At 33.7% G+C, this 71412-nt stretch overlaps 6 protein-coding genes and 1 pseudogene across 16 annotated transcripts; 2 read left to right on the top strand and 5 right to left on the bottom strand.

The window, feature by feature from the left end:
- Positions 1-10575: 10575 nt before the first annotated feature.
- Positions 10576-16672, top strand: LOC129306092 (E3 ubiquitin-protein ligase At3g02290-like). 5 transcript variants are annotated; one of them, XM_054946444.1, is made up of 5 exons: positions 10576-10646; positions 11314-11640; positions 12460-12883; positions 13068-13177; positions 15407-15813. In XM_054946444.1, the coding sequence occupies exons 2-5, from the start codon at positions 11521-11523 to the stop codon at positions 15431-15433; spliced, it is 681 nt and encodes a 226-aa protein (XP_054802419.1). In that variant the 5' UTR covers positions 10576-10646; positions 11314-11520; the 3' UTR covers positions 15434-15813. The 5 variants fall into 5 exon arrangements, 4 of the variants coding, with proteins under 4 accessions (XP_054802419.1, XP_054802418.1, XP_054802417.1 ...); XM_054946443.1 differs by having other exon boundaries at positions 10642-10747; XM_054946442.1 differs by having other exon boundaries at positions 10643-10778.
- Positions 16673-16784: 112 nt separating this feature from the next.
- Positions 16785-19196, bottom strand: LOC129306094 (uncharacterized). 4 transcript variants are annotated; one of them, XM_054946449.1, is made up of 6 exons: positions 18330-19196; positions 18117-18190; positions 17974-18017; positions 17757-17882; positions 17364-17448; positions 16785-17175 (listed from the first exon to the last, which is right to left on the bottom strand). In XM_054946449.1, exons 2-6 carry the CDS (start codon positions 18135-18137, stop codon positions 17128-17130), a joined length of 324 nt encoding a protein of 107 aa, XP_054802424.1. In that variant the 5' UTR covers positions 18138-18190; positions 18330-19196; the 3' UTR covers positions 16785-17127. The 4 variants fall into 4 exon arrangements, with proteins under 4 accessions (XP_054802424.1, XP_054802425.1, XP_054802423.1 ...); XM_054946450.1 differs by having other exon boundaries at positions 18117-18193; XM_054946448.1 differs by having other exon boundaries at positions 16785-17067; positions 18295-19196.
- A 150-nt stretch (positions 19197-19346) lies between these two features.
- On the bottom strand, positions 19347-21746 carry LOC129306093 (uncharacterized). Its single transcript, XM_054946446.1, has 8 exons — positions 21520-21746; positions 21139-21306; positions 20925-21044; positions 20762-20805; positions 20540-20665; positions 20066-20150; positions 19689-19745; positions 19347-19618 (listed from the first exon to the last, which is right to left on the bottom strand). The coding sequence occupies exons 2-8, from the start codon at positions 21280-21282 to the stop codon at positions 19544-19546; spliced, it is 651 nt and encodes a 216-aa protein (XP_054802421.1). The 5' UTR covers positions 21283-21306; positions 21520-21746; the 3' UTR covers positions 19347-19543.
- Positions 21747-35239: 13493 nt separating this feature from the next.
- On the top strand, positions 35240-39770 carry LOC129306096 (E3 ubiquitin-protein ligase At3g02290-like). Of its 2 annotated transcripts, XM_054946452.1 has the most exons (6): positions 35240-35532; positions 36279-36605; positions 37420-37526; positions 37605-37843; positions 37996-38105; positions 39445-39770. In XM_054946452.1, exons 2-6 carry the CDS (start codon positions 36486-36488, stop codon positions 39469-39471), a joined length of 603 nt encoding a protein of 200 aa, XP_054802427.1. In that variant the 5' UTR covers positions 35240-35532; positions 36279-36485; the 3' UTR covers positions 39472-39770. The 2 variants fall into 2 exon arrangements, with proteins under 2 accessions (XP_054802427.1, XP_054802426.1); XM_054946451.1 differs by having other exon boundaries at positions 35243-35532; positions 37420-37843.
- A 2025-nt stretch (positions 39771-41795) lies between these two features.
- On the bottom strand, positions 41796-44589 carry LOC129305099 (uncharacterized). Of its 3 annotated transcripts, none has more exons than XM_054945018.1 (8): positions 44463-44589; positions 43460-43621; positions 43245-43364; positions 43102-43145; positions 42893-43018; positions 42506-42590; positions 42266-42316; positions 41796-42158 (listed from the first exon to the last, which is right to left on the bottom strand). In XM_054945018.1, exons 1-8 carry the CDS (start codon positions 44505-44507, stop codon positions 42084-42086), a joined length of 708 nt encoding a protein of 235 aa, XP_054800993.1. In that variant the 5' UTR covers positions 44508-44589; the 3' UTR covers positions 41796-42083. The 3 variants fall into 3 exon arrangements, with proteins under 3 accessions (XP_054800993.1, XP_054800995.1, XP_054800994.1); XM_054945020.1 differs by lacking the exon at positions 44463-44589 and adding an exon at positions 43781-44032 and having other exon boundaries at positions 43460-43610; XM_054945019.1 differs by lacking the exon at positions 44463-44589 and adding an exon at positions 43781-44032.
- On the bottom strand, positions 44356-47549 carry LOC129305098 (uncharacterized; annotated as a pseudogene).
- Positions 47550-53772: 6223 nt separating this feature from the next.
- On the bottom strand, positions 53773-59522 carry LOC129306292 (agamous-like MADS-box protein FUL-L). Its single transcript, XM_054946796.1, has 8 exons — positions 59301-59522; positions 57282-57357; positions 57012-57076; positions 55999-56098; positions 55773-55814; positions 54727-54768; positions 54457-54563; positions 53773-54062 (listed from the first exon to the last, which is right to left on the bottom strand). The coding sequence occupies exons 1-8, from the start codon at positions 59486-59488 to the stop codon at positions 53945-53947; spliced, it is 738 nt and encodes a 245-aa protein (XP_054802771.1). The 5' UTR covers positions 59489-59522; the 3' UTR covers positions 53773-53944.
- Positions 59523-71412: the final 11890 nt, after the last annotated feature.

A 71412-nucleotide genomic window follows, 5' to 3' on the forward strand; every position in this document is an offset into this window, starting at 1 on the left:
TCCCGAATCCCTTCACTGATACATATAACTAACTCATGCATGTGCTTTCTCTCTCACTTTCCACGTGACCTTTCTTGTGCGATTGCTTCTTCGTAAGACCCTTGCTTCACCTTGCCCACATGAAATATCTTCACCTTGCCTACGTGAAATATCTTCATACAGCTGACTTGGCAACTGATCTAGTGGAGACGTGTCAATGCCCCCATCTGTGGCAGTGACCTTGTCCTCAAGGTCAAAAGTGGAGAAATCTCTACGAAAAGTAGAGACATCCTCCCACGTTGGGTCAACAGCATCCCAACGAACTCGAACCTGCTAAATCCACTGGTTACCTCACCAAACAGAGCGAGTATCTAACACCTCGAGAGGAGTAAGAACAGGACCCTCTGCAATCGTAGTAAGAGGCAAAGGCAGATAGGACTCCCTCGGAGCTTCGTGATAGCATTTTAGAAGTGACACATGAAAAACAAAATGGATTCGAGCATGAGCAGGAAGGTCCAACCAATATGCAACAGGACCAACACATTGTAGGACCTTAAAAGGACCAACGAACTTAAAGCCCAACTTTTGATGACTGCGAAGCTCCACCGGTGACTGACAGTAGGGCTGTAACTTAACAAAAACCATATCACCTTCACGAAACTCCTCAGCTTGTCGATGATGATCTGTAAATTTCTTCATACGAGCTTGTGCACGACTGAGATTTTGTTTGAGGAGAGATAGTATCTGATCGCGATCACGTAGCTAAGTATGGACATCAAGTGGGGTATTTACCCTCGAATAGCCACAGATCAATAGGGTAGATGTCGGCCATAAAGAGCTTTAAAAAGCGTCATACTGATAGCAAAGTGAAAGGACATGTTGTAACTGTACTCGACCCACGGTAAAAACTCCAACCATCATTGTGGACAATCATGAACGTAGCACTTGAGATACATTTCAAGACAACGATTAAGAGCCTCAGATTGTCCGTCAGTTTCAGGGTGATAAGCAGAGCTCATATTGAGTTTAATGCCTTGTAATGCATAAAGAGAACGCTAGAATGAGCTTGTGAACACCCGATCCCTATCTAACACTATGGTCCGTGGCATACTATGCAACTGAATGACATAGTGAAGGAAAGCTTCTGCAGCTTGATGGCTTGTATATGAACTTCTTAAGGGAATGAAGTGGGCATACTTTAAAAGTCTGTTAATGACCACTAGCACAACCGAATATTGACGTACTAAAGGAAGAGAAGTAATAAAATCCATGGCAACAGAATCCCACACTTGAGCAAGAATCAGCAATGGATAAAGGAGCCCTGTAGGAGATGTTTGAGCCACCTTAGCACGTTGACAAGACACTGTTTGACAAAATGTTGAGTGTCTTTTTGCATCGATGGCTAATACAAATTGGAAGCTAAGCGCTGGAAAGTACGTAATGACCCAGCGTGACCCCCAATGACAGAACAATGAAATTCTTGCAAAATATGGTTAATCAAATTAGAATCTTTATGTGGCACCACTACTCGGTCTTGAAAATAGAGAATGCCATCACATACTCGAAAATTAGGCAAAGACAGGGGGTCGTTAATGATGTTCGTACATAACTGTTGCAATCGAGGTGAGTCCTTTATAGCCTGCACAATGTTATCAAATAAAGGAACTTGTACTTCCTGAATGGCCATGTAAGATACCTTAGAGAGTGCATCCACTGCTAGATTAGTTTTACCAGGGCGATATTCTATAGTAAACCTATACCCTAGTAGCTTGGGTAGGTAGAGCTCTTGTTCGGGTGTTTGGAGGACTTGATGATCTAAGTGCTTCAAACTTTCCTGATCTGTGCGGATGATAAAAGCATAACCAAAAAGATAGTGTCAAAACTTTGCCATAGCTTGGGTGATAGCAAACAACTCATGTACATAAGCTGATTGAGCTTGCATCCTTGTGGAAAGTTACTTTGAGAAGTATATAATAGGATGCCTGTTCTGGCTTAGTACTGCACCAATTGCACACCCAGAAGCATATGTTTCAACTATAAATGGAAGTGAAAAGTCTGGAAGCGCTAATACTGGAGCTTCTATTAGTGCTTGTTTCAGTTGCAGAAAATTGCGCTCAGCCTCAAATGACTAGAGAAAACTATCCTTTTGAAGTAATTTGGTAAGAGGACTCGCAATTTGAGCATACTTGTGAATAAATCGCCGGTGAGCCCCAGAAAACCACATAACTGAGTAACATTGTGAGGAAGGGGCCATGCCTGCACAGCTATAATCTTGGTTAGATCTATTAAAACCCCTTTAGCAGTAACTATATGGCCAAGGTAGTCAACCTGGTTACGCCCAAACGTGCACTTGGATTTTTTTGCATACAGTTGATGGGTGAGCATATGTTGCAACACACATTCCCCATGTTCCAGATGTTGTGCCTAATCTGAACTATAAATGAGGATGTCATCAAAAAAAATTAACACAAATTTACATAGGAATGATTTAAATACAGAATTCATCAAAGCTTGAAATGTTGCAGGGGCATTAGTCAGGCCAAAAGGTATTACAAGCCATTTATAAAGTCCTTGGTGGGTTCTGAAAGCAATCTTTTCTTGATCATCAGGGTGCATTCAGACCTGGTGGTATCCCACACGTAAGTCTAATTTTGAAAAATAGATCGATCCTCCCAATTCATTTAAGAGCTCATCAACTGTAGGCATAGGAAAAGAACCTTTCACTATGACTTCATTTAAAGCTCGGTAGTCCACACATAGACGCTAGGAACCATCTTTCTTTTTTACAAGAATCACAAGAGCAGAGAAAAGACCGGTGTTAGGTTGTATAAACCCATCCCGAAAGAGTTCGGTAACCATGCGCTTGATCTCATTTTTTTGGCTGTAAGGATATCGATATGGCCAAAATCTTATAGGTCCAGTTCTAGGTTTCAACCTAATTCAGTGGTCACAGTCACGTTTCAGAGGAAGCTCATGTGGAATGGCAAATACTGATTAGTATTTGTCCAATATTTGAGCCATCTCCGGCGACGTAGCTTCTTCAGCCCCCTGGTCCTCAGTTGAAATTAGCTAGAGGAAATAAACCTCGTTCACAGCTCGTGTATCTTGAAGCCTGTGAAATTGATTAAATTAAACCAAGGAGCAGTTGGCCTGCTTTTAACCCTACAAAGTGATAAAAACCCCATCAGTCAAAAATTTAATGGATGCCTAGCTGTAGTCTGCAACATGTGGCCCCAATGTGGCCAGCCATTTGGACCCGATCACAATATTTGAGCCTACAATTTCAATAACATAAGTAGGAAGCACAATTGTATGACCACAGATTTGGATTGACAAAGCCCGAACCAAGCCTAACCCACTCATCATCTGTCCATTACCCACAAGGATACGCATGGGTTGAATAGATTCTACAGGTATGTTCAAGTGCGCCACCAGCTAAGGATGGACATAGCTGTCAAAGCTACCTCCGTCCAACAAAACTTGCATTGCCGTTCCGTTCACATTGTCAAAAAATTGGATTGTGGTATTACCCGCAATACCATTATGGGCTTGGAGGGAAATGTGATGAAAAGTTGATGTCTCAACAGGTTCTGTAGGTTCAATTATTGGACTTGGTAATAAGTCACCCTCAACCTCTTCTCCCTCATTCTATATCCACATAAATTGCCAGTTAGCACATTTATGAGAGGGAGAAAACTTCTCATCACAATTATAACACAGACCCTTTTTGCATTAGATTTGCATCTCTGTTGGAGTGATTCAATGAACAGGGGCTAACAGTTTGGTGTTTAGGGTAGACAATAACGGGGCCCACGTGTTCTTTGCTGGAGTAGGAGTCATGTTCGTTATAGAAGGCACACTCGTGATTGGTTTTATGGCTAAGGGTGCCGTGTGGTTGAAGCTACTGTTACTTCCTTTGAACTTAGATGGTGTGGGCACTGATGAATATCGGTCGTTAAACAGGCGTGCTAAACTTACCGCTTTCAATAAATTCTCTAGACTACAGGCAATAACTTCCCTCTTTAGATCAGCCTTTAACCCACTGACAAAACAATTCAGCAATGTGTCCTTTGATACCCCTTTTGTTCTATTGGTGAGCGTCATGAATTGTTGATGATATGAGTCAAAGGAATCGCTCTGAGTCAACTTGAACAATTGAGCACGTCGGTGCTCAAATTGAGTGGGACCAAAATGAGATTCAATAGCTTGTGTTAAACTCTCCCAGGTCATAATGTAATTTGACTTCAACATCATCTGCATCCATGGCATGGCCACTCCATCCATATGCACCAAAGCAAGAATCGCCCATTGGGGAGACGACATCTGGTAAAAGGTAAAAAACTACTCTGCTCAAAAAATCCAACTATGGGGATCAGTTCTATCAAATCTGGGAAAATCAACCTTTACTTGCCGTTGCTGATTTTCAGGGAAGGAAGACCCAAAACCTCCAGAACTATTTGAGTACCCTTCGGTGTTATGAGTCAACATCAAGGATTCAACCATATGGGTAAGAGCATCCAACCGCGTCTCTAACTTGTCCAGCTTTGGTTCGGAGCTCGAATAAATGCTTCTATGGCATTTTCTAGTTTGTTGATTTTTTGATCTGACGCTCGAAGCAAGTCCCCGACCATAGCCTTAAGATGATCGAGCCTAGAATCATTCACCGTACTTATCTGGTCAATCATCTCACCCACACTCTGCATATCTTCATGCAACCCCCTAACATCCCCTAACAATTCCTTCATCCTTGTGTTTTCAGCCATTTCAGTGTTACGTCTCTCAATGAAAGCACCTTACTGTCACGTTCTCAATAATAGCAACTAATAATAATAAAATGGTAAGCAATAAACAGCGCAAGTATTATTGACAGAAGTAAATTCAGTCACAGAAAGACAGCAGAAAGTGGAAATACATTAGAGAGAAAGACTAGAGAGAGGTTAACAGAAAGGAGAGATAATTGAAATCACATAATCCACACCCCTCCCGAATCCCTTTACTGATACATATAACTAACTCATGCATGTGCTTTCTCTCTCACTTTCCACGTGACCTTCCTTGCGCGATTGCTTTAAAAATAAGGCTTTGTTAATGGCTATTTTCGTATCAAATGTCTGGAGAGGATTGTTACTCTAACAATCATCAATCATTTAATTAAAACTGCTAAAATATTCTTCTTAGGCTTTAGCCATAACAATGATGAAAAGTGAAAACGCACTTGGACCTAGATATGCTTTGCGATTTAGGTCTCATCTTGGCCCTTAAAATTTACTTTAGGTGGTACAAATGTTGATTATTTTTTAAAATTATATATATTTTTTCAGTTTAAAATGAAGTAGGATATAGAATGCCATCAATTTTACTAGCCAACTAAAAATAATGATCTATCTTACAAATTTGTTACATTTTTAATTTGCTCTATATTGATATATTGCTGCTCTTGTGCTCAACTTGAAGTAATCTTAACATTTTAGATTCTCCTTGAAAAAAGAAGCATTTTAAATATTCATGATGCTGATGGTGTTGCATAAAAAAAAGATAAAAGTGAGAATAAGCTAATAAGAGTAAAAGAGAGAATTTTGTTTATACAGAATATAAATTTAGTAGCACAATAAGATAACTTTGAAAATTGGCACCTCAATTATGCAATGTTACTAGACATTGATCAGGTATCAAGTCTATGCAGCGATACTAGATTGAGAATCATTTATGTTGGCAAACATGTGTTGAAAGAAATTAGATTGAATGGATCATGTGCAACATATGAAGTTCTCCTACACAAAATATACGTGAATGTATCAGAAAGTTCATTACCATTTGTCACGTAATGAAGATGAACAAAAATCAAGGTCAATCCTTGAAATATGTTGGATTGTATCTCCTGAGACCTATCTTCTCTCATGTCATGGCCAACTCTACATTACAATTTTAAGAGTAAAGTCTATTAGCAACTTGAAGATTCTAATCCATAACAAAGATAACATATTATGGACTTCAATAACAAATCTAGTTTACGAAGAGATCATCTAAAATAGACAACTAGAAAGTCATTAGTTAAATGAATTTTTTTTCATCCATTTGTTTGTCTCCATTTGTCAATGCTGCACTCTTGCAATAAATTCTATTCTCCTAAATCCCACAAATCAAGCACTTCAGACATTTTGTTACATTACTCCATCTTTTTAAAGATTACTTATTCAATTGTCAACAAGTTAAATTAAATTAGTCTGAACTATATTAAAAGTATTTCTAGTTTTTATTCACAAACTTTTGTATGCAAGAAAATAACCATGCAATGCATGGGGATAATTGATAGTCACGAGTAAAAGAGAGAGGAGAGTGGCAATTTTTGGTCTTTTGGCATGCCTACTCCAAGATAGGTAGGTAATTTCAAGAATTTTTATGTATGTTGTCTTCCATATGAATGTGCCATCGTTAACCAAAAGAGATGTGTGTGAATACATTATTTTAATTAATTAAAAAATAAGTTTTTTCATAAACAAGACCTCAACTAGAGGCCATGGAAAGCTTCAATGTCCTTATTCAAAATACAAAGTAGACTATCAGAAGGATAATTAATGCTGTTATCCCAACCCAAGGGAGAGGGCCCTTTGGGCAAGATAATTTTTCGCTTTATTAGCTACTCGAGGAAGATATCTAATATGGAGATCCTAAGGTTTTAGCTTGAAATCATGGATCATGTGAATGATGTCTGCATTAGCATGCATGGTCGTGTTAGGAGAGTAGACGAGATTAATAGCTTTTATAAAATTTGATTCCACTACGACTTTGTGAAAACCGTTGTCCTATACAAGTCTAGTTCCAAGGAGAATACCTCAAAGTTCCATGGAAAGGCTGTCTCCTTCATTCATACTGTGGCTGAAACTGGTTATAAACATCTCATGGCAATCTCGAATAAGATCTTTGCATCCCTATTTCTGTAAGGCCTGAGAATATGCACCATCAACATTTACGATTACCCACTCATGATCTGGAGGTTTCCACTGTTGCTCTGCTTGACAAATTGGAGCACCTTTCACGTTCATCCCAGCCAACTTTTATCTCATTACTGCCAGGGACTTGTAAATAGCATTAGCTTTAGCCAATATAATATTGTTAAAACTTTCCCTTCAAAAATCTGCATGTTAAGATATTTCCAAATAAACCAACAAAGAATCAAAAACATCATAGCCTAGTCTTCATAATTATCACTTCTACCCTTTCTTAGATTAATATCAAGCCATTCATCAAGGGGAAGCCTAAAAAAATTTTCCATTAGCTTATGGTCGATAATACTTCTCTAAAGTACCTTTGTACTCAAGCAGTCCCTTAAAACATGTAATGCGTCTTCCCTAGTGAAATAGCATCCCCTGCATGTCTCCTCGTCTGTCATACCTCTTTTTCTCCTTTAACCATTAGTGAGGAGTTTATCATAGGCCACTAGCTAGATAAACATCTTGCACCTTTGTGGAACATGAAGCTTCCAAATCCTCTCCCAGTTACGACCGTTGACCCAACTTGGACCAGCTTTAAAAAAGCAGACTTGACTGAAAAGTCACCGCTCTTGTCATGCACCCATCAAGCTTGGAGTCCACTATTCACGATTCCAAACCCAACTTAACATCCTCCTAGGTAGACTTAATGTCGATCCATAGATTGGACCCTCTTCATTTGGGATTGATGTGAGGGAGAAGGTCTTGTCTGCATTTATATTTCTCTCTCACCACATGCACCCGAAATGCATCTTTTTGCTTGATGAGGTTCCATTCAATTTTATCAGAAGAGCATTATTCTACAACCTTGCATGGCATAATCCTAGGCCACCATATTTCTTGGGTTGGCACACCTCCTTCTAGGCAACCAGATTCGTTTTACGTTGTTCAGCTATGCGGCCTACAGAAAGTTCCTGTTGATTTGGTCGAGACTATTGCATGTACTCACAGGAAGATGAGCTGTCTGCATGATGTATGCCGATATTGCAGACAAATTGATGATATCAATGTATGTCGACCGGCCAGAGACAGAATCATTGTTTTTTATATGGATAATCTAGTCTTGACTTTATCAACAACATCGTGGAGGGTCTCCTTTCCCACTCTCTTATGATGAAGCGAAACCCCCAGGTATCTATCAAGATCAATAGTGTGGGTGAAGCCAAGGAGTGAACTTATTTCCTCATGCCACACATTGTGAAGATTATTAGAGAAGTAGATTCTAGTTTTTGCAGCATTAACCTTCATCCTTAAGCTTTTGCAAAACACTGACAGGCACTCTTTAATCATCACAACTTGACACACTGAAACTTCAGCAAACAGTAAGATATCATCAGCAAAACAAAGGTGTGAGATAAGAAGGCCAGTCTTACCTAGTCAAATTGGTCTCCAGTTACCCTATTGGCAACATTGCTGAATAAGGTGAGACAACTTTTCAATACTGAGAACGAAGAGGTACAGGGAGATTGGGTCTCCCTATCGAACTCCTCTAGTTGGTGTAAAGGAGTTGGTACGGTTACTATTCCACAATATTTGCATAGATGGAGAAGACAATGAGTATTCGATAATCTCAATAATCTTGTCCGGTAGTTGTATATCCTTGAGGCATGAGATGATAAAGTTCCAGTTCAGACGATCATAAGCTTTTTTTAAGTCGATTTTAATAGTCATGAAACCCTTTTTGCCTCCTATTTTACACATAGAGTAGATAAGCTCTTGGGCCACTATGATGTCATCTGAGTCGTGGCGCCCTGGTATAAAACTACATTGGTAAGGAGAAATGACTTTAGGGAGAATATATTTCATCCTAGTCGTAATAATCTTAGTAATAAGTTATTTATATTTAAACTACGTAATGTATTAGAACTGTTGGTATTTTTTGTTTCATACTACACATTATATATTAATGCATTAGAACTGTTGGTGTTTTTTGTTTCATACTACACATTATATATTATATGCTACAAGATGAACTTTTGAAGCTCATTTTTTTTTGGAACATGAATGTACATATTCCCTTCGAAACATGATATAAGATATTGATAACTAATTTACAATTTTCAAAAAATGTTAATTAAAACTTAAATTTATTGAAAAAATTTACATCTTTTCAATTATATTTTTATTAAATATCCTATGTAAGTAGCTTGATATTGACAACTAAAATTTCAATACATTTTTTTAAAAAAAATAAATAAAGCCGGAGTATAGTTGAAAAAATAATTACAAAAATTACTCAATATCCTATATTTTGAACCAAGCAAAGCTTTTAAAAAATATTTTATATTGTAATTTAAAGGGAGTATTACAATACTACAATACAATGAGATAAAATGCCCTATGAAAAATAAAAGGATATGGCATGTTAGATATTCAATTTTTATGTTTACTTTTTCTGTCATAATTTGCTGTTAACTTACTGAATAAAAATTGAGGAATAAGTATAGCTAGAGGTAGGAATTCGAGCGAATCCGGGCTCAGCCTGAATAAACTTGACCTAAATAGGTCTAATTTTTTGAAAAAGCCCAAAGAGCTAAGATAGGTTTGAATTCCTTTGGACTTTAGGTGGCCCAAGTACTCGAATTTTATATTTAAAATTATTTTTAATTAAATTTTTTACTATAAAATTAATTATTATATTTTATTAAAATATAAAATATATTTTTTTGGATACTTAAATAGTCTATAGGACTTAAATATATAATATTATAATATAAAATGACCTAAAACTTAAAATATTAACTAATATTTATTACATTTTATATTTTTTTTTAAAGATATAATTTTTTTTATTTGGGTACATAAGCCCAAACATAAAAAAAATATTTTTTAAAACTCAATCCTAAATTTTTTTTGAATATGATAGGCTATCCATTATTTTAATTAAATTAACAAATTATAACCTTCTATCTCTCTAATAATTTGTTCGGGAGCACATTTAGTACTGATGACCCCTTGAAATAGTTTGGTTTTGAAATCTAGATGGTCCTGATTAAATTATTTTTAATTAAAATTTATAAAATTTAAAATGAATATATTTATTATTAACATGAATCATTCATATTTAATTAGATGAATTCAAATTTAATATTAATTTTTTTATAATTTTTGATAAATTAATCATACAGATTTAGTTTGTAATGTTCAAATTCAAAATTTTTAACTTGTTATACTTTTAAATTCAAAACAACTCAGAGTAAATATGTATCATCAATTTATAAAATTATAAAAAAAATTAATATTAAATTTAGACTAATCTGATTAAATATAAATTGTACATATTAATAATAAATATATTTATTTTAAATTTTACTTTATCCATTAAAAAATATAAATATTTTTAACTAAATTTTATCCCAATAAAATAATTACTTACTTTTAAACTAATTTTATCTTTTCATATTTATTCTTATTAAATACTTTATAATAAATATAAAATTATTCATTAATAGAAGTACTTTTAAAAAAAATAATTACACCTCAAAAAATTAAAAATATTTTATATTTTTTTAACATTTAATTTTTTTAAAAAATATCTTATATTTTTTATTCGGGGAATTGCAGATTTTTATTTGAAAAAAAAAAAAAAAAAAACTTCTGAGTGGTCCAGAGATTGTTTTCAATGATGAGCACTGAATGTGCTCCCTAGTCTGCTCCCTTTCTGTCTGTCTGGCTTAGGTATTTGCTCTTTCTAAAAACATGTCTCTCGCCCAATTTTGATTTTCTATTCCGATAGCGGATTTGAACACTCCGATTGTCCTGTGGTTTGATAAACTCGAGTGGGTGTATTTTTTTCCGTCAATTTTCTCGGTCGATTTTCTTCTTTGGTACTCTTAGATAATTTGAATGCGATTTCTCCCTTAATTTGAGGTTTTCTAGTAGTCCTCGGTTAAACTTGATTGCCTGTCGACATGTCGTTGGTAATAGCGATCATTCCATAGGAAAGCAATGATTTTCTTGTTAGTTCATCCATCGGCGTGTCTCGCCACCGGAGGAAAGGATCCTTTTTTTCCCGAATCGGAGGAACAATGTAAAGGCGAAATTGTCAGTTTGTGGCAGAGAACTTAACTCTTTTCCTGGAAGCAATTAAATTTGTTATGTTGTCCCCCCCCCCCCCCCCCAAAAAACAACAAAAGAAAAAAAAAATCAGTTTCTCGGTTGTTTTTCCCCACTTTTAACGTCGTGTTCATCATTTGGTGCTTGTAAGTAAATACTTGTTACTGCTGTATGAATCGCCTGAATGACAGCTCTTACATATTTCTCATCTATTTTAGAGTCTTTCATTAGATTCTGCCTTACTTTTCATGTCAGAAAGACAAGTGTAAGCTGATTATTCTTTTTGCAGGGGCATCTGAATCAAAGAGGGAGGGTGCTGGTTTGCGGGGGCAGCGGGACTTCTGCGAGCTTAGAATCCTCTCTCGTTTATTGATCAAAGCACAGCATATGCTGTTGGAGGATCTTTTTCTCAACACTTGAATGTTGCACTATCTATTTTAGCTGATCAGTTGAAGAGGGAAGTATTTTAAGCTGAAGGGAGATAGAAGCTGGCATAATGGGTTCTGTTTGTTGTTGCTTGAGAGCTGATCAATTTGAAGATTATGTAAATCGAAATGGTTCTGTATATAGGAATTGTGTGTGTCTCAATTGCTTCCTACAGAACTTTTTGAATGCGGTATGCCGTAGCCTCTTCTCACCTTTTCTAATACCTTTTGTCATCTATATTATTTGTTATTTGTCCATAATTTGATTTTGATGCCTTCCCTCATGACTCGAGACATTGCTGTTTATATGTAAGTCTTTGCTTGTGGAGCAGCATACTGGTTTATTGTAATTTCAGGTCCAGGCCTGAGGTTTTGCCAAGGTGTATATGTACATCCTTTATTCTGTTTCTTTTGTCTATAACTGACCATAATTTGATCTCAATGCCTTCCCTCATGACTTGAGATAGTGCTTTCATAGTATTTCTGTGCTTATGGAGTGGCATGTATGATTAACATAATTTCTGGTTCTTGCATGTGGTTTTTCTAAGCAAAGATTTACATTTGCATCCTTTAATCTTTTTTACATATAACTGAAGTACTTTTCTGGGGGATTGATCACATTTTCATCTTCATTGTTCTGGTCTTTTATCCCTCGAGTGTCATAAGCATGCCTCCTGATCCTCCAATATTTAGGGCTGTTTATGTGAGTGTTACAATTTTTAATTGACCCTTAAAATGAGTTACCTTTCACCAATATTTGGAGAGACAAGTTTGTCATCTTAACACCACAAACAAAATCAGATGGGAGCAACTTGTAATTTCCTATTACATGGTAAAAGTGAAGATTTTTTTTTTTTTTTTTGGGCTTCCATTAGTCTAATTTACTTGATGTGTCGTTTGTAGAATATTTAAGCCCTGCAATAACTTTTCTGTATGATGTGTTCTGTTATTGATGAGTGCTCTAGTTGATGATATAAACATAACCTGATTCCTGTTGTATCAAATTTCAGTATTCAGCAATATTCCGCAGAGGCGAAGTGCATTCACTACCTTCATCCATACAGGGGGCAGCATCTATGACTTCTGCAGCATCACTCGATAATTCACTATCTGACATGTACCATTCTCCACCAAGGCCCTTGCCTTATGATGTAGACCCCAGGCATTTCCGCTCACGTCATTTATTTGTTTCAAGGCATGACAAAGGTTCTAGTCATTTGAATGAAGAGTCAGAACCTCTAAGAGGTGCTGTGGATGGGGATCAAGAATCCTTAAATTCTGGAGGCAAATGGAACGGATCTACCTGTGAAGATGCATCACAGGAATACAGATCTAAGTCCTCAGTAAGGTTCTCATCAGCAAAATATGCAACTGGTGCTGGGCTTGTTTATGCATCATTTGAAGATGAGGATCTTTGCCCAACTTGTCTTGAAGGTAGAAATGTCTTTTAATCTTGAATTTTCATCATACAACTGAAGTTGGGCTTGTTTATGCATAATCGGTTTGTTGATTGTGCAGCATGCAACATAATCGGTTTGTTGATTGTGCAGCATGCAACATTAAGATAAGAGGAGCTTTTATGGTGCTTCATGTTTATACTGTTAATTTTTGTTCGCAGAATATACTGAAGAGAACCCAAGGATATTGACAAAGTGCAATCATCATTTTCATCTTAGTTGCATTTACGAGTGGATGGAGAGAAGTGAAAACTGTCCAGTTTGTGGGAAGGTAGCTTTTCCTCTTGATAATTTTTGATTTCTTTCTGACTGAAATGGTTGTCAATTCATCACCAATCAGCATATTATGTGCTGAAGTTTTCTGTGAAGCTTGATAGTTGTAATTACTGAGCATGTTTGTTATCAGCTGCCTTTGTTCTCTTGTTACCAAGGCAGAAAAATAAATGGAATCTCAAGGCTGTCTTGACACCCTAATAGTTTACTTAGGATCCTACATTATCACACTCTATCCGATCTATTTTGTTGTCACTCATCATTAGCTTCTTTTAACTGCCTCTACTACTTTATTAGAGTTGTATGCAAGGATTTACTCGTGAATAATGGCATGTTTGGTAGAGTGGAATTGGGTTTGGGGAAGTGGAAGCGGAATTAAAAAAAAAATAAGGTGTTTGGTAGACAAGATCTCACTTCTTCATGGAACTTGGTTTCACCAAAAATGATGGAAGTGGGTTCCATCCCTATACCCAAAGAACTCACTTCCACCCTCATTTCTTTTCTCATTTTCTTACTTCTACCCTCTAGCCTCTCTCCTTCCAGGTTCGACCAAGATTCTCCGCTGACAATGTCTGTTGACAGCCACATGGTGGAGGACCAAATTGGTGGCGAAGATGACTGCTGCAATTGGATCGGTGATGACCTCATCCCCTGGGATGATGACTGAACCTCATTTTTCCCTATACCTCACCCCTAGATTGGGCTCCCTCCATTATTCTCCCTGACATTAACAATTGCATTAGTCACCAAAAAGGTTGAAGGTTTTATCCCAAAAAGATATCTGTGTGTGCAACCCCTTCAAACCTAGTCTTGATTTTCAATGACGTTTTGCAATCCATGTAGCCGACCCCACCCAATGGGATAAAGGCTTGTTGTTGTTGATTTGCTCCCTTTGCTCCAAGGAACACCACTTCATTCCTAATTCGTGCTAAGAAATCTGGCAGTGTTGCGTTGCTGGTCTTGCTGGCAATTCCTTTGACATTGTTGTTGACGGGGTGGGGTGTTGATGGTGCTGCGTTGCTGGTCTTAGTGTCAACACCAGCGATTCGATGGAGGGTGTCGAAGGGTCTGATTCATTTGTTTTCTTTTTTTTTTTAATTTCATGGGTATTATGGTCTTTTCAAAATATAATTACATATATTAAATAAAATTTTTATTCCACTTCTATCAGTCTACCAAACATACTTTTAAATCTCAGTTCCACCTCCACTTTCACCTCAGAATTGGTTGGGAAGCTTCTATGATTGAGGCCAATTTGGTGATTTTGATATTGCATTCAATGTAGATGATGGCTTTTGCTTGTATGTGGAATTAGCTTGTCAGTTTTTCTATGGTTTTATTCTCAAAATTAGAATTCTTCCAGATTTAGGGAGAATTAGATTGCCAAGCTCTGTAATCACCTGTGTTTAGAACTATCAAGTTAATTTTTCGTCAGCATTTGAAATTTTTGTTTACTGCCTGTACTTATCGTGGTGGTTGCCAAAATTGTCCAAAACATGATTCATAGTGCGTGGTTTGTCTCAATTTGGGAGTGAAATGACTGATTGTTGGTTGAATTGTTTGTGTTGGCATCGTCAGTTTGAACTGCAGCATGCAATTTATGTAGTAAACAGTAATTTGCAGCATTCTGACGACTCAGAATGCTTCAATTAGTTGGCTCACTAGGTCAAGTCCGTTCATGTTGCCACAACCCACAACACGAATAATACTAGGCAGTCTGTGCCTGTTGATGGTAGCATGCTTGAATAAGCAGTTTCCTTTTTATGAAGTCTTGTTCCTGATAGTATTATAGGATAGTCAAAGTCCCAATTTTATTCCTTTTGGGAGTGCTTATAGGAACGTTTCTAGGCCTACAATTAAATCCATAACGGAGCCAATTCTGAGAGTTGAGAGGTGAGAGTGAAGTTGAAAAGTTGAACTAACGAAAAGTGGGTGCTCACTCTGCTGCAATTCGTTTGGCTCGCCATTTTCAATTATACAATTTTATGCGTGTGAATTTGGATATACATATTTCTGTATTATATATTTACACTACCCATACAATCTTTTATGGTTTATTATATTATTTTGTATCGATCAAACTAATATTTGAGCCCAGCCTGGCTTGAGAGGATATATGGTTGAACATTTTCTGATACGTGAGCTTAAGTACTACACTAGAACCATGTTAATGGTTGAATGATATATGATGGACTGGTTATTTAATCATGTTTTGGCGTTGGTGTAGGTGATGGTATTCGATGAAACAACTTAATTTTGAACATAAAAGATTGTGATGTGGATGAAGCCTGTTACGGAGGAAAGTAGACATTGTGAATACTGCAGAGTGATTGTCATGTACAGTGTGAGTATACGAGTTTTCTTTGCCATCTCTGTACGTTGAATCTCATCTTGAGATGTTTTTACATTTCATTCCTTCCCCTTCTGTCCAAATTTGGAAAAGGAAAATGCAATTTGAGATCTAAACTTCGTGATGCTTTCAAGAGTTTAGCCTTCGCAGCAGAAATGTACTTATTTCTGGGTTTTTGTGGTAACATGCTTACGAGTTTCAGGCCTATCATACTTTTGAGATGAGTTCGGTGGCCGAAGACTAGAATTAATCTGTTCACTATAACTAGATTGCATTGTTTGGTATTTGGTTGGGTTACTGCATCCTGCTGGTGTGCACCGAGTAAAACAGTAACTTATGTACTTTCTGGGTCACTAATTTCATTTATATAATTATGCCAGTAAGTTTTTGAATAAAATAGTTTCAAGATTTTAACAGTAGTTATTAAATTTAAAAATAAATTGGAGTTCAAATTTAAAATATAAATATTTAAATGAGATTAGACGGATATATATATATATATATATATATGTATTTCTTAAAACGTGTATAAACAATTGTAATTATTTTGAGACGTTAATTCGAACATGACCACCCATGAATTGAAGTGGCTACGATCCATCCATACTTCAGCTTTCTGTGCAACTATCTGTTCCGTTGCTAGAACTGGTGATGCTGGGGAGAAACTTAAGTCATTTTTTGTTCTTAATGTGATCAATTCTCGTTCAATTTCAACCTTCATTCCTTAGTTTGCAATGAAGCATACAGAGTACAGATACTGGCCTCTATGTACAATTTTTCTTCTCAATACAATTAAGATTGTCTCAGAATCGTACTTACGTGAAAAAAAAAGAAAAGAAAAAGGGGGGGATTGTTCTTAATTACTTGCTTTGACCTTCTAAACTCTTCCTGTTCAAACTGCCATACGTCTGTGTTTTACTTTGATATGGTGAGTCTGTTTCATGTACACTAATGGCAATCACTATAACTTCTAGATAAAGGGAACCGAAGCTTAACAACGGGATGCAGAGATCAAGGACTGCGTTTGGAGTTAAATAGCAGAGCCAATGTTGGTCAGTTTATTATTACTGTTTAGGAATAAACGTAAGCAAGTGAGATGAGATATATAAAAGACGTCGCATTATTTCTTTTGACACATGTTTATATGGGCTTCCACCTTATTCAGAAGCATCATTCTTTTTTTTTTTTTTTGGTCAATAGAAACAGAAAAATCATACATTCACTGAAGGAAAAGGAAAAAAAAAAACCACATACAAAACGATCATAAAGATGGAGTGGCTCATTATCTTTCATCATTTATCTTCATCTAGTCAGAGAGTTGTGGAATGATCATAGTTACAAAAAAACTTTAATGCAATAAAGACGGAGACTTTCATCAGAACTCAGAAGCATAAACATGCAGATGCGATAAACTTCACTCCTCAAATTCAAAAGCTTTCACGAACACCTCAGGGGGCTGAGCACCATCAATTTTGCCACTTCCAGTAATTGCCAGTTCATTGAATGAATCAATATGCTTGATGGGCTCTGAGCACATTCTGAAATTGAAACATTTTAAGCAATAATTAATACTAACTCCAATTTAATCCACCCACCACCTAATATGGAACCCCTCTGTCGTTTCCTCTATTAAGCTCATCCTGAACCTGGTGAGAGTCGAAAAAGCAAACGCAGTGCTACTAAACCTGTTTAATTGCCTGACAACTAAACAGTTTCAAGGTAAGCATGGAGAATATTCATCCATTCAAATTCTACGGAGAGCAGTAAATTCAAGCAACCATTTGAAACCAAAATGCTGCATGAAGGAGTATTCATATGTGTGAGTGAAAAATACCTCCCAGAGGCCATTGTTGGGTTCTTGAAGAAACTCTGCTGCCCCTTCCAACCCAACCTTCTCAGCACATTCCAAAAGAAAATTACTGCAACCAAATCACAATAATGCCTCACTTACGAAACCAGATACAAAGACAAATATCATTATGTAAAAATTGAAGATATATTTTACTACCAATGAATCCCAAAGCGACACATAAGTTGATATAAAGTTGCATTGTAACATTGTTCATGTCTCATGAGTAATACAGCTTTCTATAACATATAAATAAGGTTAGTTGCATGTTCACACTGAGCATTCATCTCCCACGTCACTCTTGGATACGGCTCCTATGCATACAGCACACAATCTTTATAAAAGTCAGCCAGCAGTGACATGCACCAAAGTACTCACTGGTCACCAATGTATTTTCCGTGTGTGAAGTAACCAAGGCCCGATTCTTCAACAAGATGATGTTGTTTGTCTGAGCCCTGCAGTCCTGCAAAATATATAAGCCTATGACTGTCCATTGTGTTCCCCCTGTGGATGAAAAAGAGTTTCTTAGTTGAATCCAACCAGAATATGCTTATTTTCCATTGAAGAAATTAAGGTAAAGCACTCTCAAGCTTACGTCAGCCCAGACATGTTATATTGGAGGCCCACGCTCCCAAAAACCTGGAAACACCAAATTTGGAATATCTTGCTCTACTCATTTCATCAGAAATACAGGTAGTAACAGCAATAAAGCAATGAATTTGATTCAGAAAGAAAAACCTCTGACATCCGAGCTTCCATCTGTTCTGATTGAGATCCAAATTTCCCTCTGTAATACTCTCTCTTGTCAACGCCTTCTTTAGGGGCAGCAGGGTTAAGTTGATAAGGATGCCATTTTATGTGTAATTTGAAGCCATCATTTTAATGAGCAACGTATATGCCAGAGATGTTTGGATACAAGAAAAATACATACAAGCACAGAGAGCGTAGAACCTCGAAGTTGTATCTGTCCTTGGAGGAATCTATGGCTTTATCTAGATTTCTCTTGCCAAAGAAGCACCATGGGCATACAGTATCAGCACTAATATCAATTTTAGCGAGCTTCTTCTCAGGGGTGGAACTGGAAGTGTTAGGCACGGTCCTGCTGTGTAAAATCTGCTGTCTCAGTAAACAAACATCACTAGATTCAGCGATGAGGAAGATGATAAATACGCAATATGTCAGCTAGAATAGTTCAAAACTGCAAACAAGAAGTGCCTGTAATTGAATGCCAAGAAGAGTGTATGCAAAAAAAAGGGATTAAACTTGAATGTATAGTTGTATACCCGGCAGGCTGCGAGTTTTGGGAGATCAGTGAGACAGAAGAACGCTTATAGAATTCATTATCGAAGATGAAGAGTAATAGTTTGATCTATTCAATTTTAATTTAGAAAGATGATCGAAAGACAAAGAAAGCATAAGCTCCGCCATAGTTCACGCTGATGGGAAAACTAGAATGCTTGCAAATATGGAGATGCAGTAAAACAAGATCCACCCAAATTAGAATATTCAATGCCTTCTCCGATCCTCAGATCGTTACTCATTCGTTCACCAAAACAGAAAAAAGGAGTCCAATTCAACCATTTCCCATACATAATCTCTTCTCTTTTTTCTTTTTCATAAATTTTATATAATATAGTTAATATTGATTTCGGCCATACATGTATGAGAAATCTAAAATTATAGGACCCCTTTTTTTTGACCAAATATAGGACCCCTTTTTGAAAATGTCCTAAATTTTCTTGGGCGTCCACTTGAACAGGAAACCAGCTATAAGATAGTACAAACTCACCTCAAACATCTTATAGTGTATTAAAAAATGTCTAATTACATGGAAAAAGTAGGAAGAATTATGTGCGCGTTTTTGTAGGGAAATCTGATATTCATATTTTTATAATACCATATGGGGCTTTTCACCAAAATATTATATTTTATGCAGTAAGTGAAGACTAAAACCCCAACACTTGATGGTACATGCCAACACAACACAATATTTATCGGTTTCAATTTCGAATACCAAGACAAGAAACATGGAGGGATCCAAAATAGAGCACATGATCTTCTTAATTGGAAGAGTTTGCAGGCAGTATAATATTGCAATGTTTTTGCAGCGTCTCATGTATCTTTATTCAGCAGCAGCACTGTACAACTTGAAGATGTGGCACACTCTACTCTTGATATTCAAAAGCTTTCATGAAGAGCTCAGGGGGCTGAGCGCCACTAACTTTGCAACTTCCATTGATCTGTCAAAAAAATAAAGGAATCAATATTCTGAATAACCCAGAAAAAACAAATGGAATTTTATACACTCACCACATAGAATGGAACCCCTCTGACGTTTCCGGAGGGTGTATTGAGCTCATCCTCAACCTAGTCAGGGTCAATCACAAACAGCAGTCATATCATTTGCTTTAGTTAACTGCCAACTATTATAAAGAAAACAAGTTGAGTTCAGAACAACTGCATAAGAAATTCAAATACTATGCAGTTTGAAAAATCATCAATCATCTATATCTATATAATTTGTAGCAAACAGCAGTATGTGTAAGTTTTTGTTCTGGCGACGGCATTCATAAGTTGTGAATTAACGTGATTTACGTGAGGCTTGATATATAGCAAATGCTGTCATTTGAAACCAAATGCATCATGAAGGAATCAGCCTACTGATACATATGTTATATGAAAAGTACCTCCTTGAGCCCATTGTTGGGCTCTTGAAGAAACTCAGCTGCCCCTTCTAAGTTCACCTTCTTGGCACATTCCAGAAGAAAATCACTACAACCAAGCGACAAGATGAATGAATGATTATGCCTACCATTTAAGGTTTGTTGGGATTAAGGAAAACGACGGATACAGGACAAGGAGTGGAGATGTCTATATTAAAATTCCCCTTCCTTACACTCCTCTTTCTCATCAATCCAAATGTACCTTCAAGGAACCATATTGAAAGAAAAGTAGAGCCACTCTTAATCACAACATACAAAGCACACAAGCTTTAAAGAAGTCAGTTTGTGGTATTAACTCTCTCCCGTAGCAGTGACACATAAAGAAAACATGTTTAGATGAATCCACCATCCATCAAAAATAAAAACAATGCAGTATCTGATAGTATGACAACATATATTTGAAACAAAAATGAGGGAACATGCACCAGATGTACTTACTAGTCACCAATGTATTTTCCCTGTGTGAAGTAGCCCAGAAACAATTCTTCTACCAGGCGATGTTGCTTCTCAGAGCCCTGCTGTCCAGCAAAATATATAAGCCTATGGCTATCTAAAGTGTTTCCCCTGTCATGACAGTGTTAGCCGAATCTCAACCAAAAAAAAAAAAAAACACTTGTTGTCCATTGAAAAAATGCTAAATTAAACCACTCTCCAGCTTACGTTAATCCAGACATATTATATTCCAGGCCTACTTTCCCAAAAACCTGCAAATGCCATGTTGTTAAAAGGACTAGTTCACGTGAATAATAGACAATAAATAGAAACAAAATAACACGCGTGACCGAATAAGGTACTATGCCCACAAAAACAAAAGCAAAAGAACCTCTGACATCCGAGCTTCCATCTGTTCGGATCGAGATCCGAACTTTCTTCTGTAATAGTCTCTCTTGTCAACACCTTCTTTTGGGGCGTCTGGGTCGAGTTGATAAGGATGCCATTTTATCTGTAACATTGAGTTAACAACATTTTATTAGCAAGGCATATTGATGGAAATTTGACCGCAAGACACACACGCAGACAAATTCAGAGTGTAAAACCTCAAAGTCGTATTTGTCCTGAGCAGAAGCAATGGCTTTGTCTAGATTCTTTTTGCCAACAAAGCACCATGGGCATACAGAATCAGAACTAATATCGATTTTAACAAGCTTCTTCTGAGTGTTAGAACTGGAATCGTTTGCCATGATCCAGCTGTATCAGCAGGTCCTCTGCAGATAACAACAGTTTCAGAAACGACGCGGAATAATTAGCGAAACCCGTCGATGAAGAAGAAGCCCGAAGTGTGAAAGATGCAATAATCAAGTTAGATCAGCAACTAACTACAAATATAATGAAAGTGCCTATAATCAAAAACCAGGTAGGATGAAGAAAACGGATAACACTGGGATAAAAACAAATGACTAGAAGTGGGAAAAATTTACCCGGGAGGTTGGAGTTTTGAGATGAATTGACGGATGGGAGCAGCACGAAAGTCCAAAAGTCTGGCCAGTGTGAGGAAAATAGGCTTCGGAGGCAGAGAAACCCAAAAAAAAAAAAAAAGTTGCCATTTTTCAAATCAAATTTCGAAATAAGACACTAGCATCTGGAATCTGGAAAGCCCATGTTTTGACGTTTTCTTCACCAACCCCGCCAACCACCAAAGGAAGAAGCTGTAGATTCGGCTCTTGTTAGAGTGAGAATATGCATATGCTATAAAAATAATTATTTTTAATAATGTAATTAATAAAAATTAAAAAAATAAAGATAAAGATGAAAAATAATAGAGTGTTAATAAATAAAATCAAAATTAATTTATTCTATACCATAAATAGAATTAGAGAAGTTCAATTTTTAAATATTTTAATGGACAAGATTTAGATATACAGCTTTAAAACAAGAAGATATAATAAGAATAATTATAATTTTTTTTGCCAAATGATAATATTAATGATTAAATTTTTTTATATATATAAATGATATGCATTTTTTAATTTAATTAAAAACATATACCTTGAATATATAAAACTATGTACATAATTTTTTTTTCATAATTTATATTCCTATCATAACGCATTCATCCAACCAAATCAAATTATTCCATTTAATTATTATTAATTAATAATTAATAATATATATAATGAATTTAACTTTTAATTTCTTTCTTAGATTATACTCCCTCTTGTCTTTAATGTAGAATAAAGTTAATCGAATTCATGTTTATGAAACCATAGTTATACTTATATCCTTAAAATAGCTAAAAGAATATGTGACTTTTTAATTTTATCTTTTTTTATCAATAATCATAATAAATTGTTTGTAAATTCAAATAATAATAAATATACAGGGATAAAATTTAAAAAAAATCACTCTAACTTTTACTTTATATTAAGAAAAAAAATTTACCTATTAATATTCCTTTTTTTTATTGAGAGTTGAGACTTGAAATTAAACCAAATTCCAATCACATCCTACATGTACATGGACATGATCTGTCGTCATTAATTCAAATTATTACTTCCTCCATTAAAAAATATAAGGTATTTTTTTGAGGAGTTGGATGTTAAAAAATGTAATGTATTTTATCTTTTGAGGTGTAATTATTTTTTTTCAAAAAAGTGTCCTTATTGACAGTGACTTTATATTTATTATAAGGTGTTTAATAGAAATAAATATAAAAAAATAAATTAATTAGATAGTAAAAAATTACTTTATTGAGAATGAAATTCGGTTAAAAATGCCCTACATTTTTTAATGAAGGGAGTATCTTTTACCCAAAATTTCACTCATTTAATTATTCAAGCTATATTCAAGTAGTCCGGAAGTTTTAAATTAAAGAGGAGAAAACATTTAAGGATGTAAACAATGCAATAATATTTATATAATAAATTATTTCTAAAATAAAATTTATTAAAGAAATAAAGGATCTTATATTTTCAAGTTGGAAATACAGAAGTACTCTATTTTTTAGTAAATTATATTGACCTCTCCTGTTTTTTTTATCTTGGTTATAAGGATTATATTTTTATATATATTTTGAAAGCTAAGCCTGCTCTAAATCTTCTTATAACCCTTAAGTTGCATTACATAAACTTCCATTTTATTGTCAACATGTATAACCAGCCTATCCATTAAATTAAAAGGCAGATACTTTTAGCCGAAATTAAATCACCTTTGCTGGTAAAAATGTTTTAAAAGTAAACCATACATCCCTTAATTTTAGAACACTTTCAACTATACCAAAAACAACTTTTAATTTCACAATAATCATATGTCCCACGATCCAAAACCTGTCACGTCATCATCCTTCTTTTGATTAACTTGAAGAACATCAAATAATAGCAACCACAGAAAAACCAAGTCACTGAATTCTTAGCTCTTAGGGTAGGTATACTATGTGACTACGTCTCGTTTAAAATATATATATATATATATATATATATATTAGCATCAATTAAGCTGTGTGCGTTGGAAAATGTACAAACAAGAAACAAGAAAAATGAGCACGAGAGAAATAGTGGAAATTATGATGACGAGCAGTGATGGGAAGCTAAAGGAGAAGATTAGTAGCGTGAGCCGAAGAGGTGTATATATATATATAACACACTCTCTCTTTTTTAATTATAAAAAAAGTATTATTTTTTATTTGGTTTTTTTTTATACAAGTGAAATCACATATTTAATAAGTATTTATTATATATTTTTAAATTATCCTTTATAATTTACATTAACGAGAAATAGTTTAATGGATGTTTACGTTGATTAATATAGAATATTTTAGTTCAATTTTTTTTATTTTCAAACATAATTATTACAGTAAATTAATTTTTTAAATTATATGATTCAATTTTTTTTTTTCTCTTATATATAGAAATGGAAAGGGTATATATATTAACAAAGCTAGCTTTCCTAGAGCCTAAGATTTCAAAGGCTACATTTCCAACAACAACACATCAATGTAGACTTGTGTATGCAAAACTCTAGGGAAGGACAACCAACCTAGATTCCAACGTCAGCGATGATGAAGAAAAATCAAAAAGAGGAAGAAATTTTTGGTTCCTGGATGTTGACACCTGAGCCATACAAACCTAACTCTTGGAGGTTGAAAGAACCAAGAAAAGCAAGTCGTTCCAATACAGAGAAAGAGAAAGGGATGTCAGAAAGCAAGGGTCGGGAGATTACTCAATCCCTTCTTTCTACACTTGCAGAGTTAGATGAGGAGGGGTCAAAATGGGAAAATGCCAATATAGAGATGGAAATAGAAACTAAACCTCAATTTGATAGTGACAAAGGGATGCCTTGAGACACAAACCAAAAACTAAAGGGAGATAGGCGAAAGATGCCTGCTGTAAGTGGTCGTATCACCAAGCTAAGGGAGGCTTTAATGTCTTCAAATTTCAAAAGCCAAAGAAATAAAGGCAAGGAAAATTTTGTTCAAAATATATTGAGAAAAAGAAAAATGAAGTCAAGCACGACGGGCTGAATACTCCTATTAAGAGTGGGCGTGGACTTAATTCACCATCCAAGATGCCAAAACATGCACAAAGGGGCCATTCAGTAGTTATTGGTAGTAACTCAAATATGGGCCGACATTCAAAAAAATCCAAGGGTGAAGCACAGGGATGAATAGTGAATAATTTGAAGGGAGTTGGAAGTGGCAGTTTAATTAATTCCAAGAATATCTCGCTTCTAAAGAAACCACTTTCGTTTCTGAAAAAAGGTGAGCCTCCAGAACCCCTTAACTCTTTACAGATAATGGGTGGCCAAATGTAGAGACCAGAAGCTGAAGATTAGGGAAATTTGTGAAATGCAGTGAGTTAATTCAGGAGCTATTTCTAGTTTAGGTGCTCATACATAGTAAGCATATTTTCTCCACTCTTCTATTTAGTTGTTTTTATGATTGTTTCTTCTTGGAATTGCTAAGGTGCTAGGGGGAAGGAATTCCCTATTTTGATCAAAGATATTGTGGAAAAATATAAGATTGATATTCTTTACCTGGTGGAAACTAGAATCAGTGGAAAAAAGGCTAACTGTGTGTTAGGAAATTGGGTTTTACAAATAGGATTAGAGTGAAAGCTATTGGTTTTCCTAGGGAATTTGGGTTCTTTGGAGGGAGTATGATTTCTCTATTAAATACATCAACTTTGGTCCTTAACTTCTTCATTATAAAATAACTGATTTGGTTTCTAAGGATGTTGTGATGGCCTCTTTTATTTATGGTAAGACAGGAACTCCGTAGGATCACTCTTTGGGAACATCTTGGAAATTTGGCAACTTGCATAACTGAACCTTAGATTGTTTTAGGTGATTTTAATGCTTTTAAGTCACCAAGTGATAAATGGTGGTGCCTCTCCAAGTGACGCGAGCGTGCTTAGCTTTAATCATTATCTTTTTGTATGTGGACTTATCGACTTCCCTGTCATTGGACAAATTCATTTGGGAAAGAACTGGTATTCAAGAAAAAATGGATTGGGCTTTTTGTAATCTTTCTTAGACCCTCAAGTTTTAGCATTATACGGCTTTTAATTTCCTCAAGTATAAGTCTGACCACCAAGTTCTTCTTATAGCAAAATCTATAGATAGTAATAATGTTTTCCATAAATCTGCATTCATTTATAATGTGGCTTGGTCAGTAGAGAGAACCTTTGAGGAAGTTATTGGGAAATCTTGGAAGGACATACCATAGGTGGAAGGCACTAAATGTTTTGCAAATGAGGCTATTAAATGAAAATGATAACCTTGAGAGTATACCAAGAAGGAAAAAATAAATCATTAAGCAGATTGAAGGCATTGATAAGGTCAGAGGAAGGAATGATAAAAATAGGCTTAGAAGCTTAAAGCTAAATTATGGAAGGAGTAATGTAAGCTTTTGTCTAAGAAGTCATTTAGTACCAAAAGTCCAGCTGCAAATGGTTGAAATAGGGGGACTAAAATACTAGGTTTTTTCATACTGCCACTGTCATCTAAAGAGGAAAAAAAACAATAAAAGCTCTAAAATCTGAACAAAGTGACTGAATTTTTGATCAAACAGCTTTGAAGACCATGGTTGTATATTTCTTCAAAGGTTACACACCAAAATGAACACTTTACTAATCCAACAACCATACCTAGTTCATTCCCTTGCCTATCTACTTCAAATTTGCAAGAAATCCATAAAGAAATCACTGATATAGAGATCAAGAAAGCTATCTTTTCAATTGGGGCCTTTAAAGCTTTAGGACCGGACAGTCTAACTGCCCTATTTTATCAAACTCGCTGGGAAGCTATTAAAGATAAAATCTAATGTTTTGTGAAAGACATTTTTTCTAATCCTTGCAGAGAATTGAAGAGATCAATCAAACTAACATCTGTTTAATTCCTAAGGTTAATCAACCTTCATGCGGTAAAGAATTCAAACCCATTTCCCTCTGTAATGTAACCGGAAGATTGTGTCTAAAATTCTTACTGATAACTTAAAGAGCATATGGATTTCCTAATTAAATCGAATCAGTATAGCTTTATTAAGGGTTGTCAAAGTAATGATAACATCATCATTGCCCAGGAAGCTATTCATGTCATGAGGAAAAGAAACAGATGTAAGAGCTATATGGCAATGTAAGGTAGACCTCAAAAAAGGCTATGATCACCTGGATTGGAACTTTATTGCTCATAGTCTTAGATGTGTTGGTCTAGAAAAACACCTTACAAATGTCATTATAGCTTGCATCAGCCTTGATGAAGGTGAATTGGAATGCCAAGTAGTCCCCTAAATTTAAACCCTTAAGAAGGATTAGGCAAGGGGACCCACTTAGCCCTTATATTTTTGTGCTATGTATAGAGGGTCTGGGTATGATGATTCATCATTTATGTGAGACTAAGGGATGGAAACTTTTAAAGTTGTCCTTGAAAGGGACATAAATCTCCCATTTTTTCTTCATTGATGATCTCATTCTATTTGCTAAAGCATTATTAGATCAAGTATCCCTAATCAAACAGATCATGGAAATTTTCTATAAAGCTCCAGGGTACCATATGAATTTGAATAAAACTAAACTATTTTGCTCTAGGAATGTTTGCTTCCAGTATACCTCAGAGCTAAGTCAAAATTTAGGAGTTGGACTAACTTCAGACCTTAGTAAATATTTGGTCGTCTCTCTCTTTATAAGAAAGTTAGTAAAGGTATGTTCCTTCCCCTTTTTCAGAAGGTTCATTGAAGACTATCTTCTCGGAAGAGTATCTATCTTACTATAGCTAGGAGAACAATTTTATCAAATCTGTCATTTCTTCCCTTCCATCTTACCTTATGCAAACCATATTGATTCCAAAGTTATTTTGATAGAGATTAAGAAATATTATAGGAAGTTTCTTTAGACTAACATAGAAGATTAAAGAAAACTTCATCCGATCGTATAAAGTAAAATAAAAGAACATAAGCACATAGGAGGACTTAGCATAAAAGATCTTCATACCCAGAACAAAGCCTTCATTATGAAACCTTGTTAAGCTCTCCTCACTAAGCCTGAGTGTTTGTGGGTTCAATGCTTAAGGCAAAGTATCAATGTGGAATAAGATAATATCCAGTGGTAATGAAAAAAGATCAGCATCTCATACCTGGAATAGTATCTGTAAAGTTTGGGAAACTTTCATATAGGGGATCTGCAGAAAAGTTAAAAATGATACTACAAGAAGCTTTTGGTGGGATCATTGGGCTCCACTAAAGCAATTGTTGATTACCTATAATTTCAGGAAGGAATCATCATCTCGGCCCACATACGAAGGTGTGTGAATTGTTCTTCCTTTGGGCGCTTGAAACATAAAGCTCTCGCTCAGATTCTTCTTTATGAATATAGTTAATCGTATATCCACTGTCCAACCTTGTCTTAGCATACTTGATGATATGTTCTGGTGGAAAGCTAATGGCGATGGTAACTTCACAATTAAGTCTGCTTATAATTTCCTAGTTGAAAATGTGGCTGCTAGCCGAAGTCTGGATTGGAAATGTCCGTGGAAATGGCCTTTACTTGAAAAAGTAAAATTCTTCTTTTGGCAGTTCTTACATGATCGAATTTCTTGTAGCCTTATGAGAGAGAATAAGGGGCTTACTTCTGATCCAATTATCCTTTTCAATGTGGCAATTAGAAGAGTACTATACATATTTTGAGAGATTACATGAGAGTAAAAAACACATAGAAGGAAATTATAAATCTTGTTTTTCATAACCATTTTTTCTCGTGCAGCTTGCAGGAATGGATAGACTAAAATACAAAATATCATATTGGTGGTAGACAATTCCAACAATGGCCATGGGTGAAAGTCTTTGGCCAAGTTTGTTAGTCACAATGCACACACAGATGCAAAGTAGTTTTTTAAAGGCACACAATACTACACAGGAAATGTCTTACATACTTGTAGAAGGAAATTGATGGAGGAAAGAGATTTAGAGCTCCTCAATTGCCTTATGACACTACCAGAGACTCTTATGGATACAAATAGATTCCACCACCACATGGGACACTTAGAATAGATGTTGATGCTTCTTTGCTTCAGTCTTAACTTTGTTCAGTATGTGGTGGATTAGTTCGAAACCCTAAATGTAACATCCTCAATTTTAATCAAGTTAATTAAGTTCAAATAGACTAATTAAGTATATTAATGAGATGTGTGACTAGAAGGGTTTAACTTGGCATAATTGTTATGATTTCAGCCTTAGAAGTGGGTCCGAATTGATAACGGGCCACCTGGGAAAGGAAAGAGGAAGAAAAAGTAAAGATTTTCTCTCTATGTCACATGCCACGGTACGTGGTCAATCCATCACGGCACACAAAGGTAGATTTGATTCCTTTAGGCTCCTTTATGCCATGCGCCATGCAGCGCACGGCCAAAATTTTGATATATCAATTTTGTATTTATGTGAGAAAAATATAGAATAGGAAGAGAAAAATGAAGAGAACAAAGGAGCTGAGCTAGGGCTTGAAGAAACCAACTTATAGGAGTAATTTGGAGCTCATAAACACTAAAGGTAAGCTTCCTTACTTAAATCCTTCTCTCTTTTTCAATTTTCTTAATGGTAGAGGTTATGGTTTGATTGATAATGATAATTTTTGATCCATAGAAGCTACGGGTCTGAATTCATTGACTTAAAAAGAGTTAATAAGAGTAGATTGAGCTAAGTAAACTTAGTATTTATGATTTTATAATGATTAGTAGTTGGAGGACATTAAATGTCTAAGATTCCCATAAATATGGTGGTTGAAAACAATTTAATTTCATTAATGACCATTTATAAGCTCAATTTTATTAAAGAGAGTTAAAGGAAGCTAAGAAGTCTTATGGGTACTTTTACATGAGTTAAGAATAAATCTTGAGTATTAAGAAATGATGAAGTATTAGTAAAAATAGCTCAAATATGAATATTGATGCTTTGCATGGTAATGCTTGTGCTTGTAGAGTAACTACCATTGGCACTATTCAAGATTCTTGGAAGCCTTGGGAGTGAGTAATTGAGGGGTGAAACTTTTGACCTCTCAAAGGTTGAGGTAACCGAGGGAATTTTGTCTTATGCTCTTGTGTGTTTATTAGTTTATAGATTTATGATTGATCATTGAAATGTGTAAATTAAAATGAAATGCAAATATGGCTTAACTTACTAGAAAAATCCACTAGATCGAATTTGTGAGTTTTATGTCTTGTGTTATGAAACTCTTTGAGAACAATATCGGTAGATTTTCATATTACGTTTATTGAGAGTTTAATGATTTTGTGATTTGAGAAGTAACATGAATCTTTGCATATGAGAAGTTTCATGATGTTTAAAATTATAGAGTTTAATGATTTTGAAAGTGTGAAGTACAATAATTGAGAGATTAGAGTTCAATGACTTATTTAGTTTGAAGTTCTATGAAAATAGTTCAAGAAGTCCAATGATTTATGTAATGATGAAGTTCAATAAAATTGGTAGTATAAATTCTATGAATATAAAGTGTGAATTATAGTATGAATGTGCATTGCATGATCTTGAGAGGCGAGAGTTCACTTAAGAAGAGGAGTAGATGATAAAATTCATGTGGTAGGACTCTTATCTGAGTGATGGCTTGCCAGAATGATTATATTCATATTGTCCCACTTATTCAACGAGAGATTGTCCCACTAATTCAATGAGGAACTCGAACTTAGCTAGCTATCCATCGGTTCAATGAGGAGGTTAGTCTAGGGTATATGACACCCTATAGTGTGAGAAATGAGGAAAATTGTATTTCATAAGTGAGTTAGGTATGCCTTAACTAAATCCCCTCACAAATGTTTAGACTAGGGAAGTCATGGAATATAAACTATGCTATTGTGTTATAGCCCACAGTTTTATATCAGAGGAATAAAGAGGATGTAAAGGTGGTGTGATCATGCATATAATGAGTAACAACACCTGATTGTATATTGTGTCCCTAATGATGATATCATGAGCTGAATCTTAATTTTTTTTAATGTATTTGCAATAATTTTTGTGACTAACTCTCTTTATATGAAAAGTGCTAAAAAACATTGTTTCTTAAATAAATTCTATTTTGTGTGTGGAATTGTGAATATCTATATTCAAATGTTTTACATAGGTTAAAGCATTGACATTAATTGTCACTTGCATTTAAACTAATTCACATGCATTAATATGGGTTAATCGGACCTTGGTTACTGAATGATTGTACTTACCCTACTATCTTCAATATTACAAAGAATAACTCAAAAGGTGTGGGCAGAGGAAAATGCCCAGAGGTTTAGGACCGCAATCTGATTGTAATAGACCTCTTTATTTTGAGTAATTATATGTGTATGACAATTTCAATTGCCAATTAGGAATTTTCATTTGATCCTTACTTGTATTATGTGAATTGTAAATTGTAAGTGTATTTTGGGCCTTAGGGAATAAGTTGATAATATCTATTGTTGTGATAGGAGTAAAATACTAATGCAAGTAAGAGTAGAATATATTGTGAGATAATTATGGAGTACTAGATGAAAATTGTGGCAAACTCCTCCTTGTATGTTTTTGAGACTTAAGGGGTTGCGATAGGGGAAGCGGAAGCAGAATCGTGCTAGTTTAGGAATAGAACCCTGAAACAACAAAAACACAACAACAACAAAAAAGGGACGAAATTTTTGACGGAAATAAAGAAAGGTATGAAGTAAACAATAGGATAATGATCAAGGAGAAGATCCTCTAGAGCACCTGCCTCTAGTAACCTCAACCTTCGAAGACACCACAAGAGTTGATCACGCTCTTGATCACGTCTGTTTTTCACACGGGATGTCACCACAAAGCACTAAGGCTCACAAGAGTTATAAACTCTAAAATGAATAATTTCATTCAACTTCTGTGTTGTTTACAATAGGGAGCATGCCTAATTTATATAGGCTCATAGAAAAAAAATATTTCCTAGAATTAAAATCCTAATTTCCTAATACTAAAAGGAGAAATAATATAAAATAATGATAAAATATTCAGCCACATAATTTAGGAGATGTGATCCTAAAATGATGGGATTACAAAATTTAGAAATTAATACTATAATTAATTCTAACCTTTGACTAGACTTAAAATAGAAAACCAAATCAAAGGACCATTAAAATAGGAAATAATTTAGGAGACAATCAAGGGATCATAAAGGATTTAAAATCACGCCACCCTTGACTTCTTTACTAGGGTTTCATGCCTCCTTGCTTGCAAGAGGCTCAACTTATAGTCTTCCTTACATTGGGCTAAGGTCTGCATCTCTTAGGCTTGACTCTTCATGAGTTTAGATCTTAAATACATTATACACGTATAGATGCTCTCATTTGGGCTTGAGAGGAGTGCCCTAATGCTCTCCAAGCTCTTGAACTTCTTGCACAAGACTGAACAAGGCTTGCTTCATGGTTTTAGTTCGGGCTCTTGTCATTGGACCTCCAATATGTTGTAATGGGTCTTTAGGTACGTTGGATTGGAAGTTTTGGGCTCCTTCTATGTCACCATGCTCATGATTACCATCCTTAAGCTTTGTTGCCATTAATACTATGTCACCCGTGCCATAGGGTCCATCAGGTTGAGTAATGAAAATTTGATCCGTGAGTATTTCGTGTGATATGATGTATTGCATGAGTTAGTCTTAATGACTTTTTATGTAGTCAAGTTGGTGTCAGTGGCCATCGGCCTTTTGTATTTGGTTTGGACAATTGGTTTTTGTGAAAATTATTATAAAAGTGTAAGTTTTGAAAACTATGTCTAATTTTTGTTTTAGAAATAATGAGTCTGAGACTAAAGTCATTAGTTAGAGCTCAAAAAGATTTTTCTGTAGATACCTAGTTCGGGTTAATCGAACGTCAGATGGAGATTTGGGGCATGTTGGAAGTTGCCTCTAATGTTGTCAAATTAACAGCAGAATTTACTGTCAAAATTTGTGCAATTGCACCACAGTGCATGGAGCCACAGGCCGCGGTGCATGTCACAAAGGCGAACACGCTGTGACACATGTTCAACGAGTTATGGTGCATGCCTTAAAATTTTCCAAAAATTCTTTTTTTTTTCAAGTTCTTAAACAAATGTACTCATATATGTAATGATCCCATGCTTCCGCATAATTGTGAACTCTAATTTGTCTAATTGCAAGACTTGAAAATGACTTTAGTTTTGTAAACTTGGGGTCCCCATTTTGCTAATTATCGAAAACTTGGTATTTTGTTACTTACTATAATCCCATTCCCTAATTACTTGAGATTTGGTTTTAATTATGGGATTAGAAGAAGGAGGATATTACACTGAAGGAAAGTGGCTAAGTGGCTTTCTTTGTAATCTGGGCCATCTACCAATTACCATTGTAGAAATTATAGCCATTAAGTATGGCGCACAACTGAGCTTGAGCTTGAACCCTAAATAGGCAATTATATATTCTGATTCACTTGAGACCATTCTCTATGTTTATCAAGGAGTCCATATTGCTCATCCATATTATGAGAAAATATTTGAAGTATAAAATTTGATCTCTAATCATAGAGATCTTAAGCTTCTTTATGCCCCATGTGAGGCCATATCTTGTGCAAATTTTTTAGTTCATATGGCTCATGAGTATTCAAATGAGTTGCTCTTACTTCCTGATCCTCTTAGAGAATGTGATCGTTTGTTGCTGCTTGACTATAGTAGGGGTTTATCTCACTGATTTCTTGATTACTTTTTTTGTAGCTTATAACCCACTCTAGCTTTGGCTAGCCCCTTAGAAAATAAAACATCAATAGAGATATCAAAACATGTTATAAAGGTAGCTTGCTACAATACATTTTGTTCTCTTAAGTCTCACAAATCGAGCACTTCAAACATTTTGTTACATTACTTCATCTATTTGAAGATCACTTATTCAATTGTCAACAAATTAAATTAAATCGTTCTGAGCTATATTGAAAATATTACAAGTTTTTACTCACAAAGTTTTTTATGCAAGAAAAATTCTATACAAACCATGCAATGCATGGGGATAATTGATAGTTAAAAAAAAAGAAAGAGAGAAGAGAGGCAATTTTTGGTTTCTTGGCACACCTACTAAGTTAGGTAATTTCGGGAATTTTTATGTATGTTGTTTTCCACATGAATGCACCATCGTTGACCAAAAGAGAAGTGTGTGAATACACTACTTTAACTAATTAAAAAAAAGTTATTTACATTTAAACTGTACAATGCGTTAGAACTGTTGGTATTTTCTGTTTCATGCTACACATTATATATTACATGCTGCAAGATAAACTTTTGAAGTTCACATATTTGTTTTGAACATGAATGTACATGCTCCCTTGGGATTATAATATAAAATATTGATTATTAATTCATAATTTTGAAAAAAATGTTAGTTGAAACTTAAATTTTTTAAAAGAATTTACATCATTTTAATTTTATCCTCACTAAATATCCTATATAAGTATGTTAATATTGACAATTAAAATTTTAATGAATTATTTTTTCAAAAAGAGTAATAAATGAATTAGGAGTATAGTTGAAAAATAATTATAAAACTTACTCAATGTCCTATATTTTAGATCAAGTAAGGCTTATAGAAAATATCTTATATTATGATTAGAAGAAATATTATAATACTAGAATACAATGAGGTAAATGGATCTATTTGAAAATCTTACTTTTCACATTCAAAAAGTAAGATTTCACTTTTAGGGTGTTAGAAGTTGTTTGGGTAAAATATTTTATAAGAAAACACATCAAATCAGTAACTGAAAGTGAATTTGAAAAACATAACTATTTAAAACTTTTAAAAATTGAATTTAAAAAGTAAAATGTTATTTAACCATACCACCTCAAGTTTTATCTCTTATTTTTTTATTTAAAAAATAGTTAACTCATTAAAAATATAATTATCATTTTAATAATAATAATTAGGTATAAAGTTATTAGCATTATAAATTAAATAATTAATTATTTTAATTTTTAGCGTTATTATGTAATAAAAATTTTTATTACATTTTTTCAAATTACAAATTAAAAAAGTATAAATAACTGGACATTAAGTTTTTAGCATTATAGATTAAATTTTATGTTATTTAAAATTTTTAGGACATTTTTTTAAATACTTTAAATATATTATATTTGTATAATAAAAATTATAAATAATCATAAATCAATATCTTTTTTAATAATTATATTTTCAAAAGCATATTTTACTACTATAATTCAAATAATTTTTAATATATCAAATTAATTTTAAACAAAATATATTTAAATATAAATTTTATTAAAATAAATAATTTTTATTAAATAAATTTTTATTAAATAAATTTTTTTGACAAACTAAACATTAAACGCACACCTGCAAAACAGGACATGGCATGTCATATATTTGGCATTTTTGTTTACTTTTTCTGCCATGATTTGCTGTTACCTCACTATATAAAAATTGAGGAATAAGCATAACTGAAGCTCGCGCGTTAGCGCACAGAAAGAGTTAATGGTATGGTACAGATTCTGTCCGGGAGGACGCATTGTTTCGCTCGGCGCACCCTAGTGAATACTATCTTTGGCTTTATCGTCATGAATACGTTAAGGAGGACCGTATATTGGACCTGGCTCCTCCGTAGATGACAATAGAGAATATATATATATATATATATTTTTTTTTTTTTTGCTTTTTTAAATTTCAATTTCAATATATTCATGCGGTGCGACTTGCTGATTCGGGCCGGAATTAGCAGGAGTGAGGCTGACTGTGAGTCTTTTTTTTTAATTATTAGTTGAGTTGGGGTTTGATTCCTTCTCGCAAGCAAGAGGAGAAATGAGGAGGGTAGCCTCGAAGTCCCACGATTGTATCCTTTTTAGTATCAGATTTCCGAATCATCTAATCCACCGAATTTCGGGCTTCCAGTCTCCTCTGACGTTGTCTTGACGGAAGATCACCATTCAATCTAATTCTCTCTCTCTCTCTCCAATAATCTGCTCTCTTTCTGTCTGTCTCGCTTAGGTATTTCCTCTTTCTTTCTAATATCACGTCTCTCGCCCAGTTTTGATTTTCTTGCCCGATAGTGGATTTGAACACTCCGATTGTCTTGTGGTTTGATAAACTCAAGAGTGGGTGTATTCTTTTTCGTCAATTTTCTCGGTCGATTTTCTTCTTTGATACGCTTAGACAATTTGAATGCGATTTCTCCCTTAATTTGAGGTTTTTTAGTTTTTCCAATTCATCGGTTAAACTTGATTGCCCGTCGGCATGTCGTTGGTAATAGCGATCATTATCTGCCATAGGAAAGCAATGATGTTCTTGTTAGTTCATCCATCGGCGTGTCTCGCTACTAAAGGAAAGGATCCTTTTTTTCTCGATTCGAAGGAACAATGTAAAGGCGAAATTGTCGGTTTGTGGCAGAGAACTTGATTCTTTTCCTGGAAGCAATTAAATTTGTTATGTTGTCCTCCCCCCCCCCCCGGCAAAAAAAAAAAAAAATCAGTTTCTTGGTTGTTTCCCCCCTTTTAATGTCGTATTCGTATATTGCACTCCTGATCTTCCATTGGTAATCTTTGGAGTGCTTTTGAGCATGGGCAGTAGTTGCATTGCTCGATAACAGCATTTGATGCTTGTGAAGTAAATACTAGTTACTGCAGTATGAATCGCCTGAATGACAGCTTTTCTCACCTATTTTAGAGTTTTTCATTAGATTCTGTCTTACTTTTCATGTAAGAAAGACAAGTGTAAGCTGATTATTCTTTTTGCAGGGGCGTCTGAATCAAAGAGGGAGGGTGCTGGTTTGCGGAGGCAGCTGGACTTCTGCGAGCTTAGAATCCTCTCTCGTTTATTGATCAAAGCACAGCTTATGCTGTTGGAGGCTCTTTTTCTCAACACTTGAATGTTGCACCATCTATTTTAGCTGATCAGTTTAAGAGGGAAATATTTTAAGCTAAAGAGAGATAGAAGCTGGCATAATGGGTTCTGTTTGTTGTTGCTTGAGTGCTGATGAATTTGAAGATTATGTAAATAGAAATAGTTCTGTGTATAGGAATTGTGTGTGTCTCAATTGCTTCCTACAGAACTTTATGAATGCGGTATGCTGTTGCCCCTTCTCACCTTTTCTAATACCTTCTGTCATCTATATTATTTGTTATTTGTCCATAATTTGATTTTGATGCCTTCCCTTATGACTTGAGACATTGCTATTTATGTGTAACTCTTTGCTTGTGGAGCAGCATACTGGTTTATTGTAATTTCAGTCCTAGCCTGAGGTTTTGCGAAGGTGTATATGTAATCCTTCATTCTTTTTCTTTTGGCTATAACTGGCCATAATTTGATCCCAATGCCTTCCCTCATGACTTGAGATATTGCTTTCATAGTAATTCTGTGCTTATGGAGTGGCATTTATAAATATTGTAATTTCTGGTTCTTGCATGTGGTTTTTCTAAATAAAGATTTACATTTGCTTCCTTTAATCTTTCTTACACTTAACTGAAGTACTTTTCTGGGGTATTGATCACATTTTCATCTTCAGTGTTCTGGTCTTTTATACCTTGAGTGTCATATGTATGCCTCCTGATCCTCCAATATTTAGGGCTGTTTATGTGAGTGTTACAATTTTTAAGTGACCTTAAAATGAGTTACCTGCACACCAATATTTGGAGAGACAAGTTTGTCATCTTAACACCACAAACAAAATCAGATGGGAGCAATTTGTAATTTCCTATTACATGGTAAAAGTGAAGATTTTTTTTTTTTTTTGGCATCCGTTAATCTAATTTACTTGATGTGCCGTTTGTAGAATATTTAAGCCCTACAATAACTGTTCTGTATGATGTGTTCTGTTATTGATGAGTGCTCTAGTTGATGATATAAACATAACCTGATTCCTGTTGTATCAAATTTCAGTATTCAGCAATATTCCACAGAGGCGACGTCCATTCACTACCTTCATCCATACAGGGGGCAGCATCTATGGCTTCGGCAGCATCACTTGATAATTCACTATCTGACATGTACCATTCTCCTCCAAGGCCCTTGCCTTATGATGTAGACCCTAGGCATTTCCGCTCACGTGATTTATTTGTTTCAAGGCATGACAAAGGTTCTAGTCATTTGAATGAAGAGTCAGAACCTCTAAGAGGTGACGTAGACGGGGATCAAGAATCCTTAAATTCTGGAGGCAAATGGAATGGATCTTCCTGTGAAGATGCATCAAAGGAATACAGATCTAAGTCCTCAGTAAGGTTCTCATCAGCAAAATATGCAACTGGAGCTGGGCTTGTTTATGCATCATCCGAAGAGGAGGATGTTTGCCCAACTTGTCTTGAAGGTAGAAATGTCTTTTAATCTTCACTTTTCATTATACAACTGGAGTTGGGCTTGTTTATGCATAATCTGTCTGTTGATTGTGCGAAATGCAGCATGAAGGTAAGAGAACCTTTTATGGTGCTTCGTGTTTATACCGTTAATTTTTGTTCATAGAGTATACTGAAGAGAACCCAAGGATATTGACAAAGTGCAGTCATCATTTTCATCTTAGTTGCATTTACGAGTGGATGGAGAGAAGTGAAAGCTGTCCAGTCTGTGGGAAGGTAGTTTTTCCTCTTTATTATAATTTTTGATTTCTTTCTGACTGAAATGGTTGTCAATTCATCACCAATCAGCATATTGGGTGCTGAAGTTTTCTGTGAAGCTTGATAATTGTAATTACTGAGCATGTTTGTTATTCAGCTGCCTATGATCTCTTGTTTTCTAGGCAGAAAAATGCAAGGAATCTGAAGGCTGTCTGGACACCGTAATTGTTTACTTAGGATCCTACACTATCACACTCTATCCGATCTATTTTGTTGCCACTCACCATCAGCTTCTTATAACTGCCTCTACTACTTTATTAGAGTTGAATGCAAGGATTTGCTTGTGAATTAGTTGGGAAGCTTATAGGATTGAGGCCAATTTAGTGATTTTCATATTGCATTCAATGTAGATGATGGCTTTTGCTTGTACGTGGGTATATCTTGTCAGTTTTTCTATGGTTTGTTCTCAAAATTAGAATTCTTGCAGATTTAGGAAGAATTAGATTGCCAAGCTCTGTTATCGACTGTGTTCAGAACTATCAAGTTAATTTGCATTAGCATTTGAAATTTTTGTTTACTGCCTGTTCTTATCGTGGTAGTTGTGAAAATTATCCAAAACATGATTCATAGTGCGTGGTTTGTCTCAATTTGGGAGTGCAGTGACTGATTGTTGGTTGAATTGTTTGTGTGTTGGCATCGTCAGTTTGAATTGCGGCATGCAATTTATGTAGTAAACAGTAATTTGCAGCATTCTGACGACTCAGAATGCTTCAATTAGTTGGCTTACTAGGTCAAGTCCGTTCATGTTGCCAACGCTACCTACAACACGAATAATACTAGGCAGTCTACCTGTTACTGGTAGCATGCTTGAATAAGTAGTTTCCTTTTTATAAAGTCTTGTTCCTGAATAGTATTAGAATAAGATAGTCAAAGTCCCAAATTTATTCTTTTTGGGAGTGCTTATAGGAAAGTTTCTAGGTCTACAATTAAATCCATGACGGGCCAGTTCAGAGAGTTGAGAGGTGAGGGTGAAGTTGAAAAGTTGAACTAACGAAAAATGGGTGCTCAATCTGCTACAATTCGTTTGGCTCGCCATTTTCAATTATGCAATTTTATGCGTGTGAATTTGCATATACATATTTCTGTATTATATATTTACACTACCCATACAATCTTTTATGGTTTATTATATTATTTTGTATCGATCAAACTAATATTTGAGCCCAGCCTGGCTTGAGAGGATATATGGTTGAACATTTTCCTGATACGTGAGCTTAAGTACTACACTAGAACCATGTCAATGGTTGAATGATCTGTGATGGACTGGTTATTTAATCGTGTTTCGGCGTTGGTGTAGGTGATGGTATTCGATGAAACAACTTAATTTTGAACATAAAAGATTGTGATGTGGATGAAGCCTGTTGCGGAGGAAAGTAGACATTGTGAATATCGCAGTGATTGTCATGTACAGTGTGAGTATACGAGTTTTCTTTACCATCTCTGTACGTTGAATCTCATCTTGAGATGTTTTTACATTTCATTCCTTCCCCTTCTGTCCAAATTTGGAAAAGGAAAATGCAATTTGAGATCTAAACTTCGTGATGCTTTCAAGAGTTTAGCCTTTGCAGCAGAAATGTACTTATTTCTGGGTCTTTGTGGTAACATGCTTACGAGTTTCAGGCCTATCATACTTTTAAGATGAGTTCGGTGACGGTTTTTAATTCTTTCGTTGGTTGACGTTAGATGAGTTCGGTGGTGATGGTTTTTAATGATTTCTGTGTTTTTGTGGTAACATGCTTCTGAGTTTCAGGCCTATCATACTTTTAAGATGAGTTCGGTGGCCAAAGATTAGAATTAGTGTTCGTTTGGATTTCAATTGGATATAATAGATTATGAAATAATTAATTAAGTGATAGATTTTAATTATAATTGGCTATTTTATAATGTAATTTGTTTGGATATTATTTTAACATAATTGAATATGTTTGGATAATTTATTTAGAATCAATCTTAACTGTATAAATTATCATAAAAGACATTGTTTTTTAAAATTAAATTATTGATAAATTTGTATCTAATATTATTAAATTTTTTAAATTTTATTTAAAAAGTAAAATATATATTATTTAAATTATTTATCTGATTGATTATAAAAATTGAAATTATAATAATATTAACAGTTTTAATTTACTTAAATGAATAGCTCAATATATTTTAGTTTGAATAAATTTAATAAAAGAAATATTTAATTTTAAATTAAGGAATTATTTAATTTTTAAATATTAAATGTTAATTTTACAATAATTAATGAAAATGATAATATTTAAATTAATACTTAATGATAATATGAATATGAGTAATATTTGATAAAGATGTTAAGTATTGTTCAGAAATTTTGATAACATAACAAATGTAATAATATAATAAATGATGTGAAGTTTTTAATTAAATTTTTTGTAATGATCTTCAATTTTAAATTAAATTAATTTTTTTATTAATTAATATTTTATTTAAATTAATTTATAGTAAGTGTTAAGTGGAGGGTGAGGGTTAATAGGAATTATATTCGTAACTTTTTTAAGGATTTTAAATTTAAATTTTGTTTAAAAAAAAAGAAGAAAAGAGATTTTGATTTCAGTTTTAAGTTTATATTTTTTTTATAATTTTTTGGGCCGCTTTTGTAATTTTTGCATATTTCTTGAATAATTTGAACGCAGAAGCTGAGTCAAGAAGCTTTGAGAATAAATTGATTTTTCTGGTAAAAATTAATTTTTTAAATAAATGGGTGTTTGAATAAGTTTGGCAAAATTAATTTTTTCACTCAAATAATCGATTAAAATGTTATCGAAATACGCACTTAATCTATTCGCTCTAAGTAGATTGCATTGTTTGTTATTTGGTTGGTTTATTGCATCCTGCTAGTATGCACCGAGTCAAACAATAAATTATATTTTTTCTGGGTCAATAATTTCATTTATATATAATTATGTCAGCAAGTTTTTGAATAAAATATTTTCAAGATTTTAACAGTGGTTATTAAATTTTAAAATAAATTGCAGTTGAAATTTAAAATTGAATATTTAAATGAGATTAAACGGATATATCTATGTGTATGTATATATATATATATATATATATTTCTTAAAAGTTGTATAAATAATTTTGTAATTATTTTGAGACGTTAAGTTTGAACAAGACCACCCATAAATTGAAGTGGCTGCGATCCATCTATACATGAGCTGTGTGCGCAACGCTCTGTCCCATCGCTAGAATTGGTGACGCTGGGGAGAGGCTAATGTCATTTTAAGTTCTAAATGTGATCAAATTCTCTTTCAACCTTCATTCCTTAGTTTATAATGAAGCATAGACACTGGCCTTTGTGTACAATTTTTCTTCTCAAAACAATTAAGATTGTCTCAAAATCGTACTTCACTGAAAAGAGGGAAAAACATTGTTCTTAATTACATGTTTTGACCTTCTAAACTGTTTTCCTGGTCAAACTGCCATACGTTTGCGTTTTACCATGATATGGTGAGTCTGTTTCATGTACACTAATGGCAATCACTATATCTTATAGATAAAGCGAACCGAAGCTTAACAATGAGATGTCAAGAACTGCGGTTTGGAGTTAAATAGCAGAGCCAACGTCGTTCAGTTTATTATTACTGTATTAGGAATACACGTAGACAAGTGAGATGGGGCATAAAAAAGACGTCGCATTATTTATTTTGGTACATATTAATATGGCCTTCCACCTTACACGGAAGCATCACTTTTTTTCCCCCAATAGAAACAGAAAAATCATACATTTACTGAAGAATTAAAAGACACATACAAAAACGATCAAAAAGATGGAGTGGCTTATTATCTTTTATCATTTATCTTCTCTAATCAGGGAGTTGGGGAATGATCATAGATACAAAAAACTTTAAGATGCAATAAAGATGGAGACTTTCATCAGAACTCAGAAGCATAAACTTGGAGATGCGATAAACTTCACCCCTCAAATTCAAAAGCTTTCACGAACACCTCTGGGGGCTGAGCACCATCAATTTTGCGACTTCCATTAATCTGCCAGTTCATTGAATGAATCAATATGCTTGATGGGTTCTGAGCACATTCTGAAATTGAAACATTTTAAGCAATAATTAATACTAACTCCAATTTAATCCACTCACCACATAATATGGAACCCCTCTGACGTTTCCTCTGTTAAGCTCATCCTGAACCTGGTGAGAGTCATAAAAAGCAAACTCAGTGCTATTAAACCTGTTTAATTGCCTGACAACTAAACAGTTTCAAGGCAAGCATGAAGAATACACATCCATTTAAATTCAACGGAGAGCAGTAAATTCAAGCAACCATTTGAAACCAAAATGCTGCAGGAAGGAGTATTCATATATGTGAGTGAAAAATACCTCCCTGAGGCCATTGTTGGGTTCTCGAAGAAACTCTGCTGCCCCTTCCAACCCAACCTTCTCAGCACATTCCAAAAGAAAATTACTGCAACCAAATCACAATTATGCCTGTCGCTTACGAAACCAGATTCAAAGACAAATATCATTATGTAAAGATTGCAAATATATTTTACTACCAGTGAATCCAAAAGCATCACATGTGTCGATATAAAGTTGCATTGTTCATGTCTCATGAGTAATACAACCTTCTACAACATGTAAATAAGATTAGTTTCATATTCACACTGAGCATCCATCTCCCACGTCACTCTTGGATACTGATCCTATACATACAGCACACAATCTTTGTAGAAGTCAGCCAGCAGTGACATGCACCAAAGTACTTACTGGTCACCAATGTGTTTTCCCTGTGTGAAGTAGCCAAGGCCCAATTCTTCAACAAGATGATGTTGTTTGTCTGAGCCCTGCAGTCCTGCAAAATATATGAGCCGATGACTGTCCAATGTGTTTCCCCTGTGGATGAAAAAGAGTTTCTTAGTTCCAGAAAATGTTTATTTTCCGTTGAAGAAATTAAGGTAAACCACCCTCAAGCTTACGTCAGCCCAGACATGTTATATTGGAGGCCCACGCTCCCAAAAACCTGGAAACACCAATTTGGAATAATATCTTGCTACTCATTTCATCAGAAACACGGGTAGTAACAGCAATAAAGCAATGAACTTGATTCAGAAAGAAAAACCTCTGACATCCGAGCTTCCATCTGTTCTGATTGAGATCCAAATTTCCCCCTGTAATACTCTCTCTTGTCAACGCCTTCTTTAGGGGCAGCAGGGTTAAGTTGATAAGGATGCCATTTTATCTGTAATTTGAAGCCATCATTTTAATGAGCAACGTATATGCCAGAGATGTTTGGGTACAAGACAAACACATACAAGCACAGAGAGAGCGTAAAACCTCGAAGTTGTATCTGTCCTTAGAGGAATCAATGGCTTTATCTAGATTTCTCTTGCCAAAGAAGCACCATGGGCATACAGTATCAGCACTAATATCAATTTTAACGAGCTTCTTCCCAGGGTTGGATCTGGAGGTGTTAGGCATGGTCCTGCTGTGTAAAATCTGCAGTCTCAGTAAACAAACATTACTAGATTCAGCGAGGAGGAAGATGATAAATACGCAATGTCAGATAGAATAGTTCAAAGCTACAAATAAGAAGTGCCTATAATTGAGTCCCATGAAGAGCGTATGCAAAACAAGGGATTAAACTTGAATGTATACCCAGAATGCTGCTAGTTTTGGGAGATCAGTGAGACAGAAGAACGCACATAGAATTCATTATCGAAGATGAAGAGTAATAGTTTGATCTATTCAATTTTAATTTGGAAAGATGATAGAAAGACAAAGTCAGAAAGCATAAGCTTCGGCCATGGTTCACGCTGACGGGAAAACTGGAATGCACGCAAATATGGAGATGCAGTAAAACAAGATCCATCCAAATTAGAATATTCAATGCCTTCTCCGATCCTCCGATCGTTACTCATTCGTCCACCAAAAAGAAAAAAGGAGTCCAATTCAACCATTTTCTATAAATGATCTCTTTTATTTTTGCATAAATTTTATATAATATATTTAATATTGATTTTGGCCATATATGTATGAGAAATCTAAAATCATAGGATCCATTTTTGAAAATGTCCTAAATTTTCTTGGGAGTCCAATTGAACAGGAAACCAGTTAAACACCTTATAACGTATTCAAAAAAGTGTCTAATTACGTGGAAAAAGTAGGAAGAATTACGTGTGCGTTTTTGTAGAGAAATCTGATATTCATATTTTTATAATAGCATATGGAACTTTCACCTAAATATTAATATTTTATGCAGTAAGGGGAGACTGAAACACCAACACTTGATGGTACATACTAATACAAGACAATATTTATCAGTTTCAATTTCGAATACCAATACAAGAAAAATGGAGGGATCCAAAATAGAACACTTGATCATCTTAATTGCAAGAGTTTGCCGTCAGTATAATATTGCAATGTTTTTGCAGCGTTTCATATATCTTTATCCAGCAGCATCACTGTACAGACTTGAAGATGTGGCACACTCTACTGAGCTCAGGGGGCTGAGCGCCACTAACTTTGCAACTTCCGTTAATCTGTCAAAGAATTAAATGAATCAATACTGAATAACCCAGAAAAAGCAAATGGAATTTTATACACTCACCCATAGAATGGAACCCCTCTGACGTTTCCGGAGGGTGCATTGAGCTCATGCTCAACCTAGTCAGAGTCAATCACAAACAACAGTCATATCATTTGCTTTAGTATAACTGCCAACTATTATAAAGAAAACATGTTGAGTTTAAAACAACTGCATAAGAAATTCAAATACTATGCAGTTTGAAAAATCATCAATCATCAATATATATATATATATATATATATATTTACAGCGAACAGCAGTATTTATAAGTTTTGTTTTGGTGACGGCATCTATAAGTGCGAATTAACGTGATTTACATGAAGCTCGATATATAGCAAACGCAATCATTTGAAACCAAATGCATCATGAAGGAATCAGCCTGTTTTACATATGTTATATGAAAAGTACCTCCTTGAGCGCATTGTTGGGGTCTTGAAGAAACTCAGCAGCCCCTTCTAAGTTCACCTTCTTGGCACATTCCAGAAGAAAATCACTACAACCAAGCGACAAAATGAATGAAAGATTATGCCTACCATTTAAGGTTTGTTGGGATTAAGGAAAACGACAGATACAGGACAAGGAGTGGAAATGTCTAAATTAAAAGTCCCCTTCCTTATAGTCTCCTCTGTTCTCATCAATCCAAATGTACCTTCAAGGAATCATATTCAAAGAAGAGTAGAGCCACTGAAGCCGTGTAAGCCACAAGACAAGTAAGACAATTGCTTTAGGCCTCCAAATTTTTTTCTTCATAATACCCCTATTATATATGTGTGTAATTGATATTTGTATTGTTATATACTTAATCGCAGATAAAAGAAAACAAAAAGTATTGATTGTGTTTCTTGTTGAAAAAGCTTCAACCATCTCAGTATAACATTAATTATTGAGCTGAGCCCATTATCTACATAAAAAAAGAATAGTAAGATCCATAATATACTAATCTGTACTACATTAGCTTGTTCTAACTCACGGTTTCACTCTTCATTTTTTTATCTTATTCTAAAGCCTAAAACATTGACAAATATCAATATCAAAACCGTATATAGTTTTTAAACCGTAAGGTGACACCTTTAAGCTTTATTAAATCTTGTTTTATAAATTATATAATTATATTGATTTTTCACATTAATCATTAATATCATCGGTCTTAACTGTATCTTTTGTTAAGAATTTATTACCACCCCCACATCAATGTTAATACTCACATTCCATCCCAACGTATAGGATAGAGTAGAAGCACTTTATCAACACTAAGTTTCATCTCTCTATTGAATTAATTAGTATTTTGTTAGAATTACTATATTATAAAACTTTAATATTTGATTTTGTAAAAAATGATGAGTGCATATGTGTTTGTGTGCATATATATTTTAATGAGCAGTTACACATGCTAGGCTTTACCAATAATTTCACCTTAGGCCTCAAAACTTCTTTATACGGCCCTGAGCCACTCTTAATCACAATGTATAGCGATTGTAGGCAGGCCAATCTTCACAAACTAGTTTCATACTTAACATCAGCACACAAGCTTTAAAGAAGTCAGTTTGTAGTATTAGTTCTCTCCCGAAGCAGTGACCCATAAAGAAGACATGTTTAGATGAATCCACCATCCATCAAAATAAAAACAATGTAGTACCTGAAAGTATGACAGCATATACTTGAAAGGAAAAAAGGGGACATGGACCAGATGTACTTACTTGTCACCAATGTACTTTCCCTGTGTGAAGTAGGCCCAGAAACAATTCTTCTACAAGGCGATGTTGCTTCTCAGAGCCCTGCTGTCCTGCAAAGTATATAAGCCTACGGCCGTCTAAAGTGTTTCCCCTGTCATGACAGTGTTAGCTGAATCTCAACCCAAAAAAAAAAAAAACTTCTTGTCCATTGAAAAAATGTTAAATTAAACCACTCTCCAGCTTACGTTAATCCAGACATATTATACTCCAGACCTTCTTTCCCAAAAACCTGCAAATACGATATTGGTAAAATGACTAGTTCACGTGAATAATAGACAATAAATAGAAACAAATTAACATGTGTGACCGAATAAGGTACTATGCCCACAAAAACAAAAGCAAAAGAACCTCTGACATCCGAGCTTCCATCTGTTCTGATCCAGATGCGAACTCTCTTCTGTAATACTCTCTCTTGTCAACACCTTCTTTTGGGGCGTCTGGGTCGAGTTGATAAGGATGCCATTTTATCTGTAACATTGAGTTAACAACATTTATTAGCAAGGCATATTGATGGACACACACAAACACGCACACACAGAGACAAAGTCAGAGTGTAAAACCTCAAAGTCGTATTTGTCCTGAGCAGAAGCAATGGCTTTGTCCAGATTTTTTTTGCCAACAACGCACCATGGGCATACAGAATCAGAACTAATATCGATTTTAACAAGCTTCTTCTGAGTGTTAGAACTGGAATCGTTTGCCATGATCCTGCTGTATCTGCAGGTTGTCTGCAGATAACATCAGATTCAGAAACGACGCGGAATAATTAGCGAAACCCGTCTATGAAGAAGAAGCTCGAAGTGTGAAAGATGCAATAATTCAGTTAGATTAGCAATCAACTACAAATATAATGAAAGTGCCTATAATCAAAAACCAGGTAGGATGAAGAAAACGGATAACATTGGGATAAAAACAAATGACTAGAACTTGGAAAAATTTACCCAGGAGGTTTGGAGTTTTGAGATGAATTGAGAGATGGGAGCAGAACGAAAGTCCATAAGTCTGGCCAGGGGTGAGGAAAATAGGCTTCGGAGATCGGAGAAACACAAGGAAAAAAAAGGTGCGAATTTTCAAATCAAATTTCGAAATAAGGTACTAGTATCTGGAATCTGGAAAGTCCATGTTTTGACGTTTTCTTGACCAACCCCACCAACTCCCAAAGGAAGTAGCTGTAGCTCCGGCTCCTGTCAGAGTGAGAATATGTATTTACTACAAAAATAATTATTTTTAATAATGTAATTAATAAAAATAAAAACAAATATAAATATAAAAAATAATGGAGTCTGTTTCTAACAAATATGATTAAAATTAATTTTTTTTATTCTATAAATAAGATTGGAGAAGTATTACTTTTAAAAGTTTTTAGTCGACAACATTTAGATATATCAATGTATTTTTATCTCATAAAATTAAAACAAGTAGATATTAATGTATTAATAATAATATCAATAATTAGGGTTTGTTATATAACAAATAATATATAAATGATATACATTTTTTAATTTAATTAAAAACATATAACTAAAATATATAAAGTTAAGTATATAAATTTTTTTCATAATTTATATTCCCATCATAGAGCATTCATCCAACCAAATCAAATTAGTCCATTTAATTATTATTATTATTTAATAATAATATTAAATTAATTAATAATATATACTAAGTTTAAATTTTCCTTCTTTCTTAGATTATACTCCATCTCGTCTTTAATATAGCACAAAGTTAATCAATTCATGTTTATGAAGAAACCATGGTCATACATATATATATCCTTAAAATAGCTAAAAGGATATGTAACCTTTTAATTTTATATTTTTTAATCAATAATTATAATAAATTGTTGTCTGTAAATTCAATAATAATAAATATACAGGGGTAAGATTTTAAAAAAAATAATCACTCTAACTTTTACTTTACATTAAGGAAAAAAAATGTACCTATTAAGAGTCCGTTTTTGTATTGAGAGTTGAGACTTGCAAATTAAACCAAATTCTAATCGCATCCCCACACGTACATAGACATGATCTAGTGTCATTAATTCAAATCATTATCTTTTATCCGAATTTTCACTCATTTAATCATTCAAGATAAATTCAAGTAGCCCAGAAGTTTTAAATTAAAGAGGACACTACTATAAAAAAATTAATTTTGAACAGTATTTTTTGTCTATATTGTACAATTATGAATTATCCAATATGATACTATTATATAATGGTAAAATAAATATTGGATAGTTATAATAACCATCCAATATTATAATATCCAATATATATTGAAACTAGATGTTTGGAGTAAGTAGAAAATCTATATATTGGACAGTTATTTATTAAAATTATCCAATATATGTCATTTATTGGACAGTTGTAGAAATAATCATTCAATATATTATAATTTTTTTAAATATACAGACTGCATTTCTTATAACCTCCTGCAACTGTGCAATGCAAATACAATGATTAGTCTAATCCAAAATTATACTAAACTAAAAACAATTATAGCAAACTAACAATTTTATTAAAATAAAAAAATTATTTCCTATACAATTGCTCAAAATATTACTAAACAAAACAAAGTTGTTTACTATACTAAATTAAAATTATTCTAAAAACTAAAATAAAAATGTACAGGTCACTTATTTTTAGCACACATTTGAAAATTGTACTCACACCATTTCTCAATGACTTCGTTAATGTGACGATCCCCCGAATTCTTTACAGTATGAATTGGGATAATACTTCAATAATATAATGAGACAATAAAGTTAATTACTTCAATAAATTAAAATTTATAATCATATATAATTGAATCTAAATAACATACACACCGTAGTAGGAATTAGAGTCATCCCATGAGTGATGATGTCTTTGAGAACACTTGTTTAGCCTATTTTCATGCCTTTGTAAAATTCACCTGTATGAACCCAGATGACGCATCAATTTGAAGGCCGCTTTTATAATTAACCCAATTGTAACCAAAGATTGGGACTTTCAACTTAAAATAATCCAACTCTCATATGTGTTCAATCACTCCAAAATATGACATTGATGTATATATAAAATTTTTATTTTTCACACTAAAAATATGGATTACTTCAGCTATAAGAGATACACTACTATTTTGCATTGTGCTTCGATCATCTAGCTCTTTAACATAAAATGCGTATCCATTGATTAAATAGCTATCATAAGAGACAACTTGTATATTTGGACCTCTAGCCAACCATTTTATTCTTTTAGAAACAAAATTATCATTAGAATTGTACTTGTCAAAAACATGCTTGTTTAACCAACTTGTGAAATGCTTATTATATTCTTTCTCATATCAAATTTCATTTCTTTTAAGATTATCTTTCCTAATGTCAGATTTGTGCTTATCTACATCTACATACTCATCAACTTCTTTAAAGTTGTGCAACACATAAAGGTGTGCCTGCTCCCAGTGTTTTTTCTTGAAATAGTGAATAATTTGACCTCTTTCATTCCTTTCCCATCTTCTCTTCCCATATGTTTATCTACTGAAATCCCAACATATTTGCCATCTCTCAAGTACTTTTGACAAAATTCAACAACCTTTTCATTTATGTACCTCTTAACAATGCAACCCTTAAGTCCATTTCAATTTTTCACATATCCTTTTAGTATCTTTATGTTACATTTAATTGGGTACATCTATCTTAAATAAGTTGGGCCACACATCTCTACCTCCTAAACTAAGTGAATAGTAAGTTGAACTATTATGTCAAAAAATATAGGTAAGAAATACATTTCAAGTTCACATAATATCCTTATAATTTGGTTTTGCAATCTTGGCAATTTGCGAGGGTTGATCACTTTGATACAAATAGACTTGAAGAAAAAACACAATTTAGTTATTATATTACACACCCCATTAGATAAAATAGAATATATGGCCACTTGAAGAAAATGTCCTATCAAGACATGTTAATCATGAGATTTTAAACATTTCACACACACACACAAACCCACACAATCCCTCTCTAAGCTAATTAAATTTAAGATAATAGTTATAATTATATTAAACTAATTGTAAGTATTTTATCTTATAAAAAAACTTGCCAACAAATGAATTCTTTAATTTATAAGTTATAAATAGCTTATAACATTTATTTTCATGATTTCTTTAGGCATTATATTTGAATATATATATATATATATAAAATATAAATAACATCAGGGTCTATGTGTTTAAGATTAAAAAATAATTTTTAAATATTTTAGAGATTTTATAAAAAGTGATTTATTTTGTAGAGATTTTAAAAAAAATAAAAAATTATTTTACGTTGGTTACAATTATAAAAAAATTATTTTTTTTACTTATAATGATAAGTAAAATATATATTTCAATATTAACATTAATATATATGCCCAATTGTTATAAAAATTACTCCCTCTGTTCAAAAATATAAGACATTTTTTGAGGAGTTAAATATTTAAAAATATAAAAAAATTTTAATCTTTTGATGTGCAATTATTACCTTTTTTTCAAAGTGTCCTTATTGATAGTGACTTTATATCTATTATAGGGTATTTGATATGGATAAATATAAAAAGATAGGATTAGTTTAAAAGTAAAAAAACTACTTTATTGAAGGGTGAGATTAAGTTAAAAATGCCTTATATTTTTGAACGGAGGGAGTATATATTATCAATTTATAAAAGCTGCTTTTATTGAAATTTTTTTATTCCTATTCAAAACAAATATAAAAATTTCTTTTTAATTTTTTTAAAAAAGCTTAAACAAAAGGCCCCTTAAAATGCCAACTATTAATTTCAAACTAAAATTTGGTAGTATAATGACATAAAAATAAAATTTTCTAAGGCATTTTGCCCTCATTTCAATCACATCATTATCATAATCAAAAACAACAATATCATATGTTATTTAAAGCTAAAAATTATACATAAGTAACAATTTTGAGTAAACTAAAAGTACTTATATACAATTTCAATCACTATAAAACTTCATATATTACTCAACTATCAATCAAAGAATCAAAGGATAAAAAATTTTCAATCAAACTAGTTAAATATTGTTCAAACAAAAAATACATAAAAAATAGATAATAAATTTGGATAAAATAAATATTAAATATAACTCTCATTTAATCATATATTATTGGTGCAACATGCCATTTTCAAATTATCTATAACTTAAACTTCACGTGGGCTTTTGTCAAATTTTATTTTTTTCAATGAAGCATTTCATCAAACACCTTGCGTGTTATAATAATAACACAAAATTAATATAATGTAATTTAACAAACCAAAGCCTAATCAAGAATCAAACATGCTCATGTAACCCAAACAATAATCAAATTTTAGATAGCAATCAAGAGATTTAGAAAAAAATGAGAAGAAGAGAGTTGCAATACTTATAGAATGATGCACGTGAGGAGTGAGAAGAGGGCGTGGGAGAGGAAGAGAGCATTGCAAACCAACATTGAATGTTGTCACTTGTCGGTGGTGAAGAAATGGTAGAGGAAAAGAAGAGAGGCACGAGGGGAGGAGCGACAAAAGGTAACTGATTTGATCTTTAAGGGGAGGGGTGTCGAACTAAGAACTGTTTTGGGAATGGTGGTGCTACATTGAACTAATCTAATCTTTAGGGGGCGATCAATGGGGGTGTTACGCAGCGTGAAGAGATGCTTTGACCTTTTGGGGTGTGGGTGTCGAAATGAATCTATGTTTGGACAACAGGAGTTGATATAAAAAGTATATATTGGATGATTGTATTTCCAACCGTCCAATATAATTCATCTTATTGGACAGTTATTATAAATAACCATTCAATGTATTGTTTTATTTTTTTTAAAATTATAAAAATTCAAATATAAATTAGAGGGTTCTTTTAATAATATATTGGACGGTTGTTACCTGTTAGAAGAACCGTCCAATATTCTTATTTATTGGACAATCATAAATATAACCGTCAAATAAAACTTGTCATTTATCTTCCTTTTCATAGTAGTGGGAGAAAATTATATTGAAGATGTAACAGTCTTCACCCCACTCTTTCAGGGGTCTTTTGGATTGGGCCAACCCATATCATTGTAGTGGAAGCCAGCTTTCCCTAAAGTGGTACTTGGGTTATTCCTCACCTTACTAAAGAGGTCTTTTAGAGCCTTCCCAAACTCGAACCCCCAACTTTTACTACCTTAAGAAAATTGAGACTAAGTCTGATACCATTAAGTCAAAAGAGATCTTTTGAAGTCTTCCCAAACTTGAACCCCCACCTCTACCACCTTAAGGAAGTTAAGGCTAAGTCTGATACTATTGAGTCACCCTGACTCAATGGAAGGCTAAGTTTGGTACCAATAAGTCACTCTGACTCAATGGTACCAGACTTAACTTTAACTTCCTTAAGGTGGTAGAGGTTGGGGGTTTGAGTTTGGGAAGGCTCCAAAAGACCTTTTTGGTGGGGTGAGGCCGACTTTCGCTACAGTGATGTTTGGGTTGGCCCAATTCCAAAGACCTCCGAGAGGGTAGGGTGAGGACTGCTACATAAAAGGCACAAACAATGTAATAATATTTATATAATAAATTATTTCTAAAATACAATTTATTAAAAGAAATAAAAGAGTCTCATATTTTTAAGTTGGAAATACAGAAGCACTCTATTTTTTAGTAAATTATGTTGACCTCTCGTATTTATTTTATCTTGGTTATAAGGACTATATATATATATATATATATTTTTTGAAAGCTAAGCCTGCTCTAAATGATATCTTCTTATAACCTTTAAGTTGCATTACATAAACTTCCATTTTCTTGTCAACATATATAATCCAGCCTATCCATTAAATTAAAAGGCAGATACTTTTAGCCGAAATTAAATCACCTTTGCCGGTAAAAATGTTTTTAAAGTAAAATATGTATCCCTTAATTTTCGAAAACTTTCAACTATACCAATAACAACTTTTAATTTCATAATAATCACATGTCCCATAATCCAAAACCTGTTACGTCATCACCCGTCTTTTAATTAACTTGAAGAACATCAAATAATGGCAACCACTGGAAAACCAAGTCACTGAATTCTTAGCTCTAAGGGTAGGTAAACTATATGATTGCATTCTCGTCACAATGATTTTATATCCCATTTACAAAGAAAAAATAATGTTAGTATTAATTAAGCTCTGTGTGTTGGAAAATATACAAACAAGAAAAAAGAAAAATGAGTATGAGAGAAAATAGTGGAAATTATGATGACGAGTAGTGATGGGAAGCTAAGGGGGAAGAAGATTAGGTGTGAGTAGAAAAGGTATGTGTATATATATATATATATATATATTAACAAAGCTAGCTTTGCTGGAGCCTAAGATTTCAGAGGCTGCATTTCCCAACCACAACACATCAACACCCACACACACAGACAGACAGCAAAACATGTTATAAATGTAGCTACTCCACATATCTCCTTAGTTTAAGTTCCTGCAACATTATAATCACCTTAACCATATCACCCAAAATATAGAGTCTAACTAGTCATATGAAACATCATCCAAGGTGGCATGACGATGTTGTTACTAGGACCAGCTTCAGCTTCAGCTTCATTGTCCCCCACCAACATGGCTCCTCCTTCTTCACGAGTTCCACTGCACAGTTACACTTTTCATCACCCACTGTACAGTTTGCACATGTGTATATATTTATCAACGGTAAATGAATTTTAATTTATCCATATATATATATATATATATCATCAGTATAATTAAGTTGACTGTGTCGCAGAAACATATCTTGCTACATCTGCTCAATCTATTTCTACGTATATCTATTTCTACATATGCTGCTTCTTTTTCCAAAAAAAAAAAAACTGTGTGTAGGGTGGGTGGGTGGGTGTGACACAGAGAGAGAGAGAGAGAGAGTATATCTATTTCTACATATGCTGCTTCTTTTTCCAAAAAAAAAAAAAAACTGTGTGTAGGGTGGGTGGGTGGGTGGGACAGAGAGAGAGAGAGAGAGAGAGAGAGTAATGAATATGTATACCCAAGAGTTAGAGTAGGTGGTGATGGTAGCTGCGGCGGAGAAACATTGAAGTCGAATGGATATTGCTGGGGTGGGGTTATCAGTGCCTTCTTCTCTTTCTCCTTCACCTGCAGAAATTATCATAACTTAATACAATAATCTTACTCATTTCTACTTGATCTGCAATATTAATTATGTTATACATGTGTCTCCCCCAAACACGTACACAAATAAATGAGAGATAAATTAAAATTATCAGCTCCACATACAATGTGGCTAAGTTAATAATACCTTCTTGGCTAGCATGTTGTTTTGATCCTTCAGCGCCTTTTCCTGTTATATGTAAATTCACCACACACTTATCATTTTCCATTATCAATTGGATTTGCCGTAACATTTTATAGAAATCACAACAAACTTAATTATGTCAGCCAAAAAAAAAAGTTGAATAAGTCATCACCATTTTAACAAATTAATAACAAAATGCATTGTTTACAATATAACTTATGGAACTTCTTTTTTAAAATTTTGTGCAACGAGTATCCAGTGTGATATGTTTAGCTAAGTCATTGAAATAAATTTAAAAAAAATTAAACAAAGAAGAAACCCAAGGCATTGATCTAAGGATACACCACTCTTTGTAAGCCATGTACCCTCCATAGATAAGGGATATATGTGCTTACTTCCATAGTTAATTATTTTTTTATTAATAACATCCCAAATCGACTTTAATGAATATATAGCATAGCAGTACGTAGCTACATGTTAAAGTAATGTTGTGTATTAATATAGCTTATATATGGGAGACACAAGGCCACACGACTAACGCAGTGGCAGCGATAGTGTTGAGCTACAAACTATAGCATATGAGCTAATACATAGCCTGCTATATATTGGCTCCAGTGCTTCTGATCATGGGAATAAATCAATCATCCACCAACACATTAATTAATACACACATATAATAAAATCCCAAACAAATATTAGTAACCACAATTCAAAATTAATGAATAAATTATTTGTCCATACTATTTACAGTACATGCATGAAACTAACCTGTGCGTTGTATATGTATGCACTGTGACACCGTCTATTGTTTGGTGGTACTTGTTAGCAAACATGAATTCATATCCAAACTATGTACATAGTTCAAAGACTTTCAGCTGTGCCTTAACATGACATTATTATGTTATCGCTACACCGTACCTTTTCTTTCTTTCTTCTTGTTTTTTCTTTTGCCTTTTTTAATGCTCATGTTTTTTTTAGCAAAAATTTTTTAATGTTCATGTTAATAACCTTAATAAATATCTCTCATATACATATAGTGCCCACCGTACCATTTTGTGCCGCTCTGAGATGGATTCCATCATGATTTGGTTCTGCACAAATTTTGATAACTGGAGTTGAGTACTAAAGGAATAAACCAAAAAAAAAAAAAGAAGTTATATTAGGGATTCAATTTTCACGATGCTTTTTGATTCCCTTCTTTCATATTTCTTTTTCCTTTTTATTTAATTGACATGAGTAGTTTTGAGCTAGCTAGCATATGTTTAACTCTTTTACCTTTTTCATTCGGATGCGCTTTAGAGCATTGTCGAGCTGGTGCTCCAAACTCTGAAGCTCCTTCAAACTCAAGGGATCCAAATCCTCTCCTTCATAATTCCTATTTTCAGCATCACATATAACATATATATTAATCATTATTAACCATTAACACAGTTGAATTCGTACCTTCTTTATTAAGCTATATCATGTGTTAGGAATGGGGAGCGATCGCTTGGGAAAGAGGGGAGAGGAGAGACAAGTAATAGTAGCGGAAGGACACTACATTTTAACTCAAAATTTCAATGCTTAAGTTTATAGATCCTTCATCTTTATTATATATTAGTTATTAATTCAATTTTATTCAATGCAGGACTTTTCATATCGTCTTATATCCACTCATACTTAGACAAACTGGCAATCTCCCTCAAGAGTGAGTCCACAAGTTTTTCATATCAAAGGCGTCCTAAACACAGGTTTCAAACAATTTAATGCACACAAGTCCTTGCTGAAGTAGGGCCAGTCTCATTTGTTGGGCTTCAAATGTGTGAACAATAATGGGCTTACAGGTCCTGGGTGAAGCCTAGCTCTGATACCACTTGTTAAAATTTTGGCTTCAAATATGTGAACAATAACAAGTTTATAGGTCTCGAGTAAAACTGTCTCTGATATTACTTGTTAAGAATAGGGAGCTACCACCTGGGAATGGTGGGAGAGGAGAGACGAATAAGATTAACAAAAAGATGTCACATTTTAACTCAAAACCTCAAGGCTCAAATTTATAGGTCCTTGTTTTTTATTTTGTATTAGTTATTAAACCTAATTTTATCTGATGTGGGACTTCCCACATCATTTTTAGCCCATTCACACTTAAACAATCTAACACCATCCAAATAAAATTAAGTACCATGAATCAAAATAAACACTATCTGCTCTTAATTCATCGTTTTTCTTTCACTCAATTTTACTTTGAAGTGATCTTCAGAAAATAATTTTGAAAGACTACCGGAGGAAAGAGTAAGTGTGAATTTTACCTTATGTTCTTTTGTAAAACTTCAGCTCTAGTAGTGAGCTTGAATAGCTCCAAAGACAAGTTTCCCTACAAGAATGATAAAAAAGAATTTGTTAGAGTTTCTAATTCATTTATTGAGATTTGAGAGCAGGTCATATTAATCGTAAACTTGAAATCTAGTTAGACCCAGTTATAATTTGATTATATTCAAATTTTAATATGTAGTTTCCTTGTTTTTCTCTAAGCTAGGTCGGTACCATAATTTTACATATTTGTATATATGAAGGAGCACCTGGGAATCGCTGTTGGTTCCAGCAAGTTGTTCTGAGTGCGAACATCTCTCATATCGCTCCAGAATGTTATCCATGCTGTCCCATGCAAAAATATTATTCAATTTAAATTTAATCAAATCAACAGAAAATCAATATCAATACACAAATATATAATATTAAATGATTTGCATAAACAATGAATAGTATGATTTATATCATGCTCCTAATTGCACGGAGTTTACTCTATTAAAAAGAAACAGTGACTCCTCAATTGTAATTTGGGCGAAAAATTTCCTATGTTGAGAATCTCATGGTCAAAGTCATCAACGGGTATGTACGTATTAGGTTAATAGCAATAAATAACAAAAAGAGATCGTTTGAGTTAATACACAGACATATCTTTTGTTAATGTTCTGTGATCAAATTAATGTAAAATATTGATGTGAAAACCAAGTTAATTATTTTCCCTGCAGTCATTTATCGTCATTTGAAAACAAGAGGTACTGTAGTCATTCTTCTTTATCAATATCACTGCACAGAGCATAGCTCTGTAAAGATTTATTTCAACCAATCACAGGCTGCATGCACTCCTAAGTATAGCAAACCGGTATTAACTCGCATTCCAAATTACACAGAGATATATAACATATATTAACAATGCATGGACCGAATATGATTAGGACTGATCTAATGAAAATTTTATTTCCGTTAGGTACAATTTTAAAATTATTTTATTCTCTGTTTTTTTTTTTTGCAGGTAATACAAAATGGTCGGTACAAAATTATTTTATACTCAAAACAGACTCTGAGAGTAGAGAGACCTCTGATATCATCCTCCAAAATGTTCTTTGTTCGTTTTTTAATTGTTTTTTTTTTTTGCCTATATATCGGGTGTTTTTAATAAAGTAAGAACTTCTACATCATGTGAAGCAAAACTGTACTACAATTTGCCAGCCTATAAAAGATTCAAATTAGTCTCAAAAGCCTAGATGAGAGTTAGATGTTTGGCTTCAGACAAAATGGTTAAATCAGAAGAGTCTATCAACTTCTATTTTTATTTTTTCCCTAATTAGTTACTTACCTTTGTCTTCTATCAAAATTTCCTGCATCATTAATTACTATTTATATTGCTTGCTGTAAGCACCCTAAACATTAAGATCTCTACGAATATGTACGCGTGGTTGTCATATTGAGCTATATATAGAGTGGATAAATCGGACAAATATTTTTAAAAAAATACTTTTAACAGAATATTTACGGGTTACTTTCAATACATTTATGTATCTATAGATGAGCTGTATTTTAGTGAAAAATGCAATATATTTAATTTTCTCCAAGCAGTTAGGGTACTCTTCATTTTCGTCAGGCACACACAACATATATATGAATTAATTAATCAATAACAAGCTAGCTACACAAACAACCTCATACAAGCACGCTTAAGAGACGCCATCAAGACTGGTCATGTCTGCAGTTAGGGTATTATACTATACAAATTAAATGGTCAGATGAAAAAGGAATAGAAAGTAAAATGAGTTAGATGAGATAAAACTTAGTTTAAACTGAAGAAAATGTCAGAAGTATTGGTTCTCCTTCTCATATTAATTCATCAGTGTCCAATGGAGCCCGTGGCATGTGGGAGGATCAATACCCTCAAACCAACATGGCACTCGAATGTTAACTATTTTATTTCAGTACGTAGAGTGATATCAGCTGCTCTGTATAGAGGAAAAGAAAGAAAGAAAATGGAACAGAAAACATGCTATTCCTGTTTATGTATGTGTATGTGAGTGTGGATCTCGTAAACCTGACACTTAGCTCGTTGGGATAACAAGAAACAATTGCCATATGGCGAGAAGACAGTACGGTGAGAAACAGAAATATATATATATATATATATATGTATATATATGTATGTATGTATGTATGTATGTCCAAGCATGGAGGAACATGATCAAAGACAGACAGACAGACAGACAGACAGACACACACACACACACACACACACACACACACAGAGGGGTATAAGAACCAAGGACCTGGAGGAATGAGAGGAAAACTCAGTAAGTTTGCCCCTGCAACTGAAGACAATCAAAGCGACCTGGGCATCGCAGAGCACTGAGATTTCATTGGCTTTCTTGAGCAGCCCGTTTCTGCGTTTTGAGAACGTCACGTGCCTGCTCGAACTGTTCTCGATCCGCTTCAACTGAACCCTACCTCTCCCCATCTCCCTCGTTCAGCTTTTGTTTTTTGTTGGGTTTTTTTTTAACCTCTTTTTGACAAACACAAGAAACCAAATCAAATTCAAGCAGTTTAGACTTTAGAGAGAACAATTACCAACAACCCAGATCAAGAAAAAAAGAAAGAAAAGATATCATATATGTACATACCTATAACGATAAATCAATATATATAAGGAAACCCTAAAGAGTGAGGCTGTGAGGAGAGAAGAGTAGGCAACAGAATGCAAAAAAAGAAAAGGTAGGGTAAAGAAATGGGGAGAGTGTGTGGTATATATAGAGTCTATAACGTGATTGTGTTTCTACTTTTGTGAGGGTTCATGTCATGTGTATAAAAGATGAAGCGGGGGAGAATATATAGTAAAAATGGGGAAGAAATGAGTGCAGTGCTAGTGCAGATTTGAAACTAGGGCTTGCATCTCTCTCTGTTTTGTTAGAGAGGAGGGGAGGGGAGGGAAGGCTAGCAGTTCTTTTCAGTACAATGCGTTGTCGAGCGTGGAGTGGGTGGGACCAGGCAAGGACATTGTGTTGTCGAGTGGTGATTGGAGAAGAGAGATGCTCCAGACAAAATGGTGGGACCCAGAAAAGATGTTTTGGGAAAAGAGAAGTGTACGCATTTGTGCGTTGCCATTTGAGATGTTAATTATCATCAGTGTGTTCAAAATTAAGCTGAAACCCACCCCCCCCCCAAACAATTCTCACTCCTCTCCTCTTCCCAATTTTGAGAAAATTCTTAGTATATATTAAAAGTATTATTAAGTTAACAAAAATGTAAGAATACATATAAACTTGTTTTAACGAGTGTAAGAATCCACATTCTATTAAATTGAATAGGGCTCACGTCTGTTAAAATTGATGGACATTGGTCAAATTTGCACATTATATTTCTCTTTTTTAATGGTCAATGTTAATAGACATTAATTAGTTAAATTTAATGGAATATAAATTGTTATACTTATAATGTTTGTTCACTTAAAAATATTGAGTACTCCTAAATAAAAAGTTATTGGGTATGTTTTCCTTTTAAGTAACCCTAATTAAATCTCACCAGATCATCCATGACCATGATTCATCAATATCGTCGATATAAAATATAAAATCTGAAGATGTTTTTTTTTTGTTGGCAAAAATTATACGTGGAATATATGCTATATAGGTTTCAGTGGGACTACGTTGAAGTATATAGAAAGAGAGTGAGGGCATTGATGTGAGGAGAGGAGCGAAGAAGAAAAACAGGAATAAGCTGAGCTCCATCGAACTGTGTTCACCACAATGTCATCAAGGATTCATGACGCATGCTACACAGCGTTTTCTCAGCTCTTAACTAAATAGAACATTGAAAACTTGACCATTCATTATTCCTTAAATTTTAAACTTTTGCAAATTATTGCTTTTTGTTAATTAATTAACTTGTTATTTCTCCAAGCTAGGAAGCCTGATATGATAATCACACTATTTTTTTTTTACGAAGTTTATTTCTGTGCAGAATTTTTTCATGACATGGTATGTTTTAATTTGCAGCGAATTTGCAAGGATTTATTAGAAAATTAAAGTATGTGATTAATTTGTAAGGCTCGGTATTTAATTAACTACTACTCTAGGATCTACTTTGAAGCCGGCAAGTATTGCCATAGGGCTCTCTCTTAGTTACTAGGTTTTGCTCTCTCTTGGTTTGCGTGCATTAGAAAGTTCATGGAGATAGACAACAATAGTCTTCGAAAACAGCCTCCACATCGACCATTCGATATACCCTCCGATGACCTAGCCTGAACAGGTGGAAAGAAGAAAATGGAAGGAGCTTTAACTGATGATTAGATTTCCAATGATATTCAAATCCCAGATGTGGATAACAATGAAGAAACTTCCCTCAGTCAAGGACAAGTTGCAATGGAACATGATGGTGGAAGTGACTCCCATAGAAACCTCACCAAACTCAAAAGGTTTATCTTATAGGGCTACACTTCTAGGGTTAAATGATGTTGCAAATGATGCACTCCCTACGGAAAAAGAAGACATCATACTTGGGGACTTTGAGAAGATGTGGAAGACGAAGAAGCTTATGGAGTTATACCCTTCAATCCCATTCACATATGAGGAGTACTAGGAATGGTGCAGACCTTGGAATGACACTCTTGTCATCACTGTTTTAGGCAAAGTTATCAAACTCGTGAGTTCAGATAAATCCGAAAGGACGGCGTGAACTTGTAACGTAAAATTGTATCGTAGACTCATAAGAGTCTACCTCTAATGACAAATATTATTAAAATAAATAATAATATATTCAAAACATAATATCACAATTCATAATTTTTAATATAAAATTAGCAAAAAGTTCTTAAATAAAGTCATTCAACCCAAATGCACATAAAAAAAAGTCATTCAACCTAAACAATTATAAAGCATATTAATTTATGTTCAACAAAGATCTTCAAATCTTTTATGGTTATCATCTCCATCATCTTCAAATGCTTTATCAACATCATCATCTCCATCTATATCACCACCATTATAATTATGACTATCAATATTTAAATCAACATTTAAGTCAACTTCAAAATGATCACTAAGCTCTATCACTGGCTCGTGGATAGAATTATTAATATTCTCAAGATTTTCAATATATTGCAAAACCTCATCCTCCTCCTCCATACTGTAAGTATCTTCATTTGTCCTCCTTTCTATTATCCATTAATTATCTGAGTGAATATCATCAAAGTCATAGACATAAGATCTTCTATTCTTCTTGCTTCTTAATTTTAGATTGCACATCACAAATGCTAAATCATTCATCTTTTTTAGATGTAGCCGATTTCTTTTTTTAGTGTGAATCTGAAAAAAAAAACTTCATCAATATTCTAATATTTAATATAACAACGTGAATAATATTTTAAAATTTATAAACTACCATCTCAAAAGCACTCTAATTGTATTCACATCCTGAAGAGCTACAGCATAAACTAAGAATGCGAATTGCAATTTTTTTAAGTTCAAGGCAACCATCCTCATGAGAATCCCACCATTCTGCTGGAGGCATTTTTGTCCTCAAAGCTTATGCATTATCATGTACAAACATGCCTCTTGCATAGTGGAAGTCATTTAATTGATACTCAATCTTATTTCTCTCTGCTGGATCTTCAAGCATTCTTGATAAGCAAATATACAACCCTTCTTTAACCTAATAATCAGCTTTGAAATTAGGGTTATAATGAAAATGAGGATTGAGATAATATGTAGCTGCATGTAAAGGCCTATGCAATTGAGTTTCCCACCTCTCATCAATTATGTTTGAAATTTGCTCATAACTACAAAAAATATCATAAAAAGAAAAGTTATGATATAAATTTACATTTATAAATTTAAGAATAAAAATTAAATTTACTACTTACCTCTTTTTGACATTGTCAAAATTCTCTTTAATCTTTTGTCTTGCATTTTCCATTGCTTCATATATAAATCCCATAGCTGGCTTCTCATCTAAGTCCACCAAATGAAGAACTTTAACAAGAGGAGCAGCAGCCTTGAGATATACTACAATGTTCTTCCACAAACTATTATCCAAAGTACTTCTAGCTACTTCTTTTCCTTTTTTAGTAGATGAAAATTTACTATCATTCCATTCTTTCGAACTAAAAAATTTATCAATGCTTCTTTATTTTCCTTAAGACACGATATTGTCAAATATGCAGTAGCAAATTGAGTTGCAGCTGGTCTAATTAAGACTCGACCATCTGTAAATTTTCTTAAATGACTAATGAGCATTCTTCTATTATAAATATACATTGTAATTCTTCTACTATTGCTTATGGTTTCCTGATGCAATGTAAGTTTTTTGTCAAAGTCTTCCAACATCAAGTCAATACAGTGAGCTGCACATGGTGTCCAATACAAGTGTTTTCTCTTCTCCATTAATTTTTGTCCATCTGCTTTGTAATTTGTAGCATTATCTATTATTATTTACACCACATTTTTTCCCACTTTTTCTATCACTTCATCAAGTATGTTAAAAACTTTATCAACTATCTTAGAAATATTAGAAGTGTCCAATGAATATGAAAATACAGTCCCTCTAGGATTGTTCACTATAAAATTACAAATTGAATGCCTTTTCTTATATCAATCCACCCATCCAACATGATAGAACAACCTGTTGTTGTCCATTCACTCCTAAACTGATCCAACATAGCATCGGTGTTTTTTACTCCTAAATTTAAGTACTTCTCTCTAATCTCATGATAAGAAGGAGGTTTAAACCCAAGGTCATATTTTCCTATAATCTCACACATCTTTATAAACTCTGGATTTTTCACACAATTAAAAGGAATGGCACTTATATAAAAAAATCTAGCAATTTGTTGACATGCTTCTTCCCTCAAGTCTTTTTGAACATTTGATTGATGGTTGATTGAGTGTTGCTCACATCCTTCCTATTATTCTTTGAACTTTTCAAGAAATTCATGATCCCTTTTTCCTTTTCCTAAGATTCAACTTGTGCTTGTGTATGTTGATCTTCTTCACCAAATCAACACATTGTTTTTTTTTTTTTAAATGCTGCACATTTGGCTTCATATATATAGATAACATCACTTTTCTAACATCATCAGAAACACTAACACAAGCTTCAGCATCTATCTTAGTACTAGCTAAGTGGTGTTTTAATCTGCAAATACCTCCACTAACAATTTTATCACAATAGTTACACTTCACTCTTTTACCATTCCTATAAATATCCATTCCATATTTCCATCCAACATCAGACCTATTACCAGGATAATTTTTTCTTCCAGTAACAACTTTTTTTATAGCAACTCCACTTGATGACATATTCAATTTACTAGATTGACGGCAGTCAACAAAATTCTAAAAAAAAGAACATATTAAACAAAATTAAATATATAAAAATACTATTTTATGTAAATATATTAACATACCACGTTAATATATTTTATATTAACAAGAATCTCACTCTTGAGTTATTTGATTCATGTTCATGCCAATTTCAAAGTGAAAATATGCTGGCATAGGTTAAAAGACAAAACCTTGCGATTTTAGTATCTCATTTTTGTAAAAATGCCAAAATAGAATTTTGAAAATAAGTGAAATGTTTAGTAGTTGATTTAAAAGGATGCTCATAAAAAATTTTTCAATAATGCCCATGAGCTTGTGACCTTAAGTTCTTGACCAGTAGGCAAAAGCCTTTATCCTTTTTACAATGAATAAAGAAATAATAAAAATATAACATTTAAAAAGTTGAAATCTTGAAGGAAGAGAAAAGTTACCTACAACAAAATACTTTTCATGCTCTTCACATAAAGCCTCAATGTACTATTTAGTAAAAAATGATTTTCCTTTTTTCTCCCACTCTTCCTCCTTTTTTTCACCTGTGCTCTCTCCCTCTTCTAGTGTTTCTTCCTTCAAGCAAGTCAAGTGAGAAGAGAAGAGTCTTGAAGGACTTGAATGGTGAAGGACGAATCAAGAAGGCATACAATGGAGGATGCCAGTGATGTTTTTAGGTTAAGTTATTTTTATATTTCACTTTTTTTGATTGTTTTGGGCTTTCGACTATAGGCTTTTTTTTTTGTTTGATTTGATGCAAACTTTAACTCACTTGACTTGGTTTTAACTCTCAAGTCTATCATTTTTTTACAAGTTAAGAATGAGTTTAACCAAGTTAGTATTAATACCAAGTTTGTAACCGATTTAACTCATTTTTCTGTGCTTAAAATGTTGACTTGGTGAGTTTATCGAGTTGACTAGGTGAGTTAACAACCATGGTTCTAGGAAAAAATGATTCCTTGTCCTTTAAAACAATGGCTCACACATATTTAAGGGTTCTCTGCTTTTAATCTCACTGACCTCCCGAACAACAACTTTATAGTAAGGTTCATGAACAAAGCATTGGAAGGAGCATTGTAAAAAAATTCTATTTGAAAGACCTTGGCTAGTGGCCTAGCATTACCTAGCCATGCAAAAGTGGACATCTTACTTTGACCCCATTAATAACACTTTAAAGAAAATGATTCTCTAGGTAAGACTTGTAGGCATTTCCATGCATGGGTACAACTAGCATTTCTTAATGTGCCTAGGATAACAGATTGGACACCCATTATAGGTAGAAATGAACATTATTTTAGAGGTAGCTAATGCTAAGAATGATCATGATTATGGTTGTTTTGCTAGGACTTGTGTGGAGATTGACCTCTAGAAAAAGTTGGTACCAAAAGTGATGTTTGAGAACATGATATTCAATGTTGTATATGAAGGTATCGATTTAATATCCTTTTACTATGGTCATTTTGGCTATCATAAGGAGCAATGCCCATAGAGAACATATATCACCTATCATTATAGCCATGAGCACTCCTCATTGGAATAGGGCGCACCAAGCCTAATCAACACATCAACAAAGACTCTGATAAATAAAGCTATTTTTAAATCTTGGATGATCCAGGGATTAGACAAAGCATGGCTAACCAGACATGAGAAGGGCAAGTTCATACAAAGTGAATAGGGGAGTAGCTATAGGAATTTCTAGAAAAATAATAATCATATCACCTTATCGAGATTTGCTGTAATAGTTAACCTTGATGAAGAAGCAAATGGCGTATCATTTAACTCCCTTTTAGCTAATATCCTAGCAATACAATCTGAAGGAAAAGAGATACCTTATCTCTCAAAGGGAAGAGTAGACAAAATTCTAACAATATAAAAAACAAGTCATATCATCACATGTGAATAAGTCAATAGGAAATCCAAAGGCAAATAACAAAAATTGGCTCAATAGTAAAGAAAATAAAGTCCAATCTGACAATGTAAAGCCTTTCTCTCAGAGCACAAAGAAAACTCCAAGGAAGCTAGGACAATGGGAGCATGTTGTTGTTGAGGGAAATATCTCTCATATAGGCCAAATGGATATCTTGAAGAGTTTAGGCCCAAAGCCACATACAAATAATCACACCTTGGATATAAGCCTAGCTTCAAAACCAAGTAAGGACTAAGAACAGAAAGCGGGTCTAGTAAAAGGTGGCAATCTTTCTATAGATCCAACTAGAGCCCATCCCCTTAAGCCACCCAATCCAACCATCTCCTCTTTAAAAAGGGTGCACAAAGAGACCAAAACAAGTCTAATAACTCAGATTACAATGGGAAGAATTAACTTAAGGGACCGATGAATAGATGGTCAACAAAGCTAGTAAGGCTTCTCCTACCTCTATTTTTTTCATTAATGATTATTACATGTTGGAATTGCTATAGTGCTAAAGGAAGAAATTTCTCTCGTATCCTTAATCTATATTATGGATGGGAACCAGATTGATGTTTTTTACCTTCTCAAAACTCGTACTAGTGGAATTAAAACTGATCAAATTGTACATAAACTTGGTTTCTCCATTTGATACTTGCTGAAGCCTTAGGTTATGCAGGAGGCAAGTGGTGCCTTTAGAAAGGAAATAAGGTGAATGTTAAACATATTTCCTTTAACATGTAATTATTGCATTGTTATATAACTGATCTTGCATCCTCGGTATCATCTTTTACTGCTTCTTTCTATGGTAAGACTACTCATCAATGTAAAAGATTACTCTGAGACTCAATTCTTATTATTGCTTCACTCACAAAAACCTCATAGTTCATTATTAGTTACTATTACTTCATTCACAAAAGACTCATAGTTCATTATTAGTGATTTTAATGCCTTCTTATCAACTTCAGACAAATTAAAGGTGACTATTTCAATTAGACTTTTATTATTCAGTTTTTTTAACAAAATTACAAAGTTTAATAACTGTATTAATAACTTTAGACTCCTTAAAATTCCTATTATTGGAGACTGCTTTACTTGGGAAACATAAATGGTCAAGGAGTAATTAGTTTGGTCCTTTTGTAACGATGCTTGGGTTGTGTCTAATCCCTCCTCTAAAGCATATCATTTGCTGCACTACAAGTTCAATCACAAATATATTCTCATTTTCTAAGCAATGCACAACCAAATCTCATTATAGAACTAAATACTTTCGCTATAATTCTACCTAGGAACGAGAAGAAATCTTTTAGAATATTATGAATAATTCTTAGAATGATAAGGATTGGATGGAAAGTGTTTCATGCTTCACTTTAGAAGTTGGTAGCTGGAATGACAAGACAATTAGCAATAATCCTAAGAATAAAAAGTAGCTGCTCAAACACCTTAAGGAATTGATAAGGCTAGACAATATGACAATAGAAATGGACTCAAGAAGCTGGAACACTCACTTTGGACACAATATAACAAGCTTGTGGCTCATGAAGAACACATGTTAATCAAAATTTAGAATTGTGAGAACTTAACAAAATAGGTAACAAACATGGACAGATAGTTCACGAGGGTAAATAACTAAATGTGACTTATGCCACGAAGATAAACATGGACACATAGTCCACGAGGTAATACTAACTAAATACGGCTCAAGGCCACGAAATCAAATGTGGATATAAAGCCCATGAATAACAAACATGAGAACAAAGCCCACAGGACAAACTAGCTAGTTATTATCCATAGCGTGCTATGGGCTAATAGAACTACGTTAGTAATAGTATTCTATTTAGAGTTATCTTAAAAATTACATTTTAAACATGTGAAAAGAATAATTATTTTTAAAATAAAATTTTCATTCTCAAGGCTAAACTCCTGTGAATTGTTCTAAATCTCAAAACTTGCCAAACTAATAATTCATAACTAATGTACAAGCTTGCGTTAATTGAGTAATTGAGAATTTCCAGAGTTTAATTATCAAAGATGCCTTCATAAATCTTGGAATTTTATTTCTTGAGGAAAATAAATGCACATATCGCAATTTAATTATCCTTCATCATTATTCCATAATTTCCAAAAATTAAAATAATTCATAAGATTAAAATATTTTATTAAAATATTATTAATGGTAAATTAAATAGAATGCTATTCACTTACTTGCTGAAGTTTTAAATTCTCAAAGATATTCTTCTTTTAATTCTTGTCAAGGTCTTGTCCTTCTACACACCCTATAAGGACATAAATAAATATAATTTTAATAAATTTTTAATTTATTATACAATCTCAACCAACCACCATCATTTAAAATTCTAAAATCAAAATTCATGCTTTAGAGTTAGTCTAAGTATTATTATTCATATTACTAGTCTCCTCCTCTAATTTGTTTTAATCAGGCCAATCCATTTTCTTAAAACATAATATTCTTTCAAGCTTTGCACCAAACACCTTAGGTGCATTACTTCTACCCTTTCAATTTAAGCCATCCAATAATTTACCAATAACCAAACAAGTTCCAAGCATTAAAATAGCTATGTAATAACCCTGATAAAAAAATTAAAATAAATAAATAAATAAATAGATTAACTTGCTTAAAGTGTGTTTATATTAGTTCTTGGGATAAATATAACAAGTTAGAGACTTGGTCTAGTGGCAGCTGAGCAATCCTTCATATATTAGGTCCCCAGTTCAAATCTGGAAGAGACCAAAAGAAGAGTTAAATTTTTTATTTTTCTGGTTATGCAAAGTTACCAAACTACCCTTACTCCTATTAGATATTTTAACTCTTCCTTCTTCTTTTCTCAGTCATTCTAGAGTAGAAGGAATCTGAGGATTGGGTGGCATTTTGATCAGCCTCTTGTCGGTCACAGCTTTCTTCCTCCTCAACCGTAGCTAGCATCGCGTTTGCATGAGTCATCATTGTCGGTGTGCTCGTGGCTAGTCCATTCACTTCAATTAGGAGTTCTCCCCTATTTCCACATCATTCTTCCTTATACGAGTTCAGCATTTCACTGGGTTGAGGTTGTCGGAGACGGGTGCCAGTTTTGAGCTGAGGCATCACTGATTCTAGTTTTTCCTTTTTTTCTTGAACGGTGCTGCATCTTCCTCTATTCCTTGCTCAGCTGGAGATTCCATTTTCTCTCCCTGTTCAGTTGGCAATCTCTTGATCTCTTCCTCTCGCTGTTACTAGTGATTAAGGTGAGGATTTTTAAGCACTCTTCCTTTTCGTATAAGAGTGAGTGTGAGTTGATGGTTGAAATTAGAGTTCTTTGATAGAACCTTATTGTTGTTGTACGTTGTAAGAAGAAAGTTCAAATTTGAGCTGAAAACTTGACTTAAGACTTAATAGTGATATACATATAGGTCATAATTTTGGAGTTAAATTAATTCTATTTAGAATGGTTGATGCAAAGAATTTATTGAGGTGAAATTGGAAGAGAATAGCTTTGATATATTACTTGAATATTGGCTTTATTGAGATGCATACTATAATGTGTGAAATAATTTTAAAGCATGAATTTTGGTTTCGAATTTTAAGTGATAATGATTGATATAGGAAAAGTAGAAGGAATTCTCTGTAAAGTGAAGACGATGTGTTAAATTTTGTTTTATAATATCCTTATAAGATGTGTGGAAGATGAGGATCCTGATAGAAAGTGAATAAAGAATATTGTGAGAATCTGGAACTTCAACAAGTAAGTGAATAGCATTCTTTATAATTATTTGTTAAAAATCTTTTATTGAAATATTTTATTTTTATGAATTATGTTAGTTTTAGAAATTTTGAAACAATGATGAAAGATAGTTACATTATGATTTGGTGTATTTTTTAAGAAATATATTTCTAATATTGTTGAAGGCACATTTGTTTATTGAATTTTAAAATTTCTTGGTTACATGATTAGTGAAAGTTTTTACATTCACTATGATGTATCAATTTGGCAAGTTTCATATATTTGAAGTAATTCAAGCAAGTTTCATCTTGAAAATAAAAATTTAACTTCAAAAATAATTATTTCTCATATGTTTGAAATGAGATTTCTAAGAGGACTCTATACAGAACACTGTTGCTAACGGCAGTTCCATTAGCCTGTAGTGCAATGTGGTTAAACACTAGTTAGTTTGTTTTGTGAGCTTTGCTCTTACGTTTGTTATTCGTGGGCTTTGTACCTATATTTGATTTCATGGCTTCAGCGACATTTGGTTATTTACCCTCATGGATTGTGTATCCACGTTAGTTTCATAGCTTTGGCTGCGTTTGGTTACTTGTCCTTATGGACTGGTGTGTTCGTGTTTGTTTTCCTGACATAAGCCACGTTCGATTATTTACCCTCGTGAACTGAGTGTTCATGTTTGTAACTTGTTCTGTTGAGTTCTCAAAATTTTGCATGTTGATTAAAGTGTTCTTCAAAATTTACATGACTTTGGCTAACAATTTTACCACTTTAAATTATATGTGAGTAAATTATTTTCTTTAAGAATTATAGCATAAATTGTTTACAACTTATTCATATTTTACAATTAAGGTTATGACTTGCAGGTTTATAAAATTGTAAGGAATTATTTTAATTAGTTGACACCATTATTAAAGTTTATTAATTTTAAATTTTAAGAATTTTACTATAGGAATGCTATTCACTGAAAAACTTATTTTGGTCTCAGATTTGTTAGCTGACGCTGATTTTCCTTAACCTATGAAGGGCAACCTAGCTACAGTGGGTGAAAATTTTTGATTGGTACTGATGCTTTTAATATAAATATATAATTTGTATGTCTTTTTGATTTAAAAGAAACAGTAGATGCTCCACATAGATTGTTGATAGACTTTATTTTGGTTTGTACATTGATTGCTGACTGGAAGGAGCTATACTCCTGATTTATACCGTTATCTATAGAAATTTTCATTGTAGAATTTTTGAAAAATCCTAATTACAAGGGAGGTTCTACCAAAATTTCTACAAAAATGTTGACACTTTCTTATGACAATTAACTTATAAAAATATATATATTATTTTAATTCTCATATAATTTGATTAATTTTCATTCTTTTCTTTGTAAAAATGAAAAAAAATTCATTTCGTGGCTTACAGGAATGTGTGAGTGGTTCACACCAGTGTCGGTCACCCT

This window comes from Prosopis cineraria, unplaced genomic scaffold (genome assembly GCF_029017545.1).
Source record: "Prosopis cineraria cultivar Desert tree isolate PC_DT_omini unplaced genomic scaffold, ASM2901754v1 PC3, whole genome shotgun sequence".
Classification (NCBI taxonomy): Eukaryota; Viridiplantae; Streptophyta; class Magnoliopsida; order Fabales; family Fabaceae; genus Prosopis; species Prosopis cineraria.

Bases quoted from the DNA above. Each gene is read 5' to 3' on its own strand.
- LOC129306092 (XM_054946444.1), top strand. From the start codon at position 11,521: ATGGGTTCTGTTTGTTGTTGCTTGAGAGCTGATCAATTTGAAGATTAT. The intron at 11,641-12,459 runs GTATGCCGTAGC...ATCAAATTTCAG, and splicing joins TACAGAACTTTTTGAATGCG to TATTCAGCAATATTCCGCAG. The intron at 12,884-13,067 runs GTAGAAATGTCT...TTTTGTTCGCAG, and splicing joins TTGCCCAACTTGTCTTGAAG to AATATACTGAAGAGAACCCA.
- LOC129306094 (XM_054946447.1), bottom strand. The intron at 17,449-17,756 runs GTGAGTACTTTG...ATTTGGTTGCAG, and splicing joins GGAAAATACATTGGTGACCA to TAATTTTCTTTTGGAATGTG. The intron at 17,176-17,363 runs GTATTTTTCACT...GACTCTCACCAG, and splicing joins CCAACAATGGCCTCTGGGAG to GTTCAGGATGAGCTTAATAG.
- LOC129306093 (XM_054946446.1), bottom strand. From the start codon at position 21,282: ATGGCAAACGATTCCAGTTCTAACACTCAGAAGAAGCTTGTTAAAATC. The intron at 21,045-21,138 runs GTTTTACACTCT...TCAATGTTACAG, and splicing joins AGGACAAATACGACTTTGAG to ATAAAATGGCATCCTTATCA. The intron at 20,806-20,924 runs GTTCTTTTGCTT...TGGCATTTGCAG, and splicing joins TGGAAGCTCGGATGTCAGAG to GTTTTTGGGAAAGTAGGCCT.
- LOC129306096 (XM_054946451.1), top strand. From the start codon at position 36,486: ATGGGTTCTGTTTGTTGTTGCTTGAGTGCTGATGAATTTGAAGATTAT. The intron at 36,606-37,419 runs GTATGCTGTTGC...ATCAAATTTCAG, and splicing joins TACAGAACTTTATGAATGCG to TATTCAGCAATATTCCACAG. The intron at 38,106-39,444 runs GTAGTTTTTCCT...GCGTTGGTGTAG, and splicing joins GCTGTCCAGTCTGTGGGAAG to GTGATGGTATTCGATGAAAC.
- LOC129305099 (XM_054945018.1), bottom strand. From the start codon at position 44,507: ATGATCAAGTGTTCTATTTTGGATCCCTCCATTTTTCTTGTATTG. The intron at 43,146-43,244 runs GTTTTTCTTTCT...TGGTGTTTCCAG, and splicing joins TGGAAGCTCGGATGTCAGAG to GTTTTTGGGAGCGTGGGCCT. The intron at 42,317-42,505 runs GTATTTTTCACT...GACTCTCACCAG, and splicing joins CCAACAATGGCCTCAGGGAG to GTTCAGGATGAGCTTAACAG.
- LOC129306292 (XM_054946796.1), bottom strand. From the start codon at position 59,488: ATGGGGAGAGGTAGGGTTCAGTTGAAGCGGATCGAGAACAGTTCGAGC. The intron at 54,769-55,772 runs GTACGGTGGGCA...TACATATAACAG, and splicing joins TCTCAGAGCGGCACAAAATG to GAAAAGGCGCTGAAGGATCA. The intron at 54,063-54,456 runs GTATACATATTC...GTAACTGTGCAG, and splicing joins CCACCTACTCTAACTCTTGG to TGGAACTCGTGAAGAAGGAG.